The 72,089-nt window shown below is 43.2% G+C and overlaps 2 protein-coding genes and 1 long non-coding RNA gene across 5 annotated transcripts; 2 read left to right on the top strand and 1 right to left on the bottom strand.

Annotated features, from left to right (window-relative positions):
- The first annotated feature begins 30,166 nt into the window (after nucleotides 1-30,166).
- On the top strand, nucleotides 30,167-34,464 carry LOC123087284 (serine/arginine-rich SC35-like splicing factor SCL30). Of its 2 annotated transcripts, none has more exons than XM_044509255.1 (8): nucleotides 30,167-30,290; nucleotides 31,049-31,202; nucleotides 31,316-31,393; nucleotides 32,363-32,527; nucleotides 32,601-32,641; nucleotides 33,167-33,233; nucleotides 33,355-33,525; nucleotides 34,119-34,464. In XM_044509255.1, exons 2-8 carry the CDS (start codon nucleotides 31,057-31,059, stop codon nucleotides 34,243-34,245), a joined length of 795 nt encoding a protein of 264 aa, XP_044365190.1. In that variant the 5' UTR covers nucleotides 30,167-30,290; nucleotides 31,049-31,056; the 3' UTR covers nucleotides 34,246-34,464. The 2 variants fall into 2 exon arrangements, with proteins under 2 accessions (XP_044365190.1, XP_044365189.1); XM_044509254.1 differs by having other exon boundaries at nucleotides 33,167-33,239.
- Nucleotides 34,465-38,441: 3,977 nt separating this feature from the next.
- Nucleotides 38,442-40,571, bottom strand: LOC123082439 (uncharacterized). The gene is made up of 4 exons (XR_006439032.1): nucleotides 40,397-40,571; nucleotides 40,065-40,311; nucleotides 39,760-39,839; nucleotides 38,442-38,896 (listed from the first exon to the last, which is right to left on the bottom strand). It is a non-coding gene; the product is annotated as an uncharacterized lncRNA (long non-coding RNA).
- Nucleotides 40,572-42,286: 1,715 nt separating this feature from the next.
- On the top strand, nucleotides 42,287-60,828 carry LOC123087282 (protein SABRE). Of its 2 annotated transcripts, none has more exons than XM_044509253.1 (23): nucleotides 42,287-42,603; nucleotides 43,848-43,959; nucleotides 44,625-44,885; nucleotides 45,595-45,860; nucleotides 46,212-46,434; nucleotides 47,505-47,678; nucleotides 47,766-47,843; nucleotides 47,921-48,172; nucleotides 48,830-50,911; nucleotides 51,583-53,404; nucleotides 53,565-53,665; nucleotides 54,618-54,974; nucleotides 55,096-55,214; nucleotides 55,646-55,895; nucleotides 56,479-56,703; nucleotides 57,060-57,193; nucleotides 57,414-57,486; nucleotides 58,450-58,548; nucleotides 58,664-58,837; nucleotides 59,109-59,459; nucleotides 59,548-59,715; nucleotides 59,887-60,166; nucleotides 60,369-60,828. In XM_044509253.1, the coding sequence occupies exons 1-23, from the start codon at nucleotides 42,533-42,535 to the stop codon at nucleotides 60,464-60,466; spliced, it is 7,770 nt and encodes a 2,589-aa protein (XP_044365188.1). In that variant the 5' UTR covers nucleotides 42,287-42,532; the 3' UTR covers nucleotides 60,467-60,828. The 2 variants fall into 2 exon arrangements, with proteins under 2 accessions (XP_044365188.1, XP_044365187.1); XM_044509252.1 differs by having other exon boundaries at nucleotides 42,288-42,603; nucleotides 59,887-60,256.
- Nucleotides 60,829-72,089: the final 11,261 nt, after the last annotated feature.

The raw sequence follows: 72,089 nt of genomic DNA, 5'->3' as shown, positions 1-72,089 counted from the left end.
TGTACCCGAGCCAGTTCAACCACACCGTCCTGCGCCTCACCGCTGCCGCTCCAACTTCGCCACCCTCCACCGCACCGGAGCTGTTCCTGCTACGCCGTCCTTCGCCGCCTCGGATCTGCTTCCCCTCCGCCGACATACGACCATGGCAACACAGTCAACAATTTGGCCATGGGTTCGTCCAAGCCTGCACCCTCCAGAACATCGGTTTCCCCGGTAAAAAGAAGAAAATCGGTGTGACTTGTGGAGGTGACCACACCGGCAACCGAAAAAGGTACTCCTCTTCCCTTATTCGTGCAAATCTTATGTCTCTGCTTGCACGGTATTCATCCCACAGAAGACACTAGTTGACCGCTTCTTCTTGATACTAGATGTTCCTAGTAACTCGCGATGCACAAGGTTTCTCCTCATATACTATTTCACCTTAGCTATAGGTCTGTCGCCCCCCTGAATTTCAATTTCTAGCCACTTGATTCCCAATTAACGGAAGCATTCCCCGACGTAACAGGTGCTAGTACGCCTATTACGCCGGGGAAGCAGCGCCTTGGTGTTTATCTTAGGGGCATGTGCGGCCTAGAGCTACTGGCGCCCGATCTGGAGGTCGGCCGGGATTAAAGGCATGGCATGGGGGCGCTGCCAAGCACGGCGGTGGTGTGAGGTCGATGGGAGGGCGGGGCGGCGGAGGCAGGGGTCTAGGCCGGTGGTCGTTGGCGGTTCGAGAAAGATCGTCAACAGTGACTTGCGGGAGGTAGACGAAGGCCATCTTCCCGTTCCTTATAGATCGGACGGTTCATTAAAAAATCGACTGACCTATTTATTTTCAGTCGACTGTTATCTTAGATATGACCACATGTGGTGGTGTGCTGGAGGAGTACCTGCATTTCCTGTGCTCATATATTACAAAATCATACAGAGTAGAATCTAATTTTGTTTGCCATGCAATGTTGTAGAGCTATCATATGTCTCCTGTCATTTTTTTCAGCCACCTGCTATCTGCTACTTTTACAGTGCACTAGTTTTGCACACACTTCACCCTTACTCTCACTGTTGTGTTTTTATGCAAGGGTATTTTAGACTCTGCTGCCATGAGGGAAGCCAAAAAGAAAAGAGAGAAGTCGCTCCAGTTTGGTGTGCGGGTAGGCAAGACACGTTTCAGCGCTATAATGGGTGCAGTGTCAGCAGATGGAGACGGTAAATGTAGCTCTGGAGTTGATGACCTCGCTCGCAATGAACCACCATCCTAGGTGCTTGCTTTAACTTCGCGGTGTCATATGTGGTTGCATGTTCCATATGGTGTCTAGCTTGTATTCAAAAGGCCGAAGTCGGTAAGATAAGGAAAGATATTTTTTTACATGAACCACCATCCCGTGAGCACCAGAAGACAAATAGCTAGTCAGGGCACTGGCCGAGCCAGTGACAAGCCCAACAAAGATAGGCATCACCTGGAAGCCAACTAAAAAGTTGCGATGGTGGAGAAGCAGCCCACCTCCCACCAGGCTCTCAGGTCCTAGATGATCATGCTCACCACTCTAGCCAGATGTCTAGCTTGTATTGCTTCCAATTTGGTTAAATTGCATCTGCTTAGCTTACACATTATACTTTTGAATATGATATGCCTTTCTGTTTTTGGTACATACTAGTACATCTGTGTATTAACCATGTTCTTACATCAAGCTAATGTTCTTGTGTATCCCTCATCAATCACTTATGATGAGGCAGGCAGGCAAGGGGACTACTCCTCACTTAAAGAATGCAGCGTCAGCCTCCCGACATGATTCTCAAGAAACAGAAATGCTAGATGAAGATAGTGAACGTAGCTCTGTAGTTGATTACAGCATTTCCCCTACACTAGCATCGCAGGTGCTTGCTCTAACTTGGCAGCGTGATATGTGGTTGCATGTTGCATATGGTGTCTAGATTGTAATTCTTCCAATCTGGTTAAACTGCATGTGCTAGTCTGCTTAGCTTATACATTATACTTGTTAATGTGACATGCCTTCCTGTATTTAGTACATAGTACATCTGTCTATTAAGCATGTCCTTACATAAAACTATTGTTTTTTTGTATCCCGCATCAATCAACATGACGAGACACCTTTAGTATATGCAGTGCGATATTAGTTGCATCTTTCATATGATTTATAGCATGCGTTGCTTCTAATTTGTTGAAATTCCATTTATGATGGGACACTTTTAACTTGGCAGAGTCATATTGGTTGCATCTTTCATGTGGTGTCTAGCTTGCATTGCTTCTTATTTGCTGGAATGGTTTCTGCTTAGTTTACACAAACAGTTGTGAACATGCCATGCCGTCCTGTTTTTCGTACATATTCCATCCTGGTATCATGTGTTTGCCTTACATCAAAGTAGTGATTGTCAGTATCATGCATGAATGAGTTCTGAAGAGTGAATTTTATTGCTTTTTCTTGTCGGTTTTACTTGACAATTCAAAATCAATAAAGCGGAAGGAAGTTAGCAAGGCAGCGGATAAAGGTGCTCCTTCCGAATGGAGGGCCTCTATAGTTTCTACTCCTCCACACCCCCAAGATGATTTCCAAGACAACACATGCATAGACACTCAACAAAACTGTGTTTATGATGAGCACGTCTTCCCTAGTGCAGCATCACCGGTGCTCCCTCTAACTTGGCACTGTTATATGTGGTTGCATGTTATGTGTGATGTCTAGCTTGTATTGCTCTAATTTTGTTGAATTCCATCTGCTTACTTTACACATTATACTTGAATAAGACACGTGTTCCTGTTTCTAGAACATACAATATTTGTCTATCACACCATGTTCTTACATCAAATTACTACTGTTGTGTAACCTGCAACAATCACTTATCATAAGACACGTTTGACTTCGGAGTGTGATATAGGTTACATCTCACATCCTTTTCCAGCTTGTATTACTAATTTGTTGAAATGGAACTTATGATGAGATAGTTTTAACTTGGTAGAGTGATATTCGTTGCATCTTTCATATGGTGTCTAGCTTTCATTGCTTCTAATTTGTTGAAATGCCTTCTCCTTAGTTTACACATCATAAGCTGTGAATATGCAATGGCACTAATGACGAGAGACCTCTAACATGGTAGTGTGATGTTGTTTGCATCTTGCATATGATTTATTTCTTGTACTGCTTCACATTTGTTTAGACGCCATTTATGATGAGACACTGTTAACTTGGCAGAGCGATATTTGTAGCATCTTTCATATGGTGTCTACCTTCCATTGCATTGCTTCTAATTTGGTGAAATGTCTTCTTCTTAGTTTACACATCATAGTTCTGGTTATCTCTTCCGTCTTGTTTTTCATACATATTACATCCTCCTATCATGTGGTTGTCTAACATCAAAGTTCAGTTCGTCTGCATCACGCATCAATTTGTTCTGAAGAACTAAATTGTTATTCATTTTTCTTGTCGGCTTGACTTAACATGGCATAGAGAAATAGGAAGAAACACATAATGGCAGGGAATGAGAAGCGGATGAATCCTGCAGATTCTGCTGGTACTGATGGTACAACAGAAGGTCAAAGTCCAGCAGAAAATTTTACAAACACGGCATCCCATGCTACATGAGTTGCAAAAAAAGACAAACAGAAACAAATAGCTGCCACCAAACAAGCAGAGACAACCCTAGTTCTTGCAACACCTACCACAGTACTACCAGCTGCACGATGTACTCGTGCGTCAACTGAGCTAGCAGCACGTTCCCAAGCTCCCTTGCCACCTGACACTACTTCCCAAGCACTCTTGACACAAGACGAGTTGGCAATATCAGATGAACCTTGTGAGCTTCAACATCAAGAAGGTAGTTGCTGGAGTCAAGTTACAGTTACATGCTTCTTTATATGTAGTCTCACAGTTTGATGTGCACTAACACTTCCTATGTTTGTTGTTGGACTAGCACCTAGGCGCAAGAGGAAACAAACATCAGGGATGATGCTCGATAGGTTAACTAAATCTAGAGGAGAAAGATTGGAGATCCGTTTTGAGGCAGGTTTTAAAAGGCCATGTGATGCTACAGAGTCAGCCAAGTTAGTATCAGAGGCAACGGTTGCTGTTAGGTGTAATGTACGTATCCTCCCAACATGGATTCAGTACAGGAATGACAAAGACGAAACCCAGTTCAACATCTTCCTCGAGCATTTATCTGCAAGTATGGTTATGTATGGAAACTAGTAATATCGTCTTGCTCTGTCCAATACTTTCTAGCTTGCTGATATGAGACTCCCATAATTTTCAACAGATGAGGTTCAAGTTGGATAGCCAAGATGATGCAACCAGACAAGCTTGCACCCATGTTTTCAAGTCTGCTCTACGACAGTATCGGTATAACTTGAGGAAAACTCACTTTGAAGGCAAGGCTAACAGTGAACTTGCCCAAACATCTCCAGTGGAAAATATATCTGATGAAGACTAGAGAGGCCTCGTTAAACACTAGTCTGATCCGAAGTATCAGGTACATTATATATATGTCATCAGATCACATGTTGAAGTCCTATTTACGCATGTGCCACACAAATCTATCTTCTTGTAGGTGAACTGTTCAAAGAACAAGGCCAACCATACGAAAGTGAAATTCCAACAGACGATAGGATCTCGTAGCTATATTGCACACTGCGAGGCTCTTGTAATTAGCTGATGTTTCACTCTTTTTGTTGTACCATATTATCAGATCTATATTGACTTGTTCCAAATGCAGAGGAAAGCCCGCAAGGACCAAAAAGTACCTGAACCAAATGCTATGGAAATCTTCAAGGACTGTCACACCATCAAGAAGAAGGGCATGACTACACCAGTCAAAGCCACTGTTGTAAGTCCTTAATCCCCATGTCTTTTAACTACTACTTACTCTGACTTGTGCCTTGAACTACATGATTTGCAGCCAATGTCTATTACTCTTTTCAATTTTATACACAATTGTCTTAGCGTATCATTGCGCCTTACAAGGTTTAAAAGAGAGGAGTGGTGTTCCTTTGATCTTGACTTGTAATCTAGTTCCGTGCTGGACTTGCCCACACAACGTTACAATTGCCTGTTTGTCTGTTCTCAGTTGTTTTGTGATATGAATGACGTCATACTATGCTTACTGTATTATAAACTTCATCTTTGTATCCTTAGCCCTCAATACAATGTGAAGAAATAGACAATACATTAGCGATGGTACATGGTCATATGTTTGGAACCTGGTTTTATTATGTACTTTGCAATAAAATACAACTAATATTTTACATGGGTTCACCAGAATAAGTTCTGTATATAGACCAAAGCTATTTTGTTTGGTTTTGCTGCCTCCTTAATATCTTCTGTTCTGGTACTACTAATGTAAAACCTCAACTTTTCAGCGAGCTATGGAAAAAATGGTGGAACCGCCACCTTCTAAAGGTGGCGAGGCAACTATAACCGCAATGTCAGCTCTTGCTGCAGTGGGTCAGTACCTGTCCACTAACAGTGCCAAAAGCACGTTCCTGCGTAATACTGGGTTGGTTGTTAAGGCAATATCGTCCAAACTGCCTCATGATCAAGATACGCAAGCTCAAAGCAATGTTGTATCTGCGCTCCAAACACAAGTTCATTCCCTAACAGAGACCCTTTGTGAAACAAGGAGAAACATTGCTCAATGTCGTCAAGATATGCATGGTTTTGAAACTAGACTATTAGACATTTGCTATGTTCAGGAGCCTAGGGGAAATGAAGGCGAGGGTTATGGTGCTCCATCGGACAATACAGCATGAAAACGTAACAGTCAGGTCAAATGAACTGAGCTTCTGAACTTCTGGTGGTGCATTTATCTGCTAGACTGTTAAGTTTTATGCCAACCTTCCTTTTGTTATATAGTTGTAATTTGTTTTGGTGCAATACAAAATTTATTCTTAACGTGCAGCCACCGCCTGAAGAAAATAGCAAGCCATTTTTGTATAGTGTAGGGTGTTCCCTATATTTGCACTGGTGGCGACCTTTGATGCCGAGTGGATGTAATCTGTGCAATCGCCTTAATAGCCTAGCGTTAGTTTCGGCCTTATTTATTTCCTAGTCTTTTTTCCCTGGTTTGCTAGTGGCCGCAACTACCATGGGCCATATACGGGTCGTAGGATCCATGGGTCTCCTACGGGCCGTCGATAAATGGGCCTGTAATCGGTGGGCCTCGGGCCGTCGGATAAATGGGTCTACATGGGCCATAATCGGGTGTAATTGGTATCGGCCCAGCACGGTAACAGGCCGTAGGATAGCAAAGGCTTAATTCTGTCACAGGCATAACGGGTCGTTAATGGGCCAGAATATAAGATGGGCTGGAAACGGCGCAACGGGTTAACAGGCCAGAAACGGGCCGACTCTTGCCATGGGCCGAATTTGGCCCATTAGGGTAACATGCCAGTAACGGGCCGACTCTTGCCATGGGCCAATTTTGGCCCATTAGTGGAACAGGCCAGTAACGGGCCGACTCTTGCCATGAGCCGAATTTGGCCCATTAGGGGAACAGGCCAGTAACGGGCCAGAAGTAATCGAGGGCCGAAAAGGAGCCCAAGAACGTATGGGCCGTCAATAGGCCGAAAGCTAACACGGGCTGGAAATGGCCCATGTAAATCACGGGCCGTTAACGGGTATAAAGAAAATTACTGTTCATTATGGGCTAGAGTCACTGTGGGCCTTTACCTGGGCCGGCCTATTATGGCACACGAAAATCTTGTGGGCCTTTACCTGGGCCGGCCCATTATGGCCCGCGAAATCTTATGGGCCTTTAGCTGGGCCAGCCCATTATGGTCCGCAAAATCTCGTGGGCCTTTAGCTGGGCCGGCCCATTATGGTCCGCAAAATCTTGTGGGCCTTTAGTTGGGACGGCCCATTTAAACTTGTTGGGCCATGCCACGTGTCGACGTATCATAGGTGCCTTCTGTCCAGTGAGTGGATGACATCTGTCCTGATGATGAGCCGACACGTGTTTCCTCTAGCCAATGATGATTCTACACGTGGAAAATCCCCATTGGTCGGGGCTGTTAACGGGTTATCGGATTCAAAACCCGACCCGATAGCTTAACGGTGTTCCGTTACGGTGGATGCCATGTGTCGGTCACCCTTGACGAAAGCACTTCTGTGACGCGTGATTTATCGTCATGGAAGTGGACACTTCCGTGATGATAATTTTGGTAATGTCATGGAATGCTTCTACGACAGCACATGTATGACTATCTTGATTCTGTCATAAATTTGTCATGGATGTACATGCATGACAAAAAAAGCGACCTACTGTGACAAACACGTATCATCACGGAAGTGTTTTTTTTTGTAGTGCAGGGACGACGTGATACTCGACAAAAGATCCAAGTCCACCTCTTTTAAACCAGCGGATGAAATAGTCAAATTCCAAGTCCATCCAACGGACCCCACAAAAACAGCATCCATCGGGGCACAGTTAAACCCCGCTATAGACGCCGCACTACGGGAGTTCCTGCGTGAGAATTGGGACATATTCGCCTGACATCCTTCAGACATGCCAGGAATCCCACGCAGGCTGGTGGAGCATAGCCTTAACATTCTAAAGGGATTCAATCCGGTCAAGCAGACTCTTCGGCGTTTCTCCGAACCTAAGCGACAAGCCATGGGAGAGGAGCTAGCCAAGTTACTGGAGGCCGGATTCATTAGAGAAATAAAGCATCGGGACTGGCTAGCAAACCTGGTGATGGTACCAAAGAAGGACAAATCCTGGCGCCTATGCATCGACTTCAAGGACCTTAATAAGGCTTGCCCAAAGGATCCCTTCCCCCTCCCTCGCATCGATCAAATTAGCGATGCTACCGCAGGACACGACTCATTGTGCTTCCTCGATGCATACTCCGGTTACCACCAAATTAAGATGGCGGAGTCCGATCAAGCCGCAACGGCATTTATCACTCCATATGGCCCCTTCTGTTTTAACACAATGCCCTTCGGGCTCAAAAACGCCGGCGCAACGTATCAGCGCATGATTCAGACATGTCTGAAAAAGCAGATCGACAAAATAGTGGAGGCATACGTCGACGATGTGGTCATTAAAACCAGACACGTCGACTCCTTAATAGACGACTTAAGGCTCATGTTCGACAATCTCCGAACATACGACATTAAGCTCAATTCGGAAAAATGTGTTTTCGGTGTACCCACCGGAAAGCTCCTAGGCTTCATCGTCTTCAGTAGAGGAATTGAAGCAAATCCGGCTAAACTCCGAGCTCTGTCGTAGTTGGCTATCCCAACTAACCACAACGATGCTCATCCTGTGGCTGAGGATATGAAGCTCAGGAGAGATTCAGGACTGAGGAAGTGGAGAGAAGCAGACCCATATGCTTCAAGAAGAAGGACTGTCGTGGACTACAGGTTTCACACCAAGGAGCAGCAGGATTTTTATGAGACAGTGCTGCTAGATAAGAAGACCATTGTCTGTGATATGCGATGGGTTGATTGGACATACATCAAGGACAATGAGGAACACTATCCTGGAGTGCAAGACAGCTTCATAGCTTGTGGAGTAGCTGACTTTGTTGGGTAGAAGCTCACAAAGTGGAACGAGGAACTCATCATGCAGTTCTACTCCACAGCTCACTTTTATCCGGATGGGAGGATCACATGGATGTCTGAGGGTACAAGGTACCAATACACAGTTGCTGAGTGGGCACAGATCATAAATGCCCCAGAGGAGCAAGATGATGACTTGGATATCTATGCCAAGAAGAAGATGGACCACAACTCAATGTCAAATATGTACAAGGAGATCCCAAATGAAGTACTCGATACCTTCAAGTTTGGCTCAGTACATTACCTTCTGTCAGGGCTCCCGACGATCAATTGGATACTAAGGCACACCTTACTGCCCAAGTCTGGAGATCACAAGATGATCAGAGGCCATGCTATCAACTTGCTACATGTGTTTGATGTGCCTCAGAAGTTCAAGGTGATGAGCCTCATAGTGGAAACAATCAAGAGGACTGCAGCAGACCAGAAGAGGAGCTGCGGATATGCCCCTCAGATTCAGGAGCTCATCAACTCCAAGATGGGCACGGGCATATATTTATTGGACAAGGAACATTTGCCCATCTGTCCAGATTTTGAGAACAATGAAGTTGTGATGACTGAGAACGAGCCATCGTCTGCACAAGCATATGCAAAGAAGGAGAAGGCGAGGAAGGAGAAAGCTGCCAAGATGCCTACTCAAGAGGAGGCATCTGAATACTTCTTGAAGACCAAACAAGAGCAGCTTGGTTACTTGATTGCATCCAAGCTGAGGATTGAGCAAAGTCTGGCCACCCTCACTCAGAATCAGTAGAGCCTAGAGAGGATCATGGAACAGAAGTTCTATGACTTGGACGTCAAGGTAACGGAAGTTCAGTCTGCAGTGGAGCAGCTCCAGGAGGACATGCAGGAGAGGAGAGGCAGGACTACCACTCATGCCTTTGCCAGAGTGCCATGAGGCCCGAGGTCATCTGCCGTGCCAGTTACTGACACAAGAGCCACCACCTCAGCACCAGCCACAGCCTCAGTTCCACCAGCTCCAGCATCTACTTCAGCTCCAACTCCAGCGACTACTTCAGCATCTACCGAAGCCTTCGTCCTTGGAGTGATCCGGACTCCACCACCACCTGAAGATCAAGCCTGAGCATCGATCTAGTGCTATGCATTTTCTAGGAACTTTTTGGTAACTTGTTGCCAAAGGGGGAGAAGATGTATAGATCATAGGCTTCGAGAGAGAGAGTGTTGCTTTTCTCTCTTGCTTTATTTGGTGGTTTTTCGAACTTGTTTGCTTTTGAGTGCCTGAGATACTACGTCATTATTTGTGAGACATTGATGATCATGTGTTTGATCATAAGCTACACTTAATGCTTGCTTAATACTTTTATCCTATCTATCTTGTGTGATCATTCATTTTTCTTGGTGATGAGTGCATGTATTTCATTCTTATCATTTTGAGCGCTCCACCAAGATGTATGTGACATGGAAGAGTAACCCATGACTCTAACTCTTTGTGCATTTGCAGTCCAAAGAAAATTTTAAATATGCACAAATTTAGGGGGAGCTCTTACTTATCACATACTTCTCAAAGCGACGATATATTTCTTGCTTATTATCATTTGTCGAAGCTTTGATCTATATGTTGTCATCAATTACCAAAAAGGGGGAGATTGAAAGTGCAACTATCCCTAGGTGGTTTTGGTAATTCATAACAACATATAGCTCATTGAGCTAATGCTATTCCAAGATGATTATTTCCGGAAAGCTCAATGATTGGCATGGCATGGATGTGAAAGTGGAACCCTCAAAATGCTAAGGACAAAGGATTGGCTCAAGCTCAAAAGCTCAAGACTCCTCATTTTATATTTTAGTGATCCAAGATCACATTGAGTCTTTAGGAAAAGCCAATACTATCAAGGAGGGATGAGGTGTTGCTTAATGAGCCTCTTGCTTCATGTGCTTAGTGATATGCTCCAAAACCCTCAACTACTTTCCCATATCCACATATGACCTAAACCCTAAGCCAAACTCGGTCCTACCGATTCTTCCTATCCGGCGCCACCGAGTTTCACTTGTCATTAGCCACTGCCAAACCCTAGCAATTCGGTCCTACCGATAGGGATCTTGGTCTCACCGAGATGGGGTTGCAAACTCTCTGTTTCCCTTTCGTAACTTTTCGGTCCCACCGAAAGAGCGAATCGGTCCCACCGAGATTGCAATGTAAACTCAGTGTTTCCCCTGTGTAACTTTTCGGTCTCACCGAGTTCCACTCGGTCTCACCGAAAGAGCAAATCGGTCCCACCGAGTTTGCCTGACCAACTCTCTGGTTAGCTAATTACCAAATTCGGTCTCACCGAGTTTGTGTAATCGGTCTCACCGAGATTACGTTATGCCCAAACCCTAACCATATCGGTCCTACCGAGTTGCATGTCAGTCCCACCGAAAATCACTAACGGTCACTAGGTTTACACTTTCGGTCTGACCGAGCTTATTGATTCGGTCCCACCGAGATTGGAAACTGTGTAACGGTTGGATTTTGTGTGGAGGCTATATATACCCCTCCACCTCCTTCTCATTCGATGAGAGAGCCATCAGAACACACACACCATTCCAACTCATATGTTCTGAGAGAGAACCACCTACTCATGTGTTGAGACCAAGACATTCCATTCCTACCATATGAATCTTGATCTCTAGCCTTCCCAAGTTGCTTTCCACTCAAATCCTCTTTCAACCAAATCCAAATCCTATGAGAGAGAGTTGAGTGTTGGGGAGACTATCATTTGAAGCACAAGAGCAAGGAGTTCATTACCTACACACCATTTGTTACTTCTTGGAGAGTGGTGTCTCCTAGATTGGCTAGGTGTCACTTGGGAGCCTCCGACAAGATTGTGGAGTTGAACCAAGGAGTTTGTAAGGGCAAGGAGATCGCCTACTTCGTGAAGATCTACCGCTAGTGAGGCAAGTCCTGTGTGGGTGATGGCCATGGTGGGATAGACAAGGTTGCTTCTTCGTGGACCCTTTGTGGGTGGTTGCTTCTTCGTGGACCCTTTGTGGGTGGAGCCCTGTGTGGACTCGCGCAACCGTTACCCTTGGGTGGAGCCCTGTGTGGACTCGCGCAACCGTTACCCTTCGTGGGTTGAAGTCTCCATCAACGTGGATGTAGGATAGCACCACCTATCCGAACCACGGGAAAAACATCCGTGTCTCCAATAGCGTTTGAATTCTCCAAACCCTTCCCTTTACATTATTGCAAGTTGCATGCTTTACTTTCCGTTGCCAATATACTCTTTGCATGCTTGCTTGAATCATGTGATGATTGCTTGACTTGTCCTAAATTAGCTAAAATCTGCCAATAACTAAAATTGGGAAAAGGTTAAGTTTTTATTTGGTCAGGTAGTCTAATCAGCCCCCCTCTAGACATACTTTCGATCCTACAACAACGCAGCCGAATACGAGGCCCTATTACACGGTCTCCTGATGGCAGTTTCCATGGGCATTCAACGCTTGGAGGTGCGTGGGGACTCGAACCTCGCAATATCTCAAATAAATGGATACTTCGATGCCAAGGATCCGAAAATGGCGGCATATCGCAACGCCGTCCTCAAAATGTCAGCTCGGTTCGAGGGGCTTGAATTCCACCATGTGGCTTGGGAAAACAATTAGGCAGCGGATATCCTCGCCCGTATCGGCACTAAGTGCGATCCTGTCCCACCTAACATCTTCTTGGAAAGGCTGTTTAAGCCATCCATGGTATGGGAAGGGGACACCGGTAACAATATTCCAGACCCGGCCACAACACCAGATACCGAACACTCTGACACAATCGGAGGCTCTGCCATCGAAATAACACCTTCAGCCCACGTGATAATGGTCGTTATCGCCCCGTAGACAGAACCATTCCTGGCCTACCTAACCAGGCAGGAACTACCCGAGGACCAAAATGAGGCACGCTGCATAGTGCGGCGATCTAAAGCCTACAAGGTCCACGAGGGAGAGCTTTATAAGAAAAGCACTACCGGAGTCCTTCAAAGGTGCATCTCCAAAGAGGAAGGGCGGAAGATTTTGGCAGAAATCCATGCTGGACTCGGCGGCCACCACGTCGCAGCCCGGGCCCTTGTAAGCAAGGCCTTCCGTACATGTTTTTATTGGCCGACGGCCCGAGCAAATGCACAGTATCTGGTCCAACATTGCGTCGGTTGCCAGCTTTTTACAAACCAAAGCCATATGCCGCCTACCGCTCTCCAAACAATCCCCATTACTTGGCCCTTTGCGGTCTGGGGGCTTGATATGGTCAGACCCCTCAAAGGGGGAACCCATAAGAAAATAAATACTTACTGGTCATGGTGGATAAATTCACCAAATGGATAGAAGCCGAACCCGTCAAAATGGCTGAATCCGGACTGGTGATAGACTTCATATCTGGGGTTGTACACCGTTATGGCATCCCCCACAGCATCATCACTGACAACGGCATGAACTTTATAGCTGACGAGGTAAAACTTTGGTGCGGCAACATGGGCATCAAGCTCGATTATGCTTCTGTCTATCACCCGCAAACTAACGGTCAAGTCAAGCAAGCAAATGGTCTTATCATGAGCAGCATCAAACCCAGATTAGTGCGGTCCTTAAAGGAATCAAACACGCACTGGGTAGAGGAGCTCGACTCCGTACTATGGGGGCTGCAGACCACGCCGAATTGCACTACCGGATACACACCGTTCTTTATGGTGTACAACGCAGAGGCGGTTCTGCTCTGCGACATAATTCATGACTCACCTCGAGTGCGCATGTACGAAGAAAAAGAGGCAGAGCTCGATCGGCAGGACAGTTTGGACGCCCTGGAGGAGGAGCGCGACGTAGCAAAAGCCCGTTCCGCATTCTATCAGAAACAGGCTCGAAGGTATCAAAGCAGAGAAGTATGGGCCAAATATAACGTTGGCGAACTAGTTCTACGCCTGCCGGAGAAGAAAAAGAACAAGCTCAGGCCCAAATGAGAAGGTCCCTTCATTATTGACCAGGTTCTGACCGGTGGAGCATATCGTCTGCGGGATGCATCGGACAATAGACTCGAGCCAAACCCATGGAACGCAGCCAGACTCCGAAGTTTCTATGCCTAGTGCCAGACTCTATGTTCGTCTCCTTACCCCCGTCAATTTTTTGTGTATCAATTATCTATCTTTTCTCTCTTTCTCTCTCTCTCTTTTTCTCCTCAAGGCCTTAAAAGGCTAACTTGTGTCTTGGTTACACAATCTTGACGCGCTAACCGCGCTCATTCTACCAGGGGGCTTCTTATACAGAAGCTTAATATAACTATTTTTCTGGGCTTTATGCCCCACACATGTGTTATTCTTCCACATATACCTTTTTTCGCCATTATATGCATCGATATGACTTAAGTTTTGGCCAAGCTGGGTTGCCTGGCTCTTGTATTTATGCCCTATGTTCCCGTTAATTCGGCTAGGGCATAAGGGGAGCACCTCTGCGATTGTTACTGCCGGGTCAGCCGGATGTGTACCTCAGACTCGGTGAAGCTGAAAGCTAGCGTTCTTAAGGGAATATTCGGTCAATGAACAAAAGATGACTTTTATTTATTTTGATACATGCCCCCAGATGTTATAGCCTACGTCTCTTTTCGCAGTTCGGACATGCACATTAGGGCATGCGTACCCAGGGAAAGGAATCCTTAACGGAACTATTCTCCCTGGAAGATGTTTCTTACTATCCATGTAATATAACATAGCTAGTTGGGTACTTGTCTGTTCAAGCACTTATGACCTATACACCTGGTTTCCACGCATACCCCGGTTTTTACATAACCGAGCGGGTATTCGGGTACACTCCGGACTATCGGGTCCAGAGGTCGAAGTGAAAAGGTCCACCATGACAAACGATTTACAATCCGGCTAGGGACATTATATATGTCACTTAAAGTACACGGTCACTTAGACTGACTAAATTCTTCTTCTATATCATCCAACATGCTTTCTAGCCTACAATCCTGTTGGGAATACTTTGCGGCTAATTCTACTTGGTCATACACCAAGCTGACGGGGATCTCTTTCCCATCGGGCCCCACAGGTCCGACCTCGGCCATGTGGTTTGGGTCAGCTTTGGTATATCGCGTCTTCATCATGGCCCAGGCTTCCCTTGCACCTTGTCGGCAGGCTGATATCTTCCATAATCGAAAGCGTCGTCGCGCTCCCTTGAGCTTCTCTATAAGCTCCCCCATGCCTCCTGGCGGGGAGGCGGATGGCCACAAGGCTTGGGCAATACCCTGCATCACCTGCCGAACTTGTTCGTGCAGTTGTGAGAGCTCTGGTAGAAGATCACCCGTAGACCCGGGCATCTCCTCCGCGGGACGACCCGTCAGCATACCTGCAGACATAACTCTGTTAGCCGTCTTCTTCACCGAACTCCTTCAAAAGTTCGTTCAAGCACTTACTAAAAATGCTGCATCGAAGCCGCTTATTCTCCTTCACTGAGTCCGCAAGCTGGGCTCGGATATCTTTCAGTTCCACGCCCAGCCGGATATTGGCGTCCTAGAGATTATTTTTCTCCTGCCTGACCCGCGTAAGCACGCGCTCGCCAGCATTTAGTTGTTGATTAGCACGTTGCGCATCCTCCGGCACGGCCTCCGGATTCACTCCGGAGTCATCTACAACATCTATTGTTAGATTTGCATGCATGCCGCATACTATCTAGTACCTGTCATTCTTTGCAATGGAAACAAGTGTTACCAGAGGGGGCCTTCTCGGACTCCTTCAACGCGGCCACCGGGGCCCGTAGCTAGGCTTTGCACTCTTCCAGCTCTTGAGACAATTGGGTATTCTTCTCTGTAAGAACCTGCACAAATAATGATCCTTAAATCAGTTGTGTCAACTGTTTCAAGTCTCAGGGGCTACTGATATATATAATCGTCAGATTTTCTTACCCGTATATCCTTTACATACTGGTCCGTGGCTCTGGCAAGACCATTTTGAGCAGCACGGGTGTACGCATCTCCTGAGTTGAAGGCATCGAACGCCTCTTGGGAGAAACAAGCGTCATGGAGTACGGCCCGGCGACGCCTGTGATTCATGGCGCTCTCCACTTCGGAATTTGTAGCGGATAGTCTATCCGCATCCTCTGTAGGAAGAGCATCCGGCGTTCGCCCCGTGTTAGCTTCCGCCTCTATGTTCGGCCCTGCAGCCCGACTGGTGGAGGCGTGATCGGTAACCTCTCCGGATATAGTCCGGCGAGCATTTTTCCTACCAGGAAACATGGACGTCGTTATATTTTAAGAAATAAAACAACCACGGAGCGAGGTTCTGTATCATACCTCTGCGCCGGCGTCTTCGTCCTGACCGCCTTCCTTTTTGGCCTACCCGGCTTCGGTGTCCCTCGTCGGCGAGTCACTGCGGGTTCGGCATGGCGTCCCGAGGGCCTTCCCTGTAAAACACCATATGTGTACGGTAGGTAAAGTGCACAAGAGGGGATCCTTCTTGGAAGTTGGGACTCTGATTTTTATTACATGCGATGCAGGGAGTAGCCCAGGATAGTCGGCTATGATGGTCACCATGGCATCATCGCAGCTCAATTGATAGAATGTCATGTCGATCGGTGATACGTCTCCAACGTATCTATAATTTTTGATTGCTCCATGCTACTTTATCTACTGTTTTAGGCAATATTGGGCTTTATTATCCACTTTTATATTACTTTTGGGACTAACCTATTAACCGGAGGCCCAGCCCAGATTTGCTGTTTTATGCCTATTTCAGTGTTTCGAGGAAAAGGAATATCAGACGGAGTCAAAACGGAACGAAATCAACTGGAGAAGTTATTTTTGGAAGGAAACCCACCTGATGGACTTGGACCCCACGTCAGAAGATACGGGAGGTGCTCACGAGGGTGGGGGCGCCCCCTCCCCCCTGGGCGCGCCCCCTGCCTCGTGGGGCCCCCGTAGCTCCACCGACGTTCTCCCTGCAACCATATATACCTATGTACCCTAAAACTTCCAGAACAGAAGATAGATCGGGAGTTCCGCCGCCAGAAGCCTCTGTAGCCACCAAAAGCCAATATAGACCCTTTCCGGTACCCTGCCGGAGGGGGGATCCATCTCCGGTGGCCATCTTCATCATCCCGGCGCTATCCATGACGAGGAGGGAGTAGTTCACCCTCGGGGCTGAGGGTATGTACCAGTAGCTATGTGTTTGATCTCTCTCTCTCGTGTTCTCTCTCGTGTTCCATCTATGGCACGATCTTGATGTATCCCGAGCTTTGCTATTGTAGTTGGATCTTATGTTTCTTCTCCCCCTCTACTCTCTTGTGATGAATTGAGTTTCCCCTTTGAAGTTATCTTATCGGATTGAGCCTTTTATGAACACTTGATGTATGTCTTGCCGTGCTTATCTGTGGTGACAATGGGATATCACGTGCCACTTGATGTATGTTTTGGTGACCAACTTGCGGGTTCCGCCCATGAACCTATGCATAGGGGTTGGCACATGTCCTTGATTCTCCGGTAGAAACTTTGGGACACTATTTGAAGTACTTTTATGTTGGTTGGATAAATCTGAGATTGTGTGATGCATATCGTATAATCATGCCCACGGATACTTGAGGTGACAATGGAGTATCTATAAGGTGTTATTCTAGTAAAAACTCCAGGGTTGTTTGTGACACTTATAGGAATAGCCCAACGGATTGATTTGAAAGAATAACTTTGAGGTGGTTTCGTACCCTACCATAATCTCTATGTTTGTTCTCCGCTATTAGTGGCTTCGGAGTGACTCTTTGTTGCATGTTGAGGGCTCATTATATGATCTATCTATGTTATTATTGTTGAGAGAACTTGCACTAGTGAAAGTATGAACCCTAGGCCTTATTTCCTATCATTGCAATACCGTTTACGCTCACTTTTACCACTCGCTACCTTGCTGTTTTTATATTTTCAGTTTACAAAAACCTATATCTACTATCTATTTTGCACTTGTATCACCATCTCTTCGCCGAACTAGTGCACCTGTACAATTTACCATTGTATTGGGTGTGTTGGGGACACAAGAGACTCTTTGTTATTTGGTTGCAGGGTTGCTTGAGAGAGACCATCTTCATCCTACGCCTCCTACGGATTGATAAACCTTAGGTCATCCACTTGAGGGAAATTTGCTACTGTCCTACAAACCTGTGCACTTACAGGCCCAACAACGTCTACAAGAAGAAGGTTGCGTAGTAGACATCAAGCTCTTTTCTGGCGCCGTTGCCGGGGAGGCTAGGTAAGCGGCACTCACACCCCGTTAACTAAGCTCTTTTCTGGCGCCGTTGCCGGGGAGGTGAGTGCTTGAAGGTATATCTTTAGATCTTGCAATCGAGTCTTTTAGTTTCTTGTTTTATCACTAGTTTAGTTTATAAAAGAAAACTATAAAAAATGGACGCTTCACCTTTTTAATATCTTTCGTGAGTATGATGGAAAGGATAATTGTGCTCATGTGCTAAAAGAAGAAATCTACAAAATGTTTGGCACTAAATCTTTGAATGATGAGCATGATTGCAATGTTGTTAGTACTAATTCTTTGAATATCCATGATGCTAATGATGATTGCACTAGTTATGATGAAAATACCTCCTATAAACATGTCAATTTTTGTGGAGTAGATTGGGTTTGCAAGTACATACTGAATAGGGAAGATAGATATTGTAAGAGGCATAAGTACTTAGAAACCATATTGTTGCAAGAAGAGCTAGATGAATGTGCTGAAAATTTAAATTATCTTGGTCGTACTTGTGGACTTTGCAATGAAAGTGGTCATTTAGCTATCCGATGCAAATTGTTTCACGATCTGATCGTGTCCAAAAATTGTGATTACTTGATTTCCCTTGCACATTATAATGAACTTAGTTTGCTTATGGTTTATGAAGAAATGAAACATTTAACTAATGATCTTCCAGAATTAGCCCGTTACAAACTTCTTGGTTTTGATCTAGAGAAGATTTATATGTATTGTGTGGTGAATTACATTGAAAATCCTTATATTGCCAACTACATAAAGAAAAGGAAACAAATAGAAGATGAAGAGAATACTAATGAAAGGGAAGAGACTTCCCAATATCCTCCTATTATCTCTTATGATGAATCAGGTAATGAGGAGGAGCCTCCTATTCAACCAATCTCATTAATAAGGAGCTCCAAAAAGAGGATTGAACCCACACACGATGTGGTAAAGAAGAAGAAAAGAAAAAGGAAGAGAGGTAAAAAGGTATCTCTCCCAAATAAAGTTGCTCCTATTATTGTTGTGCCTCATGAAAATGAAGATAATGATACTACTTATGATCTTGAAAATCTTTTTGCCACATGCTTGGAACAATATAATAATTGCTATACTATTGGTGTTATCCATACTGTTAATGATGAGAGTGATTATGCTTATGATACAAAAAGGCCCAAGCTTGGGGAAGCTATGTTTGATGAGGATGACATATTTGAGAATATATTTTCTGCAAGTAATGATTGTCCCAAGCTTGGGGATGCTATGTTTAATAATGATGATATTTTTAGCCTTCCATGTTTTGATATGCAAAGTGATTATGATGACAACAAAGTTGCTACTTATGATGATTATTGTGATGAAACTCATGCTATAAAAAGTAGTGATGATTATATTTATAAAACTTTTCATGATTATGATTACCTCTTTTCTGAACATTACTCTTTTAATGTGAAAACAATTTATAGTATTCGAGTTTTCTATGATACTCCCACTATTCCGAATGAGAAGAATTTTGCCTATGTGGAGAGTAATAAATTTTCTATGCTTGTAGATCATCAAAAGAATGCTTTAGGTGCTGGTTACATTGTTGAATTCATTCATGATGCTACTGAAAATTATTATGAGGGAGGAACATATGCTTGTAGGAATTGCAATAATGTCAAGTTTCCTCTCTATGTGCTTGAAATTTTGGAGTTATGCTTGTTTTACCTTCCTATGCAAGTTGATTCTTGTCCCCATAAGTTGTTTGCTCATAAAATCCCTATGCATAGGAAGCATGTTAGACTTAAATGTGCTATTCATATTCTTCATGATGCTCTCTTTATGTTTCAATTCTTATCTTTTATGTGAGCATCATTAAAATAATCATGCCTAGCTAGGGGCGTTAAACGATAGCGCTTGTTGGGAGGCAACCCAATTTTATTTTAGTTTCTTACTTTTTGGTTCTGTTTAGTAATAAATAATCCATCTAGCTTCTGTTTAGATGTGGTTTTATCTTTTAATTAGTGTTTGTGCCAAGTTAAACCTATTAGATCTTCTTGGAAGATAGTTATTTGATCTTGCTGTAATTTCCAGAATCTTTGCGCTCAGTGCCCGAATTGTCAAAAATCACCAGAACGTGATAAAATAGTGATTCAATTGCTTCTGGTCAATAAACAAATTGCCCAGGTCTTCTAATTTTGGTAGAATTTTTTGGGTTCCAGAAGTTTGCGTTAGTAACAGATTACTACAGACTGTTCTATTTTTGACAGATTCTGTTTTGCGTGTGTTGTTTGCTTATTTTGATGAATCTATGGCTAGTAAAATAGTTTATAAACCATATAGAAGTTAGAATACAGTAGGTTTAACACCAATACAAATAAAGAACAAGTTCACTACAGTACCTTAAAGTAGTCTTTTGTTTTCTTTCTCTAACGGAGCTCACGAGATTTCTATTGAGTTTTCTGTTGTGAAGTTTTCAAGTTTTGGGTGAATTCTTTTGATGGATTATGGAACAAGGAGTGGCAAGAGCCTAAGCTTGGGGATGCCCATGTCACCCCCAAGATAATCCAAAGACACCAAAAAGTCAAAGCTTGGGGATGCCCCGGAAGGCATCCCCTCTTTCGTCCACTTCCATCGGTAATTTACTTGGAGCTATATTTTTATTCACTACATGATATGTGTTTTGCTTGGAGCGTCTTATATTATTTGTGTCTTTGCTTGTTAGTCTACCACAATCATCCTTGCTGTACGCACCTTTTGAGATAGCCATGCATGAATTGAAATTTGTTAGAATACTCTATGTGCTTCACTTATATCTTTTGAGCTTGATAGTTTACTCTATGTGCTTCACTTATATCTTTTTGAGCGTGATATTTTTTGCTCTAGTGCTTCACTTAGATCTTTTAGAGCACGGTGGTGGATTGTTTTAAAGAAACTTGATCTCTCATGCTTCACTTAGATTATTTTGAGAGTCGTTAATAGCATGGTAATTTGCTTAATTTTATTATACTTGGTATTCAAGATATGTGAAACTTTCTTTTTAGTGGGCTGAATACTAAGATAAGTTTGATGCTTGATAATTGTTTTGAGATATGGAGGTGATAATATCATAGTCGTGCTAGTTGAGTAGTTGTGAATTTGAGAAATACTTGTGTTGAAGTTAGCAAGTCCGTAGCATGCACGTATGGTTAAAGTTGTGTAACAAATTTGAAGCATGAAGTGTACCTGGCTTGTGCATCCTTATGAGTGGCGGTTGGGGACGAGCGATGGTCTTTTCCTACCAATCTATCCCCCTAGGAGCATGCACGTAGTACTTGATTTTTGATGACTTCTAAATTTTTGCAATAAGTATATGAGTTCTTTTGACTAATGTTGAGTCCATGGATTATATGCACTTTTACCTTTCCGCCATTTGCTAGCCTCTTCGGTACTATGCATTGCCCTTTCTCACATTGAGAGTTGGTGCAAACTTCGCCGGTGCATCCAAATCCCGTGATATGATACGCTCTTTCACACATAAACCTCCCTATATCTTCCTCAAAACAGCCACCATACCTACCTATCATGGCATTTCCATAGCCATTCCGAGATATATTGCCATGCAACTTCCATCATCATCATCATCATCATGACATGCTCTACTTTTGTCATATTGCCATTGCATGATCTTGTAGTTGACATCGTATTTGTGGCAAAGCCACCATGCATTATTTTTCATACATGTCACTCTTGATTCATTGCACCATCCCGGTACACCGCCGGAGGCATTCATATAGAGTCATATCTTGTTCTAGTATCGAGTTGTAATCATTATGTTGTAATCAATAGAAGTGTGGTGATCATCATTATTAGAGCATTGCCCAATCAAAAAAAAGAGAGAAAGACCCAAAAAAAGAAGGAGAAAATAAAAAGGGCAATGCTATTATCTCTTTTTCCACACTTGTGCTTCAAAGTAGCACCTTGTTCTTCATGTAGTGAGTCTCATATATTGTGCTTCAAAGTAGCACCATGATTTTCATATAGTGAGTCTCATAAGTTGTCTTGTTCATACTAGTGGGAATTTTTCATTATAGAACTTGGCTTGTATATTCCAATGATGGGCTTCCTCAAAATGCCCTAGGTCTTCGTGAGCAAGCAAGTTGGATGCACACCCACTTAGTTTCTTTTGTAGAGCTTTCATATACTTATAGCTCTAGTGCATCAGTTGCATGGCAATCCCTACTCCTCATATTGACATCAATTGATGGGCATCTCCATAGCCCGTTGATTATCCTCGTCAATGTGAGACTTTCTCCTTTTTTGTCTTCTCCATACAATCCCCATCATCATATTCTATTCCACCCATAGTGCTATATCCATGGCTCACGCTCATGTATTGCGTGAAGGTTGAAAAAGTTTGAGATTATTTAAGTATGAAACAATTGCTTGGCTTGTTATCGGGGGTATAGAAGTTGGGAACATCTTTGTGTGACGAAAATGAAGCATAGCCTAACTATATGATTTTGTAGGGATGAACTTTCTTTTGCCATGTTATTTTGAGATGACATAATTGTTTAATTAGTATGCTTGAAGTATTATCATTTTTATGTCAATATGAACTTTTGTCTTGAACCTTTCGGATCTGAATATTCATACCATGATTAAGAAGATTTACATTGAAATTATGCCAAAGTATCACTCCGCATCAAAAATTCTCTTTTTATCATTTACCTACTCGAGGACGAGCAGGAATTAAGCTTGGGGATGCTTGATACGTCTCCAACGTATCTATAATTTTTGATTGCTCCATGCTACTTTATCTATTGTTTTAGGCAATATTGGGCTTTATTATCCACTTTTATATTACTTTTGGGACTAACCTATTAACCGGAGGCCCAGCCCAGATTTGCTGTTTTATGCCTATTTCAGTGTTTCGAGGAAAAGGAATATCAGACAGAGTCAAAACGGAACGAAATCAACTGGAGAAGTTATTTTTGGAAGGAAACCCACCTGATGGACTTGGACCCCACGTCAGAAGATACGGGAGGTGCTCACGAGGGTGGGGGGCGCGCCCTCCCCCCCCCCCCCGGGCGCGCCCCCCTACCTCGTGGGGCCCCCGTAGCTCCACCGACGTTCTCCCTGCACCCATATATACCTACGTACCCTAAAACTTCCAGAACAGAAGATAGATCGGGAGTTCCGCCGCCAGAAGCCTCTGTAGCCACCAAAAGCCAATCTAGACCCTTTCCGGTACCCTGCCGGAGGGGGGATCCATCTCCGGTGGCCATCTTCATCATCCCGGCGCTATCCATGACGAGGAGGGAGTAGTTCACCCTCGGGGCTGAGGGTATGTACCAGTAGCTATGTGTTTGATCTCTCTCTCTCGTGTTCTCTCTCGTGTTCCATCTATGGCACGATCTTGATGTATCCCGAGCTTTGCTATTGTAGTTGGATCTTATGTTTCTTCTCCCCCTACTCTCTTGTGATGAATTGAGTTTCCCCTTTGAAGTTATCTTATCGGATTGAGTCTTTTATGAACACTTGATGTATGTCTTGCCGTGCTTATCTATGGTGACAATGGGATATCACGTGCCACTTGATGTATGTTTTGGTGACCAACTTGCGGGTTCCGCCCATGAACCTATGCATAGGGGTTGGCACACGTTCTTGATTCTCCGGTAGAAACTTTGGGGCACTATTTGAAGTACTTTTATGTTGGTTGGATAAATCTGAGATTGTGTGATGCATATCGTATAATCATGCCCACGGATACTTGAGGTGACAATGGAGTATCTATAAGGTGTTATTCTAGTAAAAACTCCAGGGTTGTTTGTGACACTTATAGGAATAGCCCAACGGATTGATTTGAAAGAGTAACTTTGAGGAGGTGGTTTCGTACCCTACCATAATCTCTATGTTTGTTCTCCGCTATTAGTGGCTTCGGAGTGACTCTTTGTTGCATGTTGAGGGCTCGTTATATGATCTATCTATGTTATTATTGTTGAGAGAACTTGCACTAGTGAAAGTATGAACCCTAGGCCTTGTTTTCTATCATTGCAATACCGTTTACGCTCACTTTTACCACTTGCTACCTTGCTGTTTTTATATTTTCAGTTTACAAAAACCTATATCTGCTATCTATTTTGCACTTGTATCACCATCTCTTCGCCGAACTAGTGCACCTATACAATTTACCATTGTATTGGGTGTGTTGGGGACACAAGAGACTCTTTGTTATTTGGTTGCAGGGTTGCTTGAGAGAGACCATCTTCATCCTACGCCTCCTATGGATTGATAAACCTTAGGTCATCCACTTGAGGGAAATTTGCTACTGTCCTACAAACCTGTGCACTTGCAGGCCCAACAACGTCTACAAGAAGAAGGTTGCGTAGTAGACATCAATCAACTCCACAAATATGTCCGGATCCTCTTCGAGTCCGGGATCGAGGGCCCGGTCGGGGTCCTCCGGTTGTGGAGGTGGGCTGTTGACCTCCCTTACAGATTTTCGCAGTTCCTGCCATGAAACGGCAAGGTGAGTATTTAGGACGAAGAATGTTGGAAGGTTGGGAGTAAAAAGTGACAGCTCACCCAGCTTGGAGGGTTGTACATGGAGAATCCATCACGTGGCTTAATACAGATGAACTCCTCTTCCTCTCCCTTGAATAACTCGGACAAAAATTTTGCTAGAGCAGCAGCGGAGTCTGGTCCCTTACGCCCGCAGTGGGTGTGCTACCTCTTGAGCACTGCGTTGGTTTTCCCTGAAGAGGAAGGGATGATGCAGCAAAGTAGCGTAAGTATTTCCCTCAGTTTTTGAGAACCAAGGTATCAATCTAGTAGGAGGCTACGCGCGAGTCCCTCGTACCTGCACAAAACAAATAAATCATCGCAACCAACGCAAATATGGGTTGTCAATCCCTATAAGGCCACTTACGAGAGTGAGATCTGATAGATATGATAAGATAATATTTTTGGTATTTTTGTGATAAATATGCAAAGTAAATAAAGTCAAAGTAAAAAGCAAAGGAAATAACTAAGTAGTAGGAGATTAATATGATGAAGATAGACCCGGGGGCCATAGGTTTCGCTAGTGGCTTCTCTCGAGAGCATAAGTATTCTACGGTGGGTGAACAAATTACTGTTGAGCAATTGACAGAATTGAGCATAGTTATGAGAATATCTAGGTATGATCATGTATATAGGCATCACGTCCGAGACAAATAGACCGACTCCTGCCTGCATCTACTACTATTACTCCACTCATCGACCGCTATCCAGCATGCATCTAGAGTATTAAGTTAAAAACAGAGTAACGCCTTAAGCAAGATGACATGATATAGAGGGATAGACTCATGCAATATGAATAAAACCCCATCTTGTTATCCTCGATGGCAACAATACAATATGTGCCTTGCTGCCCCTACCGTCACTAGGAAAGGACACCGCAAGATTGAACCCAAAGATAAGCACTTCTCCCATTGCAAGAAAGATCAATCTAGTAGGCCAAACCAAACTGATAATTCGAAGAGACTTGCAAAGATAACCAATCATACATAAAAGAATTCAGAGAAGATTCAAATATTATTCATAGATAGACTTGATCATAAACCCAAAATTCGCCAGTCTCAACAAACACACCGCAAAAAGAAGATTACATCGAATAGTTCTCCACAAGAGAGGGGGAGAACATTGTATTGAGATCCAAAAAGAGAGAAGAAGCCATCTAGCTACTAACTATGGACCCGTAGGTCTAAGGTAAACTAGTCACACTTCATCGGAGGGGCTATGGTGTTGATGTATAAGCCCTCCGTGATCGATGCCCCCTTCGGCGGAGCTCCAAAACAGGCCCCAAGATGGGATCTCGTGGATACAGAAAGTTGCGGCGGTGGAATTAGGTTTTTGGCTCCGTATCTGATCGTTTGGGGGTACGTAGGTATATATAGGAGGAAGGAGTACGTCGGTGGAGCAACAGGGGGCCCACGAGGGTGGAGGGCGCGTCTGGGGGGGGTAGGCACGCCCCCTACCTTGTGGCCTCCTCTTTTCTTTCTTGACGCAGGGTCCAGGTCTCCCGGGTCTTGTTCGTTGAGAAAATCACGTTCCCGAAGGTTTCATTCCGTTTGGACTCCGTTTGATATTCCTTTTCTTCGAAACCCTAAAACAGGCAAAAAAACAGCAATTCTGGGTTGGGCCTCCGATTAATAGGTTAGTCCCAAAAATAATATAAAAGTGGATAATAAAGCCCAATAATGTCCAAAACAGTAGATAATATAGCATGGAGCAATCAAAAATTATAGATACATTGGAGACGTATCAGGGTGGCATCATCTTCCCCGTTAAAGCGCCACATGGGGTGCCCTCGATATTGAAGTGGTTGCACCCCCCCCCCTCATTATACATATTGACATAACCTCGATTATTGTCAATCCTGATTGAGCCAGCGCTTTTATCCGGCCCATCAGGTAAAGGACTTCTCCATTATCTTCCTCCTGAGGGCTCCGTGGGCGCCAGCTTCGGCGTTCCTTCAAAGGGGCACTGTCGAACTCGGGAAGACCCCTCCGAATAGGATCTGGAAGGGGGACGTCCTCCTTGTAAAACCAGTCTGAAGGCCAGTCTTCGGACGTCTTCTTTGGGGGCACCGGACAGGTATTCGGTCTCGGCGATGCACCATATTTCGGCTCCGCCCACTTGATGTATTGACCCCTCCTGTGTACGGGGCACAAGGCAGAATAGCCTTATCCATAGCTCGAAATGAGCTTCGCAGCCCAGAAACGGCTCACAAAGGGCAACATAACCAACGATGTGTAATATGGAAGCGGGGGTGAAATTATGCAACTGGAGGCCGTAAAACTCCAGGAGCCCGCGGAGGAACGGATGGATTGGAAATCCAAGTCCCCTTAGTAAATAAGGGACAAAGCATATCCGTTCCCCCTTGGAGGGATTGGGGAAGCTCTCCGCTTGCTCCCCGCCATTATAGGTGGCGATCCCGGCTCGAACAGGGACCATATATGCTGGAGGGAGAAATCCCTGGGTCTGTAACTCTACTAATTGGTTGTGCGGGACGGAACACTTCTCCCAATCACCGGGCTTAGGGCTACGGGAGCGGGAGGAGGAACTGCGATGGCCGGCCATGTTGGAATGGATTTTTTCGAGCGCGCTCCGATGGATACTCGCCGTGGGAGGATGGTGTGGTTTGGATCTAAGAATCCCCGTCCCTTTAATAGACAGTTTACTTACATGGCTAGGGTGGCGAATGTAAAAATGCCCTGGCTCCTTGCATTCACTCGACACGTGGAAGATAGCCCTTATTGGGCGCAGAAGCCAAGAAGTGCAACATTTATGGGGAGCCGGACACTACTCAGCAGATATTCAGAATTTGGAGAAGAACCCGCCTTGCAATGCCGAAGACAATCTACGCGCCGGACTCATCGTCATTGAAGCCTGATTCGGGGGCTACTGAGGGAGTCCTGGATTAGGGGGTCTCCGGACAGCCGGACTATATCCTTTGGCGGGACTGTTGGACTATGAAGATACAAGATTGAAGACTTCGTCCCGTGTCCAGATAGGACTCTCCTTGGCGTGGAAGGCAAGCTTGGCAATACGGATATTAGATCTCCTCCCTTGTAACCGACTCTGTGTAACCCTAGCCCCCTCCGGTGTCTATATAAACCGGAGAGTTTAGTCCGTAGGACAACAACAATCATACCATAGGCTAGCTTCTAGGGTTTAGCCTCTACGATCTCGTGGTAGATCAACTCTTGTAATACTCATATCATCAAGATCAATCAAGCAGGACGTAGGGTATTACCTCCATCAAGAGGGCCCGAACCTGGGTAAACATCGTGTCCTCTGCCTCCTGTTACCATCCGTCTTAGACGCATAGTTTGGAACCCCCTACCTGAGATCCGCTGGTTTTCACACCGACAGATGCGTTGGAGGCGGCTGGCTATGAGGACGTGACGGAGGCAAACGCGGACACAGAGGCGGAGGCTGCCTACGCGGCGGCGACATCACCACCTTGATCAGTGGCTGGGATTGCCAGTCCGGCAGGGCAGAAATGCACAGATTGTCGGACTGATATTCTTTTGAATTCAGACATGTAAAAACTAAGTATATTTGCCTTTTTTCGGTTGTGATCGGGCATTGCAATCCAGCATGTTGTGTTGATCAGATCGGTGTACATTTGAATTTGAATTTATTGGCGGACATATACACGCTAGGGTTGGATGGCGTCCCCCGTATCCATATCCACGTAGAGATGCGGGGGAAAAATTTACGGGTTGCCGTTGAAGATGCCCTAAGGCTCATAACTAATTAGACACAAGGGGCCGTGTTGAAGTATATTGTCTGCCTCACAATTGGTTCAGACTTTTAATTCTCAAACAAAAAGTGGTTCAAACTTTTGGATGAAGTAATTCATGAATTAGAAAGAAATGAAGATATTGTTCTTTAATAAACACAACAAAATCACGCTAAAAAATAACAAACAAAACAAAACAAAGTGACGAGTCCTTTTGAAGTTCTTCTTTTTAGCCGAATCATCTTCAAAAAAAAAAAAACACGGCATGCATGTTGCATGCGGGGGAAAAACCCACTCCGTCCTTCTCACGCCTGTGTTGCGCGTGACTTGGATTTGAAATGATTTGGCGCGTGCGCACGCATAAACAAACACGGGCCGGTCGAGACTCGAGATCAAGCATCAACCTACTGTAGCCAGACTTGTAGCCTCGTGGAAATTCTCAGTCATAGAGGGGAGGACGTAGTTTCTTTTCTTTTTTGTTTGACGTGTGGTGGGGGAGGACGTAGCTTGGGCTCGACATGGGCCGAGAGCCGTGGCGACCGGGGCACGGGTACGGTCTACTCCACCAGAGACATCACATGTGCCTACGCCCGACGAGTGGCTCGTCGCGTTGCGTCGGCGCTCATCACTCGGCACGTTTTTCTTGTTAAATTAAAAACTGCCCAACGTATTTTACCCGCCACCAACTTATCCGCTGTTATTTTACTCTGGTTTTCTCCTAGGTGGCGCCGGTCAGCAAGAAATTAGACGAGGGCACAAGGCCCACACGCCATAGTCTTCCCCTAACTCTCCTCGCTCCGTGTTCTCTCTTTTTGGATCCCCTTCCCGTCTTCCCACCACCGGCTTCTCTGCGGCAGGGGATATCCCACCTCTGTCGCCTCCCAACCCTCGACTCCGCTGCCATATTTTGATGTCGCTCGTGCGCGCTTAGGAGGGTGGGAGGGGGTGGGGGTGCACTTCGTCGAGCCAGAGCACACCTTCGCAGGCGCTAACTTGTGTGCACTGGTCCGACGCCACACGGTCGTACAGATTTCGAAACCACACATTTGTCCATACTAGCAGAGCGTCTCACACACCTGTCATTGAGTAAACACGCAACCATTCGGTCCTGCGCAGTCGTTCAACCCTTTACAACCGCCGGACACCGCACCGTCGTCCAACGCCGAGTTGCTATATTTTTTTCACTCCTCGCCGGCGACCCTTAGGGTGATAGAGCGCGAGCTCGGTGGCCACCACCGGCGGAGCTACGTTAGGGCCAAACAAGGCCGTGGCCCGCCCAGCTTTTCCAAAAAAATATTTATACCTAAGCTTACTGCTCAGCTCACAGACACACAAGACTAGTCAGCATGCAGCAATTCAAGTTTAGCACCATGTTTAGCAACCTGGCCCGCCCAGCTTTTTGCTGGTAGCTCCGCCACTGGTGGCCACCATCGTCGTCGGGATTGAGCTTGCAACTGTAGGAGCCATCCTTGGCTATCTCACAACTAGGCTACGTGCTGGGACTTCAGCTCCTATTGTCGCTGGCCAACCGCCACAACATATGTTCCCCATTTGGCGGCAAAGGGAAGAGGGAGAAGGGATTTGGGCGGGGAAATAGATGGGAAGAATATGAATGTTGGGTTGTATCGGTTTTCTAGGTGATGTGGTGCCACTTAGTTCAGAACCAGTCAAAAACACATAGATGTTTGTCTTTTAAATGGTTTTGAGAGTTGAGGGTGGAACTTGGACCAAACTGAAGTCAAGGGTTGTAATTGTACTTAGCCATATTTTTTTTCCTTTTTCCTTTTATTTTTCGATTATTTTCTTTTTGAGTTTTTTGGAAATTTCGTTTTTTTAAAGAATTTAGTTTTTTTAATGTTATGAATTTTAAAAAATGTTCATATTTAAAAAAACATTCATAAAATTCAAAAAAAATGTTCTTAAAAAATCACTTTTTGAAAACAACCAATATTAGTTTTTTTATAGGAAAGAAAGATTGAACACTGAAAACCCCAATGAAAAACAGAAAGAAAAAAATCGCTGGAAACCTTCCTTAGAGTTGCTTTTAGAATTGGGCCTGCGCACGCACGTCGACTGGGGCAGGGACTTTGGGCCTTGCTTTTAGAATTATCGAAACAAGGCCCATCTGACTGAAACTCAAATAGGGTTACAATACAGGCCCACAAGATAGCAAACCCATCCTTTCTATATATCGCGTCCTCGCCACCCCCACCTCTCTTGCCCTCTCTTTCCCCTCGCACAATCGCGGCGTCGGCGGCTGCGGCGGAACCTCCCCGGCGATCACCGGACTCACCCCGGCAGGTACCGCGCTTTCCTCCCTCCCCACCTGTATCCGCGTGCCCACGACAGCGTTCGTTCCTACGCGTACGCGTGCTTGCGCGGTCTTTCGCCGGAAGCCCTAGGTCTGCGGCGCGGGCTTAGATCCCCGGCGTATTCGGCGGGTTCCTTGCTGGTCCTCCCGGGGCAAACCCGCGGTCTTCAGTTTTGACTCCTGAAGTCTCATCGCCCGCTGGAAATATCGAATCTTGCCCCAGAGAGGCTCGTTAGGCTGTTCATGTCACGCTGTTCATTAATCATCACGCTGAATCAACTGTACTAGACGTGGCAATAGGTTGGCTGACGCCGCATTGTCTGGAACTTGCCACAGAGGTTGTTTGATTCTTGGTATTGAAAACCGTAGAAAAGATTCTTGTGTGCTAACTTGCATGCAAGTCCACGGGAAATTTTGCTTTGTCTTCATGGCAGCCATGGCAATCACCTAATAATCCTTCAAGAAAATTCATGCATTATTCCCGTGGTGCGACCAAACAATGAAATTTTGCTTTGTCTTCATGGCAGCCATGGCAATCACCTAATAATCCTTCAAGAAAATTCACGTATTATTCATGTGGTGCGACCAAACAGTTTATAATGTTAAATTGTTACCTTCTTCGGTGTTTTCAATCTACGACTTAACATGCCATAGCATCCAACTCCTACATTTTTTAACTGTCTCTGTGTTTTTGGAATCCTCAAATCAAAGAGGGCCGTAACATGTCATGTGGTGTATGTAATTACAGGCAAAGCAATGAGGAGGTACAGTCCCCAATACCGGAGTCCCCCAAGGAGGGGATATGGTGGCAGAGGTAGAAGTCCCCCAAGGAGGGGATATGGAGGACGGAGGGAGCAGGGTTCAGGAAGCCTCTTGGTCCGCAACATCCCATTGAGCTGCAGGTAGAATTACTGTGACATGGATACAGCTTTCCTGATGACTTCGTTTTTCACGAAAGAAGAATATTTCACTTCTCAAGGTATTTACCTTAGTTTTGTTCTCTTATCTGTGGCAGGCCGGAGGATCTACGGGTTCCTTTTGAAAGGTTTGGTCCTGTTCGGGATGTGTACCTGCCAAAGGATTATTACACCAGGTAGGTTTTATGTACTCGCACAATTTATTTGCAGTTGGCAAACAATTTTTGGCCTTGTTTCCCATGATAATGTGAAATATAGAAAAATAAGGACTTGAATGCTTATCTACATTGTTGTTGCATAAGATTGGTAATCCCAGCCTTTTTTTCATGAAGAGATGTTGTGAGCATATCTTTCAGATTTGGTGTGATTTTGGTTTGCAATCATGTTTGTGCATTAACGTTTAGGCCCAATGAAAATACTCTAGTCATTGCAGTCTGTTCATGTGCTTCGGTGATTAATTTTTGTCACTAGAATGTGTGATTAACCAATCTGGAAATGCTTATATTACCTTGTCTTGCGTATTCATCCATTCCTATGATAGTATCTTTTTTCTGAAATAATTGCCAGGGTAGTATTGGTTTGATGCAAAGTACAATCCCTTGATTTGTTGAAGAATGTTTTTTATATTCCTAACAATTCATTTGCTTGGCAAGATAGAGTCTTGTCCGAATGAAGAAGTTCTTCTATGAAGACAAAGATTTGATTTGAGAAAATTAGTTTCGTGAAGAGAAGATAAAGAGAGTTGTATTGGGTAGTCCATGAGAAGATTAAATGAAGCGAAGTTCATTTGAAGTACTTTTGAGACTTTTCAAACATTGAGGAACTTGAAGCGAATGATTTTACGAAGATGCTCTTTATGAGGATCACCGTACTTAGTCATTATACAAGAAATTTGTACAAGAAACTTGGATACTAGGGCCTGGACATGTAGCTGTGTTTTGCAACACTTGCTTCATGTTTGATGGAAAATGTGTGTAAGTTGTTGACTGTGCGTCGTCAAGATTCATAGAGGGCACACTGCATTTGAACTGTGATGGTAACATGAGAGGCCCACACACTCTATGAATACTTCTTGCCCTCTTTTTTGTCTGTTATCCCATTAATTTCATTTATCCTACTTTGTCTAATGAAGTCGTTATACGCAGGGAGCCCCGAGGGTTTGCATTTGTGGAGTTTGTTGACCCTTATGATGCCTCTGATGCACAATATCACTTGAACCACACAGTATTTTTTGGCCGAGAGATAACTGTTGTTGTTGCTGCCGAGTCACGGAAAAGGCCAGATGATATGCGTAATAGGGCTAGAATCAGGTATGTTATTCCATTCTTGTGAAATTCTTCCTTATCTTATGTTATGTGCTCATTTGCACTGGTTACTTCGCAGGGGGTATTCTGGTGAACCTGAAAGGCGTCATTCCCGTTATGGTACTTTCTTATCATTAATGTTGTATGATTTGCACTCCTGCGTACTCTGAAATGCTAATCCAGAATTCTGAAAGCTTCATTCTATTAGGCTGTTTATTTATCCCAGTTTAGACCTTGCAGTTGCATGTAGATAGAACAATTTAGATCTTTTTGCGGAGAATGCATTATCTCTGCTACACCTAACAGGTTGCAACTTGCAACCCTGCAGTTGCAGGAAATTATTTATTTGTTCTTAGCGTTCATATAATTGTTCTTTTGCATAGCATGTGGTTTTGGTCCTTTTGCACCCTCTAGTTAATGTAACATTCAGTACATTGCAAAGAAACATCAGTTAGATGGAGGCTTAATGAACAGAATGCTACCAGACATGTAACATATGCTCACCAGTAACTGGTAACTGCTTATTGCAGATTGCAGAAGAGTGAAATCTGCAGTTTGCTGTGTTTTGAATATTTTAAATTATGTATCATATTATTTTTCCTGCAGTACCAGTTACCAAATTATTTATGTCCTCATGAATTTCAGGGAGGTCTCGTTCCCGTTCATGTTCCTACTCTCCTCGCTATCGGGGCCGTCCTCGGTCAAGGTCAAGGTCAAGGTAGGTCAACAGTAGGTCAAGTATTTTTGCTTGTCATGTGACATTTCTAAAGCTATTCCCCTATCATTCATCAATCCATCCACTCTCTGCTAAATATTTAATTATTTTTTAAAAGGTCATACTCTCCTGCTCCAAGACGGCGAGATGACTACTCTGCTTCCCCGCCAAGATCACATCACACACAGTCTCCTAGGCGTCTGCCAAAAGGACATGAAGAAGACGAGCGGAGATCCTATTCTCCTGCTGGTAGAGGTGGCGGCGAGCGTGATGCCAATACTAATGGAAAGTAAGTGCTATTTTTGTCATGAAAGTAATGGATGTTCTAGGTTTCTAGCGTTTCAAGTTTACTATGTAGCTCTACTGCTTTATGAACTCCATAGCTAATTGTCAGCACCAAGTTCTAGTGTTGTGAAAGAATCAGTATTCTATATGCCACTTATCTACCTCTCCCTTATTTGCTTTATAAACTTTGAAGCTAATTTGCCAGCACGTGGAATTCTTGTTTTGTATTTCTTTTACATGCCTTTGAGCAATGCTGGATCCACCTTTATTTTCCTTTAATAACAGCTGTTTTTTTTTTCATATGCCAAATTGTTTCTAATGTACACTGCAGATATCTTCCCTTGATCTCCTTTAGCAACTGCTTTTGCATGCCAGATTGTCTGTAATGCACGCCACAGAGTTACCCTATGAAATTCTAGTCAAGCCGCATCTCTTTAGTTTTCTCTCGAACCCAGCATCATAAGAACTGTACATCCACTATATACATTTTTTTTGTCCGCTACTTCTGGAATATGCACGTACCTCTCTCATACAAGGCCCTAGAGTAAACCTGTGGTCATATAGTGAAAGCTCTTCTCATTGGTTCTATGTTCGCAGGAGGTCACCACCATCTGACATTGATGGATCACCTCCACGCATCCGGAGGTCACCCAGGCAATCCTCAGGATCACCCGTGGGGTCGCGCTCAAGGTCCCCTGAAGCTTCTCCTGCCCGCAGCGACTGATGAAATTGGTGCCTCCCATATTGCCGCGTCTCCCACAGCGGCGCGGCCATCTCTAGCTTCATTGTCTGAGTAAAACCCATCTGGGATGTGTTGGCTAGTGTTGCGGTGCCTCTTTAGTTAGCAGATATGACTGGTTGGCTGTTCTTTTGCTGCTTGGTGTTGTTGAACCTTGTACCATGGTAGTGTTTTAATGTGAACTGAGCCACAACTGAGCCACAATTGTGTTTGGATTTGTGATTTTAAATGCATTTTGAATGCCTTTAACTTGCTCCATGAATAGCTTATCCACAAAAATAGATTAAGGCATTCATTTTATTTGTGTCGATTGTGATACACAATGCTATCGGATCTTAGAAGGATATCTTTTGTTTCTTTGTTAGAATAAATATTTTGTTTGGAGGTAGGAAACCAAAAATTGCTTTTGAAAAATTTTAAATTTCATCAAAAATCACATTTTTATGTATAAAAAAAATCTGAAAAAATACAGATATACATGAAGGCATAAAACACATGTGTGTAAATTTTTAGAGCAAAATACGTTGACTGCCAAATCTAGGGCATTTTAACACATGAAGCCATGATTTTTTTTTACAAAACGCATTTAATTTTACACATACACATAACATCCTTGTTTACTTGCACAAATTTTTTTTGAAATTGGAAAGTTGGAGTTCTGATTTTTTTTAATTTTGAGATCCAGTGAGCTTGGTCACCAAACGTCCGTTTCTTGTAGGAAGCTTGATATATTGAGGGGATAAACACCAAGAGATGCAACCCAATTCCTTTTTAATTTTGTCATCTATGCTTATTGTCCAATTTGTCTATGAACAAAATGGCACGAGAGGGTGTAGGATCAAAGATATTGCTAAGGCCTTGTTCAGTTATGCCCAACCTACTGATCCTATTCAACCCCGGTCTGCCCTATAGGAATCTTCGGTTAAGGCCGGATTGGTTTGTTACCCTCCCAAGCCACAAGGAAACTGTCGGGAGCCAGCCCTCTTGTCTCACCCTGTGGAAGCAAACCTCACTCTGGCGGCGCTAGAGACGAAGGGCAGAGAGCGCTACTGGAGGAGGCGACCCCCCCCCCCCCCCCGGGTAAGTGGTGAAGATCGTGTCCAACCGGAGGCAATCGCATCCAGCCATAGTGGCGACGACCCGGAGTAGCGGCGAAGCGAAACCAAATCATCGCCGTGCCCCCTCCCCTCTGCTAGGGTTGCCTTTTTGTGTGTGTTCTTGATTTCTACTAGAGTAATTAATAGCTTCCGATCTCTGACCAAATGGTAAATAGTCTTTGCGAGATGACTAGTCTTTGCACATGCACTTAGATGCTGGAACTCATTGGCTATCTATTTGAGTACAAAACTTTTTTTTTGTCCTTTGGTGTTGCATATCTCACCTTCAATACCAATGGAGTTTGAGTGGTGAGCAATGGGATGGATATATGGTTGTATGCACGAACAAGAGCTCACATGGCACTAGAAACATTATATGACCGTTAATTATAATATAGTAGTGTTTTTTATTGTTGCTGCTTGTGAAAAAAAATACAAACAAGCCCTTGACTTTGCAGGAAGAACCCCAAACCAAGATAGTGAGATGCAACAGGGTCCTCAAACCCCGCTTGGATTCCACCTCGCCATCACGGGGACAGAGCCACTCGGAGTGACGAGACTTCCATAGGAACAAACCACAACCTCTAAGTAAATAGTGCACTGCTTCCCTATAGGCATCTGGGCTCGGGAGGAACATGGGTGGCCGTCCTTCGGCCAGAGCAGCCACTGGATCGACAAAGACCTCCCTTCAATCGCTGAGGCTAGGCTTCAACAAGCGGTGTATCTTTGCTTCAAACTCTGGCGGTGATGAGCTCGTTAGCCATATCAGGAGCTCCCACTCTGGCGGCGTCGGAGACAAGGGACAGAGAGCGCTACTGGAGGAGCCCCCCCACCCTCGGTGGTGATGATCATGTCCAACCGACGACAATTGCACCAGTGGTGATGACCGGGAGTAGCGGCGGAGCGAAACCACCCACTAGAGATTAACTTTTTGTGTGTGTTCTTGATTTCTACTAGAGTTGTCTTCCGGTCTCTTGCCAAATGGTGTACCTAGTTAAACCTAACCAAATCTGCAACATAATTTAACCATTTTGTCAGTGCCATTACTATATAATTGTCCCTGAGATTCAATATGCCATATATTTGTAGCTACCTCGAGAGATCAATGAGATGCAACTATAGCTATATAATTTTGTCAATGAGATTCAATAAGAGCTAGGGCAAATCACGCAATTAGAAGCACTATTAGATATTTAGGAGTTGATTTATTTTATTTATATGTAATTGAGGTGCAGATCAACTACATGTTTTTTTTCTGGTAGAGGAGGTGAAGAGCATTTAGGTAAAATGCTCTGAGGTCGAGGTATCTTGAAGCCATGTAATTCTGATAGTGCATGTTATCTTTCCACAAACAATAGCCGACCTTCAATGAAACTTAAATTCCGAGATAAATAGTCTTTGCACATGTGAGACATGCACTCAAGATGTTGGACTCATTGGTTATCTGTCTGAGTACCAAACTTGCTTTTTTTTTGTCCTTTGGGGCTGCATACCAGCCACTTGATAAATTATCAAATAAATAGTAGAATCTAAAAAAATACATTAAAGTGGTTCTGATTGTTGCTACAGTTTGTGAAAATTATGAATAAGCCCTTGACTTTGCAGGAAGGCTTAGGGGCCAGTTTTTTTTGCTGACTTCTAAAATAAACTGAAATAAGTTGCCCCCTAACTAGCTTATTCTAGAAGCCCAAAAAAGTCACCAAAAGAATTGGCCCAAGATGCCGAGACACAGTTGGGTCCTCAACCTCCACTTGGATTCCACCTCGCCGTCACGGGGGACATATCCACTTGGGGCGACAAGGCTTCCATAGCAACAAGCCACAACCTCTAAGTAGATGATGCACCTTCTCCCTATAGGCGTCTGGGTTGGGTAGGAAAAATGGGTGGCCGCCATTCAACCAGAGAAGCAATTGGAGTTACAAAGACCTCCCATCAATCGTCGAGGCTAGGCTTGAGCGAGCAGTGCATCTTTGCTTCAAACTCCAGCGATGATGAGCCCAACCGGCAGAATCCAACTTTCCATCTCGCCCCTTCTTCATCATCGCGACACGACGAATACACAAAGGGAGAGTACAAAGGAGATACCCAACACATCCCCCCCATCACCACGCGTCAGGGGATCCCTGGACAAGGGCCTCCGATCTAACCATATCAGGAGTTCTAGTCACTCATCTCCGGCCTTCATGGCGGTAGTTGAGAGCAGAAGAAGCATGCGAGAAAGATCCAGGTCAGCTTTATCTGGCAACAAAGAGAACCTACTACCACAAACACAGAACAAGACTCGCCCCCTCCCACCTGACGCCGGCTGCGGGCAACGTGGAGGCTGGAGTCGCTCGAGGGCGGGAGGGGAGGGGAGGAACGGCGGAGAGGCCAATCACCATAGAGGCAAGTCATTGCTCTCCGACCGTGGGGCCCTATTTTTGTACTACCTCTGTCCGGAATGAACTGTTGCTAAAATGAGCATATCTAGACACGGAGGAAGTGGTATAACTATTTCTCCTTCTCTTTTAATAATGAAACGATGCATAAATCTTTTGCGTGTTTGCGAAAAAGAAAAGGTTTATATATATATTTCCCTACTAATAAAGCAGGGAGTGCTTCTGGTCGTACGTCGTCATCTTTTTTTTACGGTAGTTTCTTTCGCACGTAGCTTATCGTACGTTGACCCTCGCTTTCCGCTCGATCCATTTCTGGTACGTCCCCTCTTGCTATCGCCTCTGGCTGGGCCTTTCTGGCGCCCCAGGTGGTCCTACGCGCGCACACAAATTAGCCCAATTAATCCAGCCCACCTATCCCCAATTTGAGGCAAAAATACTTGCTGGTGACAAGACTCGAACTCTGAACCTAACGCCCAGCAAAAACAGCACGACCAACCAAGTTAGCATGTGTTATTTGTAAAAAAACAAATTGATTCAGATAATAAATAGTCCCACCTCGTTTTTTTACATCCAAACTACTCAATTTATATACGTTTTTGAGTTCCCTAGGTGTCAGGAAGCCGTCTCGGAAATCATTACAGAAAAACAAGGAAGGAAAGAGAGGCTAATTAACTGGAAAAGCGAGGCAACGAAATAAGGAACGAATCCTGAGAGATATATTCTCTAATCTAAATTGAGAAGGACATGAGGTGACAAATCAAAGATGAAATAAGGAAGGAAATTGGGATCCTGAGCCATGCTGACGAATAAGCAAGTAGCAGGTGCATTGCGCCAAAATAGTTTACACGATAAACAATTGTTCGACATATTTTCTTTCACCATCACAATGATGAAGAGAAATGCATTCTTGTGTTTTTACACAAACACATTTAGGCAATAAATCCTGACAACACTACCATGCCAACACAAAATTAATAGTTACTTTGATGCAGTTGCCATATCATGTGACTAAATGAGAAGTCCACTTGCCTTATCTCATTCGCTTCTTGATTCCTGAAGATATCATGTGACTAAATGAGAAGTCCACTTGCCTTATCTCATTCGCTTCTTGATTCCTGAAGATACCCACATCAGATTGCTATTTCTAAAAGATGTTTTATCCTGAGAAAGAAGTAGAATATATTAGTCGGTGGTACAAGGTATACAACTATCCAAAAATAATTTATGGCATATATACAACCGAGGGTTCGAGATGATGATAAAAGTATCAGGTACAAAAGTAAAAAAAAATGTCACATAACACAATGAAGATTAGGAGCTACCTATAGATATGATTTTCAATATCTATAGAGAACCATAGGATTCTGAATTTTGGCATCGATGGATAGAATTCCGCGCAAACTATAACACGGTTTGTTCTTAATAGCGGTATCAATCTGACCGTCAAACTGAACCGGATTAGTCAATGATCCACTGAGCAGGAGTTTACCCAGTTTCAAATAACATAATCTATGCTCCAGTTTTAATGTGAAAAGGGTACACATGTTAGCACACTTCATTCATCCAAATACATTCAACATTCTACCGAATTGTCATTGCATGAGAAATTCAGGTTTTAATCTGATGCATAGAACCTCATGTAGCCTGAATGGTACACTTCCGATGCATCCAACATCAAATGAAGTGTACTAAATGGATCTGGATCTACCCTTCAGTTTCAATTCGGTTGTTAGTATTCATATTCAAACTGATGCATACAAAGCTCATGTAGCCTGAAATTGTCAGCACGTAAGATTTCAAATAAAGTGTACCCTTCAGTTTTAATCCAAATAAACATCCAGATCCCGAACTCTGAATAAAAATGCATAGAAGCTAATGTAGGAATTGTCAGCACATAATTCCCCAATTCCTTCATCCAGACCCATTCAACATCAACCGAATTCAGGAACACATATTATATACATTCTGAACGAACACCACAAAAATCAAAGAAATTACAAACTATACAGTAATAGAGAACCCACCATATCATGGAAGCTCACTGGTGGTAGATGCTCTGTATCCTCACTGCAACACCTCGTGCGTCATACAGAAGGAGGTGGACCTGCGGCAGGATGCGGGTGAAAAGACCGAGGAGATGAGACGACGAGCAGGAGAGTCATCAGCGGCGCAGCGCAGCGCGGGCGCCGGGAGCAGCAATCAACAAAGGCAAGCAGTAGCGGCAAGCAAAGCAACCACCAGCAGCAAGCAGACAGCAGCGGCAACAACAGCAAGCCAGCAACGAACAGCAGCAGCAAGCAGACAGAAGCGGGCAGAAGCGACTCCTCACCTTGTTGTTCATTGCGGCCGAGTCGAACAGATCAGGGAGGCGAGAGGACGGACAACAGTGAGTTCCGGACGGCGTCAATGGCGGTCAGCGGTTGAGGAAGCTGTAGGAGGGACCCGTGGCTTCGAGTCCGTGGTCCAGACGTGGACCCCTTCATGGTCCCTGTAGCTGCTCGGGGAGGACGATGACCGTGGCGGGGTCGCAACGGCGGCCAACGGAACCAAAAGGGTGGCCTTGGTTCAAGAGGTTCCTGCACGCCGGCGCCCGGAATCACCATTAAAGTGATGGCAGGGGCAACAATGGAGCTAGGGAAAGACACAGGAGCATGAACGCACCGGAGAAATGAGGTGGTTCACGGCGGCGCCTAGCGGGCATACATGTTGGAGCCGAAGGCGTGGACGTCGATCCGGACCGACGGCTGGCGGATCCTGCCGGCCCCTGCAGCTGGCGTTGCAACGGCGAGCGGTGGCATCCCCGGCAAGCTTGACGAGAAAGGGGATCCAGGGAGGGAGAAAAGGAGTGAGGAGTGAGGTAATGGAGTGGAGGAGGAGAAAGATGAAGGGACAACCGGGCAGGAGGTGGCGCGTGTCCCTTGGAGATGACGCTGCTGGACTGACCTAGGAGACCCACTGGTCAGTGGCCAAGGAGAGGTTGAAAGAAAATAAAAATAAACAAAATTAGCTGGAATATCTCTTCCTCCTCTACTCCTTCATAGGCTTCTCAGGATTAGCACAATCTAAATATCTCGGTGCTAAAAAATACAAAATATATTGGAAAATATATTGGAAAATACTTATATAATATAAATCTAAAAGTTTTTGAAGAGTATTTGACTGCCCTTTTTCAATTTCGAATTCAAATCTGCCCCAACTTTGGGTTTGAACTATAAGTAGGTGATATAAGATTCCAATGCTCATGGAATGTTTATGGATCTTGTAAATAACATATGACCTCCATTTATAAATTTTCATGAACTTTGAACAAGGGAATCATCACCAAACAAATATATTGCAGTTCTGGCATTTTCTTGAGTTAGAACAAAAGCACTTGATTCAAATATCGTAACAAATATATTGTAGTTTAATTCTATGCATGGATGGCTCGATCTCACTGTAGTCCAAAGATCATCTTATTGGTGTTGTGTTCATATATTCAATAATGGCTTTAGTTTCAGTTAAAAACATCAACCGGACTTCCATGATTGCAGTGGCGTATTATTCAGCAAAAAGTAGTATTGTCGTCTTTTAATGTTTTCATTCACACACATGGTCATATATGCTGCTTGGACAAAACAATTGATCAACTCTGACCGTAGCTGGTAGGGGGCACCAAACGGCGACTGCTCGCCCGCCTCGGCGCCTCTCCCCTCCCAACCCCATGGGGAACCCTCCATTGCGGTGCGCCACAGGAGGAAGGGATAGGCCCATCTCGACAGAGGAGGTAGACACGGCGTGGATGGCGGCGCAGGGCGCTTCGACAAGGGACACTTGAGAATGGGGAACGATAAGCAAGATGACTTCGTGCGTCCTTATTTTATTAAAAGTTAACGTCAAGTGCTTTGTTTGGGCCAAGCCTAGATAGTTAAAAAAGAATAAACTCTTCACAATTAAACTACCATCTGTAAAAATTGCCTAACAAAAAAGCTATAAAAATATGTGTAAAAAAATTTAAACACAATAAAAAAACTTCAAAATGTTCACAGTTTTACATATGTTCACACTATCTTTGTTAGGAAATATGTTCGCATTTGTTTACAAAACTTAAAAATTCCCGAAAACAAGTTCCATTTTTTACCAAAACAAAGTCCATCTAGAAATGTACAACCAAAAACAAAACATTCTTTTCATCAAAAACACCTGTTCAAAAAATGTTCTTTTTTCCGTAAAAAAATGTTCTTTTCTAGAGAAATGTTCCTATTCTCATAAAAACATTAACTACTCTTAAAAAGTGTTCCAATTTTTATGAAAATGTTATCTTTTATTTAAAATAAGGAATTTTGGCGTTTAACCTTATTATGGATGTTTATTAAATTTGGATATAAAAACTGATGCACAATGGCACATGAAGCTGATTGTGCCTTTTTTTGACCGGTGCAACGCACGGGCATTTGTACTAGTAAACCGAAATTGGTGTCCTATATGGTGCCCAAAACGAGAAGCCCAAAGCTTGGGCAGTGCCGCCGCTACTGTACTCCTACTTGTGTCTTCTCCCTCACCCCACCCCCCACCCCCACCCCCCTCTGACTCTGACACATCCCCCGAAGCAACAGCTCTCCGCGCGACTCCCCAAGCGAGATCGCTCCCCCCAGCAGCCAGCCGCCGGCAAGCGAGCCGCCCGCTCGCTCCCCCGCCCCGGAGGAGCTAGCGCCAGGGTTCCCGATCCCGCCGCCCGCGCGCGTCGGCGGAGCCCATGTCGGCCCCCCGGATCCGGGCGGCCTGAGCGCGCGGATCCGGCCGCCCGGCGGGGCGGGCATGGCGTCCTCGCCGGTCAAGTTCTTCTCGGTGTTCCTCGCCGTCTCCGTCATCGGCTGGGTCGTCTTCACGTAAGCCGCCCTCCTCCTCCCCGCACGCGCGCCGGAAACCGCCAGGAATGCCGGGGGCGGAGGGGATCCCGCGCGCGCCGAGCTTGGCTTTCGGGCTTCCCGCGGGGGGGAATCCGGGCACTCGGCTCCGGGCGCCGCCTGCTGCTTAGCGCCGCTGCTTGTCGAGAGTCGGATTTTCAGTTCCGGGGTTGGTCGGTTAATTGATTGAGTGGTTGGTGGTTCCTGGCCGAGGACTGAAGTGGCTCACTTAGTGCCACTCCACCAGCAGCCGCAGCAGTGAACTGGAGCCTCGTGGGAGGGCTGCAACCTCCCGTCCGGGGAGCTCTCCGTGGTGTGGGTCTGGTTGGGGTTTTGCAGTGCCAAGTTTCAGGTCTTCAGTGTCTAAGGGTGTGTGTATACTAGCCATTTCATCTCATCGGGGGCAGCGTGTGCTGCTTTCCGAGCTACTGCTTGGTAGCAAGATCCAAGCGAGATCGGGGCTTTCGTCCATTCATTTCTCCGTCTGGATGGTCAATTGCAAACTTCTCCCCGTTTGCCCCCTAGTTGGTACCAATTGGCAGCAAAGTGGTGATATGGTCCGATAACTGAGAGCTCTTGCTTTTTGGTGGACGGTGTATCAGTAAAATTCGTCATTGTGCGTTTCGTGTCCATCTAGCAAAATTCATAGACTTGTATTATAGGACAATGTAGTAGCTTCCCTTTCTTGCCTTCCGCGTGCTTTATGGTTAATTATAGTGGCGTGTTCAAGATTTGTATGCTATTTGCGGATACTATATTAACCGCATCCCTAGTTTCTCAATGATGGATTCTAACCCAATCAGTTCACATTACTGTTCACATGATACTATATCATGTAAATAAACCTTGTTGAACATCTAACGGTAAATACCAGGCTTCCCATTCTGTTGTGGCTAATGAATTAAGCCTGTTTGTTGGAACATATATTTCTACTACGTCTTTGTTATGGAAGAAAAAAGTGACATGTCATGAAGAAGGGTTTGACTTATCTTGACTTTTTGATTGTCATTCTACTGTACTGATTTAACGCCAGTCGCACACAATACATTTATTCAACGACATAATGGTATAGATATGCCACAAACAATTTATTGTTCTATCTCTTAAGATAATGTGATGCCGATAAAAGTTAAATGTTCTATCACTTGAATACTTCAACATTTTTTTTGTGACAAAGAAAATCTGTAGGGAAACGTCTATTCATTCTGTGTTTGGATTCGTTGCAGGTTTGCTGCAAGATTGTTAGCTTGGTTCTTGAGCCGTGTATTACGTGCTTCCGTTGTGTTTCGAGTTGCTGGCTTCAATTGCTTGCGTGATGTAACCATAAAGTTCAGCAAGGTTTGTCTTTCATCTCACACTTCTATGTTGCTTGAAGGTCATGACTGTCTATTTTAAGCCTTTTCAGTTTGTTTTTAATTTAGAACAACTTGGTTTGGTGTATTCAGTTCCTTTTTCTACACGCAATCTGGTGCTATTACTTTTGCTACTTTGTCAGGGCTTTGCTAATTGTCATGCTTTGTTGCACTTTCAAGCAGATCATTATCTAATGCTTTTCATGTTTGTGATATGAACAGTTAAAATTTATGCTTTCCCACAATGTAGCCGGGTTGCCTAAGATCACTTAACTTACGGATGTTGCATACCCTCTAAAATGAAATAAATTGTTAACCATTGTCAACGCATAAGGTATCAATACAATTATCCTGATGAACCCCACCCTAGTGGCTCCATGAATAAAATAGCGGGAAGGAGATAACAAATGTTATTACCTTGAAATTGCAGAATATTTATCTTTTATAACAAAAAGGTCTTGACTTATGCTAAAACTCTCATTTCATGCTGGTTTTTGTCTACTTGTAGTGGAGATGGCCATACCATCTTTCCTGTCATAATATACTTACATAGTTAATAGCTAAAAATCAAAATCATTTGATGTTTGTTGGTGAACATGCATTTGATTACTTGCTTGCTAATTCATTTGTGCCACCTTTTCTTCTTCACAGGGTCCTCTTAAATCAGTTTCAATTGGTGAAATAAAACTAAGTTTCCGCAAGTCGCTGGTCAAACTAAGTTTCGGTGTCCTTTCCAAGGACCCAAAGGTGCAACTGCTGATAAGTGATCTTGAAATTGTAACTAGATCATCTTCGCGAAGCAAAAAGACAAGCAAACCATCAAAGCCTCGCTCCACGGGAAAAGGGAAATGGTTGATAACATCAAGTATGGCTAGACTTTTATCTGTTTCTGTGGCAGATCTGATGATCAAGGTAACCTTCTTATCTTGCTGTTGCCTTATATTTCAAAATTTGATGTGTGTATGCATTTTGCTTGTTTTTAACTTGTATGACAATAACATATCTAGTGTTTTGACATTCAATATTTTGTTCCCTCTGCAATCTGCATTCAAACAGTTCTACTGTTGAATTTAGTTCAGATTGGTAGCTTTACATGTATAATATAATACCTGTTATTCCTTATTTCCCACTAGTTCAAAGTGACAACTCTGTTACAAGGGAACTATAGAGAGAGTCCAGAAAGACTAGGAAAGAATATATTTTGATAGGAGTAAAAGGTTACCTAGTTAGACTATAATAACCATCATTGGCTTAATTTTCTGCATGTTACATGTGCCTTTATGGCCATGTACACAATCTAAAAGGTGGGACCAGTGTAAAGTTTTCACCAACCGGTATTGTCGTGTTTTTAGGAGCTTTAGGCAGCTAAACTAAGCATTCATGTGCATGGGTCACCAGTATAGCATGCAGCATAATAATTGTTTAATTGGCATAGTTTTTCTGGCGTTCTGTCTTCCATGTTCAATTTTTTTCTCCTGAAATGCATCTCAGCAGAAGTCATCACCCAACCACTGAGATGTGCTGGATGCACCGTTTGCTGACTGAAACATACCTTTTGTGTTTGGCTGTTTGCTGTTCTGTGCTGTTATTTATAATTGTTATTTCCACAACAATGATGCAGGTACCAGATGGTGCTGTTGACATCAAAGAGCTAAAGGTGGATACATTTAAAATCGCCGGACCTAATCATATTCTTGGTGTCAAGTTGCACATATTACCTTTAAATGTACACCTTGGAGATTTTGGGCTGATTGCTGATCCGGTGGGCAGCGGTAATCAGCTTGATACTTTCCAGTCTGATCAAGCTTCTCTATCAAGTTCTGAGAAATTTCTGGCACCATTTGTTTGTGAAGATTTGTTGGTAATTTGTGAGTTTGGTCATGAAAAGTGAGTTATTTTGTTCTTGGTAACTGTTATATTGGGTGCACATTTTGTTAATTGATATTTTGGATTGTAAATGTGGATTAAAACACTCGGGTCTCTAATTGTTATGGAAGTCATATACAATTTCTGATAAGCTGTAGATTATTCTCAAATTAGTTTCTGTTGATTAATTATCAGTTGGTTCAAAGTAATGCGAAAACACTTTCATATATCTAGATAATATAGCCAGGATACGAAAATCGTGTTTTCAATTGGCCAAGCAATGCCTTGACACCTCGTATCTTTATCATATTTAGGTTTCAATAGCCTTTTACTTTTCTTGTGTGTATTCAGAAATTGATAGTTTTTTGACAGGGAAAGAGGTGTTAAAATTGTTAATCTCGAATTGAAATGTGGAGATGTTACTGCGAACATCGATGAACGACTCTTTTACAAGAAACATGCAAAGCCAGAGAATAATGGTGGCTCTGAGAATGCCGGAGATGCTATCGCTGGTACTTCTTCAACTAAACAGATCTCGAAAAGCAAATCTATTCTACCAGCATTAAAGAAGCAGATGCTTGCATTTCCAGATAAGGTTTGTTAGCACTAAAAGTTTCTAGTGTAGGGTAAACAACAATTATTCAGTTCATTTACTATAGCACACTAATGTTGTTTGTGCTTGCAACAACTGTGATTCTGTTCGATATCTTTTGTAAGCCCAGTTGCAGCCCCAGCTCACATTCATAATCTTGCTTTTCTCTTCTCCTGTGAGTGTCCTGCTTAGCTAGCATTTCAGTCTCTTGCAAACATAAATTCAGTCAAACCAGCACATAATATTGCAGCATGGACAATATTTTATCAGGAGGGAGGCTTTGCAAACATCAACACAACTCCTGCAGTATTAATTGTATACCTGATTTGAGTTTAACTGCACTGTAATGTGCATTTGATGCAAGTCACTTGATGTAGTTGTCCAGGCAGAGCTGCTTTGGGTATTTTGCTGTGCTACTTCTGAAAACGGCTGGAGGCCATTTTTGTTGTTGCATGATTAGTCTTCGGACTTGGAGACTTCCATTAGTGGTTGGTAACCATGTATTTTAATCCGCAACATAGATTGAGGTTGGTTTTGTCATGTTTCTCATTGCATGAGTAGGATGGGTGCACGGTTCCATAAGCTAAAAGCTTGCCTACTTTATAATGACCAGTGTTAGTAATATATAAATCGTGCATAGGCAGGGCCAAATCCTTTAACTTCTCACTTGTTAAATTAACTGCTTCGCCTGAGATAGAAGTCTTGTTATGCGTTTTTGATGATGTTTTGGAGTGCATGAGAAAACTAGATAGTAGGCCCTCAAGTTTGTACTCCCTCTGTTCCAAATTACTCGTCACAGAAATGGACGTATCTAGAACTAAAATACATCTAGATACATCCATACCTGCGACAAGTAATTCGGATCGGAGGGAGTAATTGTTAGCAAAATTTGTTGGCACGTGGCTTGTCGCGAGCTTAATCATGATTCTGTGGCATATGTTCACACGCGATACTAAAATTTACAATCCTTCTTTTGGCAGTCGAAAATCAATGAAGAACTGTAGTTTTTTACTCGCTTATGTTTCAGCTGTACCTGAAAAGTATTGCTAAATATTATATTTGTTCTTTGGAAGGTTAGCTTCAGTCTGCCGAAGCTTGATGTGAAGTTTACACACCTGGGGGAAGGGCTTAGTGTTGATAACAATGTTACGGGGATCAACTTTACTAGTACGAAATCCCTGCCACAGGACGATCTAGAGGAAGCTACACCGCACTTCGATGTTCAGATTGTTCTTAGTGAGATCCATGTACTTCTCTATTGCTTTATCCAAGACTCTCGTTATACTTTCAGTAGCTATTCATCAATCAGCACTATTAACTTTGTTGCCTTGCAGTTAGTTAGAGAAGGCTCAAGCTCTCTGTTGGAAGTTCTTAAAGTTGCTGTGGTAGCTTCTTTGGATATTCCGTTGGATGTAAGCATCTTTGTTCACTTTAGTTGATTGACTATTGCAACTGCCCTTTAGAGCTAAAAAGTATGACTTCCTTTCAGCCACTTCTTCCAATCAGAGCCGAAATCGATGCCAAGCTTGGTGGTACACAATGCAATCTTATGTTGAGCAGATTGATGCCATGGATGCGCCTTCATTCTTCGAGAACCAAAGGAATGAAGCTTTCAAAGGCAAACTCTCATCAAGAAATTTCTCAAACAAAGGAGATCAAGCCAATTATGTGGACTTGCACAGTTTCTGCCCCAGAAATGACTGTCATGCTTTACAGCCCTAGTGGGTTGGTATTGTATCATGTAAGTTATCTCGAGATTCATTTAAGATAAGGTTTGTTCTGCGCAGCACTTGTTTTATGTAGATGGCTCTTATGGATTGTAAATACTAGTATTTCTTTTGTCGTGGCATCGATTATGGATTGTGTTCGTTGTGATCAATGGAACCGGGGGGCTTTTGGCCGCCCTGTTTGTCTAAATTTTTTATATTTTGGTGTTTGGTGTCAAGAGTTAATTGATTGGTGATGGTTTAATCTACTGGTTGGTGTGTGTAGATGCAGATGCCTAATTTATTCTAGATGTACTAGAGGTCTAGCACGGGAAAATAATGAATAAGTTGGTACTGCGGCTGTGCAGGCAAGTGTGAGTATTGTGGATGAACTCTCATTATGGGTCATGAACACATACTATCTAGATACTAGTTTCTTTTCTTATCCCTACTTTCCATGTCTTAATAGCACATAGTTCTTCTGCAGTATGGTGCAAGTCCTCTGAACTTGTGAAAGTATAGTTTTTTTGGTATCCTTTTTACAGTTAATAGCACTTGGTCGTTTGACAATAGGGTGCAAGTTTCTCTGAGCATGCCAAAGTAACTTTAGTAACCTTTTACAGCATTTCTTACAATTTGTATTAGTATAAGCATCATCTTCTTCCAGTTCATATGTTCCTTTCATTTTGCAGGCTTGTTGCCAGTCATCACATGTATTTGCAAATAACATTGCCAGCAAGGGGATTCAGATACACACTGAACTTGGTGAAATGCTGGTGCACATGGAAGATGGGTATAGGGAATTCTTGAAGGAAAACATATTTGGCGTTGATACTTGCTCAGGCTCCTTAATGCACATTGCTCGGGTGAGCCTTGATTGGGGGTACAGAGAAATTGAGGTCCAAGACATGGCTGAAACTAGTAGACTTGCACTTGTATTTTCCATTGATATCAGTGGCATAGGAGTAAAGTTTGGTTTCAAGCATTTGGAATCTCTTCTGCTCAATTTGATGTCCTTTAGGGATCTATTTAAGAACCTTTCATCCTCTCATGAGAAGGATAAAGAAAAGGATTTGGAGGAGAGACGGAAAAAGAAAACAAAAGGCATTGAAATATTGAAATTAAGCCTACAAAAGTTCTCTATTACTTACAGTGGTGATATAAATATATTAAATATGCCAATTGCTGATCCAAAGCGCGTGAACTATGGCACTCAAGGTGGTCAAGTAATTGTTGACGTTTCTGCTGATGGCACACAACGTACGGCAAGTATAACTTCGGAACCACCAGGCATTGGCCGCAACTTGAGGTTCACTTCATCTTTAGTTATCTCTCATCTTGCTGTATGTGTAGACAAGGAGAAAAAGTCAACACAAGCAGAATTGGAACGGGTGAAAGCAATGTACGAGGAAGATCACAGCTCTGGTATCAAAGTTACCTTACTAGATATGCAGAATGCTAAAATTGTTCGCCGATCCGGTGGCCTTACAGATGTCGCTGTTTGTTCCCTCTTCAGTGCAACAGACATTAATATCAGATGGGAACCTGATGCTCATTTAGCACTCTTTGAGACCTTTATCCGCTTTAAGTGGTTCCTGCATCATAACAAGATTCAGAGTTCCGGGAAGCTGATGACTGGAACTGGCAGTATCAAGGAGAATGAGCATGTCAACATAGCTGCTGGTTCAGTGAAACCTCAGAAGTCTGACAAAAGAGGTTCAATTTTTGCCGTTGATGTGGAAGTGTTGAGAATATCTGCTGAGCTCGCAGATGGTGTCGAAGCAAACATGCATGTACAATCTATCTTCACCGAGAATGCCAAGATAGGTGTACTATCGGAGGGTCTTTCTGTCAGCCTTAATGGTGCCAGGGTTCTAAACAGCACACGAATACAGATCTCATGTATTCCTTTCAGTACTGCAAATTCGCTCAGTGCAAAGGTTGAACCATCACCCAAGAGAGATTGGGTCGTTCAAGGGCTAGATGTTCATATTTGCATGCCATTCAGGTTACCGTTGCGTGCCATAGAGGATGCCGTTGAAGATATGATTCGTGGCCTAAAGCTTGTTTCTGCTGCCAAAAGAAGTATATTGTTTCCTGATGGCAAAGAGAACTCGAAGAAGGTTAAGTCTGGAGCTTCCAGTTTTGGATCTGTAAAGTTCGTGTTGCGTAAACTCACGGCAGAAATAGAGGAGGAGCCCATACAAGGTTGGCTTGATGAACATTACTATTTGATGAGGAACAAAACCTGTGAATCAGGTGTTAGATTAAAATTTCTTGATGATGCTATATCAGGAAGTGTAGATTCTAACCACTGCAGCTCTGAGGGAAAATTTATGTATGATGGAATAGAGGTTGACGTGCATGACACCACAGCTCTTCAAAGGCTGCGGGAAGAAATCCATAAGAAAGCATTTCGATCGTATTATGTGGCTTGTCAAAAGAAGGTATTTGCAGAAGGGTCGGGGGCGTGTGCAGAAGGTTTTCAAGCTGGATTCAAGCCAAGTTCACGGAGAGCTTCACTTCTTTCACTTTCTGCTTCTGAACTTGATATTACTTTGACCAGAATAAATGGTGGAGCAACAGAGATGGTTGAATTTATAAAGGGAGTCGACCCTGTTTGTCAGGAGAAAGGCATACCATTCTCTCGACTATATGGGAGTGATATTGCTCTCCTTGCAGGGTCCTTGGTCATACAAGTGAGAGACTATACATCTCCTCTCTTTTCTGCAACCAGTGGGAAATGTCAAGGTCGTGTTGTGCTTGCCCAGCAGGTGAGGTCCATCAAATTCTTTGTTTGTATTGCTCATTCATGTTCCCAAGTTAATTTTATGCATGATTATAGCTTTGTTATAAGGCTGGAACTCATAGCACCCACCTTCTCCTTTTTGTGTTGAGAGTTTACTTCGATATATGTTAAAACATAGAGCTAATGAGCCGTTAATGATTTGTTACATGCTTAGATGGAAATTACGATACTTGGATCTGTTGTTTCTTTTCTGTTCCTATGCTATCTATTTTCAATCCCTTTAGTGTGCATGTTGACTTGGGGTTGGCTTCTGCACTGTGTTTTGACAGACCTGATTAAACTAGTTTGCACTAATAATTATATCAAACTTCATATTGTTTAGCATATTATCTTCAGCTAGTTTTTCATGGTAATGGATGACTCAAAATTCCCCTATTTCACATGTAAGAGTTATATGACTGAGATATTCATTTGATTATTAAGGATTCCTTTAGGCTACTTACTAAAACATAAGGGTATGCTAATTTTTTTTAGAACATACACAAAAATCGAGCTTACTCCTGAAAGCTTTAACTCTGCAAATACCTGCCAGATACGAGTTCTTGTAGGGACATTTAGATCTGGTTGTTACATATTTGGATGCAAGTCTTATTCAGAGTATTTTGTGTTTTTGTTTCCCATTGTATCTACTTGCAGGCAACATGTTTTCAACCCCAAATACACCAAGATGTATATATTGGCAGATGGCACAAAGTCAAAATGTTACGTTCTGCCAGTGGTACCACACCAGCAATTAAAATGTACTCCAATTTACCTGTTTATTTCCAGAGAGGAGAAATTTCTTTTGGTGTTGGCTATGAGCCATCTTTTGCTGATATAAGTTATGCATTTCAAGTAGCCCTAAAGAAAGTTAATCTTAGCTCCAGAGATAAAAGTTCTGGTGCAGCAAACCAACCACCTAAAAAGGAGCGCAGCTTGCCATGGTGGGATGACATCAGATACTACATCCATGGAAAGATAGTTTTGTATTTCAATGAGACAAAATGGAAGATCCTGGCAACAACTAATCCTTATGAGAAGGTAGACAGACTGCAAATTGTTTCTGAATACATGGAAATCCAGCAAACGGATGGGCATGTGGATGTCTCTGCAAAGGAATTCGGGATGTATATCAGTAGCTTAGAGAGTATGATGAAGAATTGCAGCTTAAAAGTGCCATCAGGCGTGCCCAGGCCTTTTATTTATGCTCCTTTGTTCTCTCTTAATGTGATTATCGACTGGCAGTGTGAATCTGGCAGCCCTTTGAATCATTATCTGCATGCACTCCCTATTGAGGGTGAGCCAAGGAAGAAGGTTTATGATCCATTTCGATCTACTTATCTCTCTCTTAGGTGGAACTTCTCCCTTAGACCTTTGCAGGTGCAGTCTGATAATGGCACATCATCTCCCTGCTATGCAAACAATTCAATGCGATGTGGGTCTGCCTTTGGTAGTTGCTCCAAAATAGCTGATGTTGATTTCCCTACAATGAACCTGGGTGCTCATGACCTTGCTTGGGTTTTCAAATGGTGGAGCTTAAACTACAGCCCCCCACACAAACTGCGTTCTTTCTCTAGATGGCCTCGATATAAAATTCCTCGAGCTGCTAGATCTGGTAACCTCTCAATGGATAAAGTTTTGGTTGAGTTCTTTTTCCGGGTTGATGCTACTCCCTGTTGCATAAGACATGCCACTTTAACTGAAGATGATCCTGCCAGTGGCTTGACCTTTAAAATGTCAAGTTTGAAGTATGAATTGTGTTACAGTCGAGGTAAACAGAAATACACATTTGATTGTAAGCGTGAACCTCTGGATCTAGTTTATCGCGGTCTTGATCTATACAGGCCAGAGGTTTATCTAGTGCGAGATGTTAACTTGTCCTCAGTTGAAAATGTGTCCAAATTAAAGACTACTACCCTGCCGTCACAGGGCAAAGATAAATGCACCATGGGCAGTTTTCAAGAAAAACATGAGGATGGTTTCCTCTTGTCCTCTGATTATTTCACAATAAGAAGACAAGCTCCAAAGGCAGATCCTGCAAGGCTTATGGAATGGCAGGACGCTGGTCGGAATCTTGAGATAACATATGTCAGATCTGAGTTTGAGAATGGCAGTGAAAGTGACCATAGTCTATCTGAGCATAGTGATGATGATGATGGTTTCAATGTGGTGTTGGCAGACAATTGTCAACGGGTGTTTGTGTACGGTCTTAGGCTTTTATGGACCATTGAGAATCGTGATGCAGTTTGGTCATGGGTTGGAGGAATTTCCAAAGCATTTGAACCTCCAAAACCCTCGCCTTCGCGGCAATATGCACAAAGAAAGATGATTGAGGAAAGGCAGAATGCAGATAGCTCTAGATTAGCTCAAGATGCTACCTCTTCTACCCATGTCGGTTCTCCTTCGGTGCAGCATGCTGAAGCTCTGGGCTCTACTTCTCCATTGCATAGTAAACCCAATCGCTCCTCTGATATAGCAGGTATGCTTACTTTTGCTAGATGTTTCATGTGGTACCAAAAGTTGCAGGCTTCATTTCTTTCACTAGTTCACTTGTGTCAGTTCAAAAGTACAAAACTATTGGAATTATTACCGATTACCGCTACCTTTTTGGTTAAATCCTCTTTTTGTCCATGCTGCAGTGAAGTATGGCATGTTTGATGATTTGGATAAAGGAGGGAATCTCCATTTTATGGTCAATGTTGTCAAGCCCCAGTTCAACCTACATTCTGAAGATGCCAATGTAAGTGATCTTGAAGTACTTATATTCTGTTCTTTAACTAATGATAAAAAAATTAACACCGGCGGTCTGTTCAGGGTTCCAAAGTCATAGTGGCAACTAAACACGAGGTTGCGCTCGTTGCGAGTCTTAACTCAACACCTTCATATATGTTGGTAGTTTTTGGGTGTCACCAGTTTAGGTCAGTTTGGGGCCCCACGGCATGTTCTTTCATTTATAACCCACTTAAAGTAACACATTTTGCCTCAAAACAGCAATATGCCAATACATTATATATATAGCAATGATACAAAACGTATACGGATGCATGAAGGGGATTACCATACATTGATGAAACTATATCCAATTGACAGTGTAATTTATTATACACTTCGATACCATCTGTTTTACCGACCCATTTTAGTAACACGAGACATTATGCATTCAAGAAAAACTAACAAATCATCTATATCCAACGTAGCATAGCAATTTGAATAAATATCACTTCTTACTCTGAACAACTGATATAACCTTGTAGATTTAGTTGAGTGCTGTGCGTTGCGATAGGTTTCAAATGAGGAGTTAAATGCTCTAGAATTATTGGAGGGGTATCCGACTGTATCGAAGAAGTGTAAATTTGTTTATTTATTTTAAACCCCATTTTCTCCAATATTTCCTAGTATCAGGGAATATCCAGTATCCAATACAGTAATTTTGTGAAACTTCAGAACCACCTCGCCTGTCATGAACACTGTATCTCTTTGTGCCTTAGTCTTGTTTCTCTTGTGGGCTCTGGGCGTGTATGAATGTATAGTTGCTCTGTTTGGTAATTTTTATTTTCCTTTGGTGTGGTAGTGACGTGAAGGGGTCATGGAATTGGTGTTTATGTACCAGGCTCATGTAGATTATGATTTATTGCAATAATAGCTGTATGGCTTTTTTGGCAAGAAACTGAAGCTTGTGCTATATGTACCAGGGTAGATTTCTACTTGCTGCAGCTAGTGGACGTGTTATGGCACGTTCATTTCATTCAGTTGTTCATGTTGGGAAAGAGATGCTAGAGCAAGCGCTGGGGACAAGCAGTCTACACATTCCTGAACCACAACCTGAAATGACCTGGAAAAAAGCTGATCTCTCCGTGATTCTGAAAGATGTTCAGGCTCATGTTGCACCGACTGATGTGGACCCTGGTGCAGGCCTACAGTGGCTTCCTCGTATTCTCGGTAGTTCGGAGAAATTGAAGCGCACAGGGGCCTTGCTAGAGAGAGTATTTATGCCTTGCCAGATGTACTTCCGTTATACCCGTCACAAGGGTGGAACTGCAGACTTGAAGGTAAAGCTAAGAGTCTTAAGGATACAGGCCAATCCCAATGTCTGAGTTTGTACTGGGTCCAGTCTAGGAAAACTATATGCATGAAGTAATGTTCTTCTGATTATTGTATTTAATGATCCAGGTTAAGCCATTAAAGGAGTTACGTTTCAATTCTCCAAACATTACCGCAACAATGACTTCACGCCAGTTTCAAGTTATGTTGGATGTGCTTAGCAATCTCCTGTTTGCAAGGCTTCCCAAGTAAGATTCCTTCTAGGTTCATGGACCCTTTTCTTATGCTGAATTACTTATGTTTGTTGCTTTCAGTATGTGGTCATCGAGCTCGCCCTAAAGATTAATGAAGTTACTATACCACGGCATAATATTGTTTCGTAAAAGGCACATTTTTAACTAAATAAACACTGTCATTTTGTGGATAGAGGCCTCTTGCACCATGTGCCAAAATTTTAGTTGTTTTACACTTTGATCTACACACCATGTGAATGACACATGTTCGGTTGATATTTCAAAGAGGCAAGGAATCTTTTACCACTCTTCTTTGAATAAAGGTTTGTGCGTTTACATGTTTTTTTGGGTAATTTTCACTCGTAATTATCTAAAGCAGGACCTATTTAACGAGTTAGCAGTATCTCAAAATTCGTCCTCATTTCTCGTTAATCTTTCTGCCACAGGCCTAGGAAAAACAGTCTTCAGTATCCATCGGATGACGAAGATGTTGAAGAAGAGGCTGATGAGGTGGTCCCTGATGGAGTAGAAGAGGTGGAGCTTGCAAAAATTAATCTCGAACAGCGAGAAAGGGAGAGAAAGTTATTGCTTGATGATATAAGATCCTTAGCTGGAACTGGTGATAGTCATATCGACCATCTTTCTGCGGAAAAGGATAATTCGTTCTGGATGATTAACAGTGGGAAAGCATCACTGGTAATTTTTCAAAACTTTGTATGGCCTGTTCCAAATAAAAAATGTATTTTTTTATGGTGCCTATATCATTATAATAACATCAAAGTACTTTTGTGTTTGGTAGCAAATCTACACATACTAGCCGAATTGCTGCATGTTTCTATGGTAGTAATAAATATCTAATCATGTGGCACATCAGTATACATATAAATTCATGGCCAGAAAAACTGACTTGTAGTGAAAAAACAAGTTAATTTTGATATGACATATTTTGCAAACATTAAGACAAGATGTTGAAAAGCATAAAGAGACCGCCTGAATAGTCAGGAAGTTGCATTCAGTGGAAGGGAGGAGGTGGATGGCATACGGACCATCCCCTGCTTTAATATTTATAGGGCTAAAGATAGCATGTACTCACTTTCTGTTATGTGTGTTGTTAGAGCCAAGTACATGTATCTGTTCCTCATACCACAAACATCTCAGACTGAAATACACTCTATTGATTCTGTTTGCTCTATATCAGCTTCAAACATAGGAGTCAAAACTTCCAGTTATCGGAGTGTAGTTTCTGTACAATGTTTGACTGATATTATACTGTAATCAGGTGGAAGGACTGAAGAGAGACCTTCTAAATCTCCAGAAATCTCGAAAATTTGCATCTTCTGCGTTAAGGAAAGCACTACAAAAAGCTGCCCAGTTACGCTTGATGGAAAAAGAAAAGAACAAAACCCCATCTTGTGCCATGCGAATCTCTATGAAAATCAGCAAAGTTGTATGGAGCATGCTTGCAGATGTGAATACTTTTGCCGAAGCTGAGATCAGTGATATGGTATGTGTTCAAACTTTTGTGGAACAGTTCTTTGTTTGTAGTTTCATTACTGTCTTTTGTATGTACCATGTGCCAACCCCAATGCATTAATTTACTGCAACTTTATTTTATTCTTTTGGCTATAAGCCTATAACTGATGTTTCACAATCTGAAGATTTTCTCAAACTACCTTTTCCCCTAGTGATTTGTAGTACTCCCTCCGTTCCGAATTACTTGTCGCAGGTATGGATGTATCTAGATGTATTTTAGTTCTAGATACATCCATTTCTGCGACGAGTAATTTGGAACGGAGGGAGTACTTTCCAATCGACTAACTATTCTGGTTGTTCAATCATTCATTTTTGAAATATTTGCAGGTATATGATTTTGATCGTGACTACAAAGACATTGGTGTTGCTCGGTTTACGACTAAGTATTTCGTTGTGAGGAATTGCATGGCCAGTGCCAAATGTGATACATTGTTGTCTGCATGGAATGCACCTCCAGAAAAGTAAGGGCCTAATTTTGGCTTTATCTCTAACATTGGTTATTCATCATATTATTAACGTATATATACCATGTTAAGCTAGTGTGAGTCTCACACTCAATTCACTTTTTAATGCTATGTCACATTAGTGGGCAGTCTGTTCTCAGTTACTTTATAATTCTTAAAACCTCCCAGTAGATCAACTGGGGTTTCAGCAAATGATGTTAACTGCATTCTATTGCAGAGGTGTCATGCTTCGTGTGGACGCGAAGCAAGGTGCTCCGAAGGATGGAAATTCCCCTCTTGAGCTCTTTCAGGTTAGTTTGCATGTGGACTAGTTATCTTATTTTGCGCCGAGCTAAAATGAGCAATTACTGTGCTGAAGGTTCTAAAATCCAAGATGTAGCTTAATGGCACCATATCATAAGTCACATGGATTAGCATAACAAAACAAATTTAGTTGATCTGTAGAGATGTCTAGAATCAGTTATTGAGCAGAAAAAGGAAATCCATGAAAGGGAAACCCGTTAGAATGACATGAAAAGCAAATACTATTGTCCAAATTGTCTATCTGAATTCAGTTTCTCCCCGTAGATACTTTGGAATTCTCTTCGCATTCGTCATCCACTACAATACTAGCTTTTTCTGTCCAGATCGTTTATGGTAGTTTATACATTCCTACTTTATGCATGTTTTCAGTGGTATTTATCTGCCTGTTTTGGCCATGCAACGAGTATTTAATTTTGTTCGAACTAAGCTGTCCATGTAAACATCCAATTACCTGTAACCATATGTATTGTTTTATACTTCTAATATTTTTACCTGCTTGTTTGCTTGACAAGATTCATGTAGTACTGGAGTGTTTTTACTCCATGCAGAACATATGTTGTTTTAAAACCTCTGCTGCCAGAACTTTCATACTTTTGTACCAATACACAGTACTTGAGATTGGCCACATAAAAATATGCTCCTTTAATACATTCTGTTTCCTATATTTCTGTTTTCCCCTGAAATACTTTTGGAAGATGTAAGATCGTGGTTGTGTAATTAGTGATGCATACATACCTTATAATGTGGAATCATGAGATCAAAGTGATGGAAAAAAAAGGATGGTGGTAGTAATATTTTTATCCGATTGCCTCATTGCTGTCATTACACATTTACAAGCTGCTCTAAGCATTTCATGACTAGACTCCACTGAAACATTTGGTGCACTGTATATATGATTTATACTGCTACTTCATTAGTTATGTTTCTGTATTCACGATCGAGCTTTGCAGGTGGAGATATACCCATTGAAAATATACCTCCCTGAAACAATGTATAGAATGATGTGGGATTATTTCTTTCCTGAGGAAGACGATTCTCAAAGACGTCAGGTAAGCCGTAAATCATGCTTCGTCACATCTCCCATGTTTATTATTTCTACACCTTGTTTGCTTAGTTTTCTGTTGATATAATTTTCATTTCTGATATTTTGATTGGGTGTAAAAGGATATTTGGAGGGTCTCAACATCAACTGGATCTAGAAGAACTAGAAGAGTATCTTCTGGTGCTGATGCTGTTGCTTCTACCAGCTATTCTATCAGGGAGCATGAGCTTCCTGGGAGATCAGGTACTTCAGTAAACGTCTCAAGTTGGCAAGGTTCACATGGAGACAATCCGCAGGTGAGTCACATAAGAGCAACCTAGGATATTTCAATGACACTAATATGTAGAATTGGTCCAAGTTTGGTGCCTCTGAGTTATAGTGTCATTCTGGTCTAACCACTTGTACAGAGCTGGGCCCAACCAGCCTGATAGAGCTATGAAGCTCACTATAGTATTTAAGCACGCCTTCAATTAAAAAGAAGTGCTAAAGCTACTCGTGTCGTCTCCTGTCAGATGGAATTTTCTTCTATTATTGGTCTCTCTCACAGAATAGGTCAACTGCATGCAGGTATCCAAGTTGCAGAGTCTAAAGGCCAATATGGTATGCGGTTCACATCCGGAGTTGGGACGGACATCTTCATTTGGAAAGGCCTGGGAAGAAAGTGCAACAGAAAATGCCACAAATAATGATGTGGTATCACTATTGAATTCTTCGAACATTACTTCAAAAAGCGACGGCTATTCTATGGCAGAGAACACTGTTGCTGCTACTGAGATGTTCAGGAGTAAGACTAAAGATCCCAAATCGATCAAGTCTGGTCGTTTATCTCACGAGGAAAAGAAAACAGGAAAATCCAATGATGAGAAGCGGCCAAGAGCTCGGAAATTGATGGAATTTCATAATATCAAGATTAGCCAGGTTAATATATCTCTATATCATTGGATCTGGAGACATCTATATCTAATATTTCAGTCTAATGTAAGTGTAAAACTTGCTGACACTGTAGGTTGAACTTCTTGTTACTTACGAGGGATCGAGGCTTGCAATAAATGACCTAAGGCTGCTTATGGATACTTTCCACCGTGTAGAATTTACTGGTACATGGAGGAGATTGTTCTCAAGAGTAAAAAAGCATATCATTTGGGGTGTTTTAAAGTCAGTGACTGGGATGCAGGTATGATGACTATTCATTCCTTGTTATGGAAACGAACATAATCAGAGATGGCATGGCCTCTTTTTTGCTATTTGACCCCCCTTTGATGTGGCAAGTGTCCACAAGTTTTGGACAACCTTATACTGTACTCTTTATTACTTAGAAAATTACTGACTCTTTGGTCTTGAACAGGGGAAAAAGTTTAAGGCCCAGAACCAGAGGGAAACACTTGATGGTACTGTTCCAGAAAATGATCTTAATTTCAGCGACAGCGATGGCAGTCATCATGGAAAACCTGATCAGTTCCCAGTATCATGGTTGAAGAGGCCAGGTGACGGTGCAGGTGATGGGTTTGTCACATCGATTAGAGGGCTATTCAATTCACAGCGCCGTAGAGCAAAGGCATTTGTGGTGCGGGCAATGCGAGGCGATGGGGATAATGAATACCATGACGAGGGGAGTGAGAGTGATGGTGAGTATCCTTTTGCCAGACAGCTCACAATTACAAAAGCTAAGAAGCTCCTCCGAAGAAAGTTCCGCCCGAGAGGGCAAAAGATCATAGGTATCCCTTACACGCCGAAACTATGCACTGCGGATCGAAAGTGTTAGTGCCACTGCCCTGGAAAGTATCCTCGTCACATGTAGGACTGACATTTTTTTTGGTTTTGTTGTAGGACCAGCAATGCAAGATTCTCTCCCGTCTAGCCCGCGTGAAACAACACCGTACCAGAGCGATTCGTCAGAGTCGTCTTATGAGGACTTCCATGAGTAGCGAAGCAATGCAGGCAGGCCATAGTATCTATTCAACAGGCAGCACAATGACTTGCGGATTGTCGCGAACCCCTTCACCGGGTGAACACAAGAAGCAACTATTCCGCCGGCGATGTACAGTTCTACTTCTACCTGCTGTGAGGTGCATAGTCTTTGGGGTAGTTCTGGGAAAAAAACTCCCCCTTGTACATAGTAGGGTGGTGAAGACAGCGGAGGAAAATATGTATTGTTGTAGTCAGGTGTATCGGTAAAGAATTCCAGATGTAGCCGTCATTATATTTTGGCCTTGTAAGTTAAATAAGAGGCCTTCTCACAAATTCTGTAACAGTATCATGAGAACAAAAGTCCTTGTCTCATTGCTCATGCCATTTTCGCCGTTTTTGCTGTGGATGAAGGCATGAATTTTTGCTGTTGATCTTGTGTTGTAATAGTTACTGAAGAAACACCCTCGTAGTGTCATGTTAAGTCGTCTTTGGTTTACAGGAATTTGCTATAGGATATGATTCCTATAGAATTGAATCCTTGGTTAGGGTTGGTCCCTATCCTACATATTTCAAAGGAAAAAGAAAACATTGGCTCGCCCTAATGGAAAAGTTCCTAAGCTATGAATCCAATGACAAAGGTGACCTGTAAGAAATATAATAGAAAGATGGTAGATGGTCACTGGTGATGTCGAGTTCATTTTGAGCTACAAGTGTTAAAAGAGTGAGCATGTGGCCAATCCTAGAGGTGACCGATGTAGTTGAGGGCCCAATTCTACTTTCTTTATGGAAGTTATTTTTTGAAAGTTAATGGAAATAGGTACAAGCAAAAAAATACTTAGTGGCTTGGTTTATATATAAAACAAAAACAAAAACACATAACCTACCTAACACACCTCCCTTCGAAAACGCCTCCAAGAAGGAAAACGATGCCCAAGTACACTATCATCGACCAACGTCTACCAGAAATCTTTTGCCCAACCAGCACATGACCACCCCACCGAACCTCAGGAAAAACCGGCCCTGCCAACAGCCACCGTTGTTGCTCCCACTTAGAGCGAACACGGTCCAGTAATGAGGGAAGTACTTTTTGGTAATGACTCCAAGGAGGGAGAAGAACAATGACTCCCATTAAATCCAAAGCTTTTGCCTAGAGCCTCATACCTCTGCACCTTTGCAACCTAGTGAGGGGGCCTAACTGCTACAAACCTACAAGATTGAGCCGCGACTCCGCGCATATTCATCAAGGGCAAACCACGCAATCATAGGAGAAGGACAACACAACCAAACTACACCATGGAGTAATTCTTGAACTAACACCGACACCACCCTCACGATCACGAGCTTTTGCCCGACGGAGGCACTGGTGATGTTGATGAGGAGGGAGTGTCCCGGGGGCTGGGGCCTTTTGTCGCGACTTAGAGATTAGTATGTAAACAAATATTCCGTCGATACAAACAACACATCAGTCGGACCTTTCATAACTCATTGTTCCTTTGGACACAACAAGTGCAAGCATAGCACATCCATCACTTATGGTTTGCATATGCATGGTAAATTCATTTAGCATTCTAATGCACCTTTCATACACAAAAGAAAAGTACACATGCAGAGGAAATAAAAATAGGATGGGAGCCGGTTGTTAAAATCGTCTTCTATTAGAATTCATATCCCTGAACATAATTTATACAAGTCAAATAAAAATGCACCCTGAATATTATCCTCACAATTATTATTTTTCAGATAACTCTCCTATCCAACATGGTGTGTATGGAAATGACTTTCCCATCCAATGCGCGGGTAACTTGCCCAAGTACTGTACTTTAGAGCTACTAAAATCATAAGCAACTGATGTGTCTCGTGACATCCACAAGAAGACAATCTCTTTATATGGATGAAATCCAAGGAAATAGACATCTTCAAAATGCATGTGGTCACAATTAACCTTAAGATCTCGAGTCTCAAGGATAAAACCCTTGCTGTAGTCCCATTCAGCGCTATCTTCCATTAGTCCTTCCTTAACATCTTCATCAAGACAATTACCTCTCAGAAAGATCCAAGGTCTTAGGTTTTGATCCTTGTGCTTTTTTTTGTTGGGAAATCCATCCTTATACTTGACCAAAGAAATTTTTGCCATCACCGGCGCAAATTTGATATCATTCTTCAACTCCCACTCCATTCTACCACAAGATTCATCTAGAAACCAAACCTGAAGCTGGTGTTGAACATTATGATAAATCAAAGCACAATACACCCCATTGCTTGATTTTCCAAGATAAAGATGTGTAGAACCATCCATTTTGCCGCCCGATGGCGATTTAATCACTTGATACGCACCATCCGATAAGGTTATGCTGCAAATTAAGTTGAGACGCCAACGGGTGAGTATAAAATATATGCATGTTAATAAGAACATATATATTAACAAAACGAGTGTTTGAACTTGTTGAATTATGTATTTTGGCTTGGTCAAACTTAAGCAAGTTTGATTTAGGACAAAGCGGCAACAACTGCAATTATATATTTTTTGGAATGAAGGTATTACAATTTACTGTATTAAGCAATGAGTTTCATCAGACCCTAAATGAGTCCAAATCTACAATAAAGAAAAAAGAGAGGCCGCACCCAGTTAATTAAATTGAGAGAGGCCCCGGTGAGTAAATGCATATACATACCGCATGATGGAGTCATTTTGACAGTGCACATAAAGCGCTCCTTTTCCAGTAGACGGTGTAACAGCGTTGGAACATTGTATATTGCTGCATGTCGGCGATGGTGCCTGCAGCCTCTCCTCTGCGGAGGAACGACCTCTCCTCCCATCTCCATGTCCTTGAAGAGCTTTGGGGGGTCCGCGCAGAGGACATCTATCTCCATGAAGAAGATCCCGTAGAGCGAGAGCGGGAGGAGGTCCGTCCGCAGCAGGCGGCGGCCGTCGATGACGTCGCGCCAGCCTTTGCAGACGCAGCGAGGCTGCGTGGCTCGAGACGGCGGAGGACGCACGCGAGGATGTCGTCGGGCACGGGCAGCAGCTGAGCGTGCGCCGCCACACCGGCCATGGGTTGATCGCGATGATCGCCGGCTTCCATGTGAATCGAGTGATGATCGATCGGCGCAGCTCTTGCTCGGGGACTCTATACACGACGTATCGATGGAGGCGCTAGCTCTTGCAAAAAGGTTGAGTATTATAAGAGGAGACGGGCTAGGGCTAGCTCTTCCGATCCGGGGAGACGTCGGTCGTATACGTCGATACAGCTAGCGCGGCCACGTACGGTACAGCGCCTGACTGCTAAAATGGATCTGCCCATATATCAGGTCGCTAGCTCGGTTCTACGCGAAAGCACGACTCTTTGCCGCAATATGCGGCATATAAGATTTTCTCATGAGCAAACTTGTGGAACTGAGATCCTATTGGACCGGAGCTCCTATATAACGTGTTTTGCGTCAAATAGGGATCATATTAGTTGGATTGTGTGATTGCGTCTATATTCGGTTCATTGTCTAGGAGTGTATATATGCACGCTATAGATGCACATTACAACGGTACAAATAGAGGACCAGGCCTAAGATCTAGATTGATGTGCTTCTTAGGTAGGTGAAAGCCAGATTTAGCGCGGGTCTACATTTGGTGTTCCTTGGCAGGTGTGTCGACGTGTATCGTGCGGAGAGGCGGTGGTGGTGGGGGTGTAATGGTGCATGGGGTGAGCAAGGAGGAGATGGGTGTGCGAGGCGGTCCCATGGGAGAAAATGGACCACGTGGAGAGCAAGGAGTGGGCGATGTGGAGTTGTCGATGGGACGTCATGTGGGGCTAGCTCGTGGTGAGACGATGCGGGGGGGGGGGGGGGGGGGCCCAGTTGGAAATATGCCCTAGAGGCAATAATAAAATGATTATTATTATATTTCCTTGTTCATGATAATTGTCTATTGTTCATGCTATAATTGTATTAACCGTAAACCGTAATGCATGTGTGAATACATAGATCACACCATGTCCCTAGTGAGCCTCTAATTGACTAGCTCGTTGATCAATAGATGGTTGTGGTTTTCCTAACCATGGACATTGGATGTCGTTGATAACGGGATCACATCATTAGGAGAATGATGTGATGGACAAGACCCAATCCTAAGCATAGCACAAAATCGTGTAGTTCGTTTGCTAGAGCTTTTCTAATGTCAAGCATCGTTTCCTTAGACCATGAGATTGTGCAACTCCCAGATACCGCAGGAGTGCTTTGGGTGTATCAAACGTCACAATGTAACTGGGTGGCTATAAAGGTGCACTACAGGTATCTTCGAAAGTGTCTGTTGGGTTGGCACGAATCGAGACTGGGATTTGTCACTCCGTATGACGGAGAGGTATCTCTGGGCCCACTTGGTAATGCATCATCACAATGAGCTCAATGTGACTAAGGAGTTAGCCACGGGATCATGCGTTATGGAATGAGTAAAGAGACTTGCCGGTAACGAGATTGAACGAGGTATGGGAATACCGACGATCGAATCTCGGGCAAGTAACATACCGATGGACAAAGGGAATTGTATACGGGATTGATTGAATCCCCGACATCGTGGTTCATCCGAAGAGATTATCGTGGAACATGTGGGAGCCAATATGGGCATCCAGATCCCGCTATTGGTTATTGGCCGGATAGGTGTCTCGGTCATGTCTGCATGGTTCCCGAACCCGTAAGGTCTACACACTTAAGGTCCAGTGACGCTAGAGTTGTAATGGGAATAGTATGTGGTTACCAAGGTTGTTCGGAGTCCCGGATGAGATCTTGGACGTGACGAGGAACTCCGGAATGGTCCGGAGGTGAAGATCGACATATTGGATGAAGGGTATGGGAGTCCGAAATTGTTCTGGGAGTACCGGGTGACGACCAGCGTGATCGAAAGGTGTTTCGAAGGCCACGACAAGCGTTGGGGGCCTTATGGGCCAAGGGGAGGGGGCACACCAGCCCACTAAGGGACTGCGCGCCCCTCCCAACCCCTCTCACGTAACCTGGAGAGGTGGGGGCGCCTCCCCTAGGGAAGCTGTTGGGGAACGTAGTAATTTCAAAAAATTTCCTACGCACACGCAAGATCATGGTGATGCATAGCAACAAGAGGGGAGAGTGTTGTCTATGTACCCTCGTAGACCGAAACGGAAGCGTTGACACAACGTAGAGGAAGTAGTCGTACGTCTTCCCGATCCGACCGAGCCAAGCACCGTTACTCCGGCACCTCCGAGTTCTTAGCACACGTTCAGCTCGATGACGATCCCCGGACTCCGATCCAGCAAAGCTTCGGGGATGAGTTCCATCAGCACAACGGCGTGGTGACGATGATGATGTTCTACTGACGCAGGGCTTCGCCTAAGTACTGCAACGATATGACCGAGGTGGAATATGGTGGAAGGGGGCACCGCACACGGCTAAGGAACGATCACGAGGATCAACTTGTGTGTCCTAGGGTGCCCCCTTGCCTCCGTATATAAAGGATCCAAGGGGGGGGGGGTGCGGCCGGCCCTAGAGGAGGCGCGCAGGAGGAGTCCTACTCCTACCGGGAGTAGGACTCCCCTTCCTTTTCCTTGTCCAAGTAGGAGAGGTGGAAGGAGAGAAGGAAAGGGGGGGGGCGCCGCCCCTCCCTCCTTGTCCAATTCGGACTAGGGGGAGAGGGGGCGCGTGGCCTGCCCTGGCAGCCCCTTCCTCTTCTCCACTTTAGGCCCATGAGGCCCATTAACCCCCCAGGGGGTTCCGGTAACCCCTCGGTGCTCCGGTTTTATTCGAAACTTCCCCGGAACGCTTCCGGTGTCCGAATATAGTCGTCCAATATATCAATCTTTATGTCTCGACCATTTCGAGACTCCTCGTCATGTCCGTGATCACATCCGGGACTCCGAACTAACTTTGGTACATCAAAATGCATAAACTCATAATAACCGTCATCGTAACGTTAAGCGTGCGGACCCTACGGTTCAAGAACAATGTAGACATGACTGAGACAAATCTCCGGTCAATAACCAATAGCGGGACCTGGATGCCCATATTGGCTCCTACATATTCTACGAAGATCTTTATCGGTCAGACCGCATAACAACATACGTTGTTCCCTTTGTCATCGGTATGTTACTTGCCCGAGATTCGATCGTCGGTATCCAATACCTAGTTCAATCTCGTTACTGGCAAGTCTCTTTACTCGTTCCGTAATACATCATCTCGCAACTAACTCATTAGTTGCAATGCTTGCAAGGCTTATGTGATGTGCATTACTGAGAGGGCCCAGAGATACCTCTCCGACAATCGGAGTGACAAATCCTAATCTCGAAATACGCCAACCCAACATCTACCTTTGGAGACACCTGTAGAGCACCTTTATAATCACCCATTTACGTTGTGACGTTTGGTAGCACACAAAGTGTTCCTCCGGCAAACGGGAGTTTCATAATCTCATAGTCGTAGGAACATGTATAAGTCATGAAGAAAGCAATAGCAACATACTAAACGATCGGGTGCTAAGCTAATGGAATGGGTCATGTCAATCAGATCATTCACCTAATGATGTGATCTCGTTAATCAAATAACAACTCTTTGTTCATGGTTAGGAAACACAACCATCTTTGATTAACAAGATAGTCAAGTAGAGGCATACTAGTGACACTCTGTTTGTCTATGTATTCACACATGTATTATGTTTCCGGTTAATACAATTCTAGCATGAATAATAAACATTTATCATGATACAAGGAAATAAATAATAACTTTATTATTTCCTCTAGGGCATATTTCCTTCAGTCTCCCACTTGCACTAGAGTCAATAATCTAGTTCACATCGCCATGTGATTTAACAGCAATAGTTCACATCACCATGTGATTAACACCCATAGTTCACATTGATATGTGATCAACACCCAAAGGGTTTACTAGAGTCAGTAATCTAGTTCACATCGCTATGTGATTAACACCCAAAGAGTACTAAGGTGTGATCATGTTTTGCTTGTGAGATAATTTTAGTCAACGGGTCTGTCACATACAGATCCGTAAGTATTTTGCGAATTCTATGTCTACAATGCTCTGCACGGAGCTACTCTAGCTAATTGCTCCCACTTTCAATATGTATCTAGATCGAGACTTAGAGTCATCCAGATCTGTGTCAAAACTTGCATCGACGTAACCTTTTACGACGAACCTTTTGTCACCTCCATAATCGAGAAATATTTCCTTATTCCACTAAGGATAATTTTGACCAATGTCCAGTGATCTACTCTTAGATCACTATTGTACTCCCTTGCTTAACACAGTGTAGGGTATACAATAGATCTGGTACACATCATGGCATACTTTATAGAACCTATGGCTGAGGCATAGGGAATGACTTTCATTTTCTTTCTATCTTCTGCCATGGTCGGGCTTTGAGTCTTACTCAATTTCATACCTTGTAATACAGCCAAGAATTCATTCTTTGACTGTTCCATTTTTGAACTACTTCAAAATATTGTCAAGGTATGTACTCATTGGAAAAACTTATCAAGCGTCTTGATCTATCTCTATAGATCTTGGAGCTCAATATGTAAGCAGCTTCACCGAAGTCTTTCTTTGAAAAATTCCTTTCAAACACTCCTTTATGCTTTACAGAATAATTCTACATTATTTCTGATCAACAATATGTCATTCACATATACTTATCAGAAATGCCGTAGTGCTCCCACTCACTTTCTTGTAAATACAGGCTTCACCGCAAGTCTGTATAAAACTATATGCTTTGATCAACTCATCAAAGCGTATATTCCAACTCCGAGATGCTTGCACCAGTCCACAGATGGATCGCTGGAGCTTGCACATTTTGTTAGCACCTTTCGGATTGACAAAACATTCTAGTTGCATCGTATACAACTCTTCTTTAATAAATCCATTAAGGAATTCAGTTTTGTTTATCCATTTGCCAGATTTCATAAAATGCAGCAATTGCTAACATGATTCGGACAGACTTAAGCATAGATACAAGTGAGAATCTCTCATCGTAGTCAACACCTTGAACTTGTCGAAAACCTTTTGCGACAATTCTAGCTTTGTAGATAATAACACTACTATCAGCGTCCGTCTTCCTCTTGAAGATCCATTTATTTTTATGGCTTGCCGATCATCGGGCAAATCCATCAAAGTCCATACTTTGTTCTCATACATGGATCATATCTCAGATTTCATGGCCTCAAACCATTTTGCGGAATCTGGGCTCATCATCGCTTCCTCATAGTTCGCAAGTTCGTCATGGTCTAGTAACATGACTTCCAGAACAGGATTACCATACCACTTTGGTGCGGATCTTACTCTGGTTTACCTACGAGATTCGGTAGTAACTTGATCTGAAGTTACATGATCATCATCATTAGCTTCCTCACTAATTGGCGTAGTAGTCACAAGAACAGATTTCTGTGATGAACTACTTTCCAATAAGGGAGAAGGTACAATTACCTTATCAAGTTTTCTACTTTCCTCCCACTCACTTCTTTCGAGAGAAACTTCTTCTCTAGAAAGTTTCCGAATTTAGCAACAAAAGTCTTGCCTTCGGATCTGTGATAGAACGTGTATCCAATAGTTTCCTTTGGATATCCTATGAAGACACATTTCTCCGATTTGGGTTTGAGCTTATCAGTTTGAAACTTTTTCACATAAGCATTGCAACCTCAAACTTTAAGAAACGACAGCTTAGGTTTCTTTGCCAAACCATAGTTCATACGGTGTCGTCTCAACGGATTTAGATGGTGCTCTATTTAACGTGAATGCAACTGTCTCTAATGCATAACCCCAAAACGATAGTGGTAGATCGGTAAGAGACATCATAGATCGCACCATATCTAATAAAGTACGGTTATGACGTTCGGACACACCATTACATTATGGTGTTCCAGGTGGCGTGAGTAGTGAAACTATTTCACATTGTTTTTAACTGAAGGCCAAACTCGTAACTCAAATACTCTTCTCTACGATCAGATCGTAGAAACTTTATTTTCTTGTTACGATGATTTTTCACTTCACTCTGAAATTCTTTGAACTTTTCAAATGTTTCAGACTTATGTTTCATCAAGTAGATATACTCATATCTGCTCAAATCATCTGTGAAGATCAGAAAATAATGATACCTGTCGCGAGCCTCAATATTCATCGGACCACATACATCAGTATGTATGATTTCCAACAAATCTGTTGCTCGCTCCATTGTTCCGAAGAACGGAGTCTTAGTCATCTTGCCCATGAGGCATGGTTCGCAAGCATCAACTGATTCATAATCAAGTGATTCCAAAAGCCCATCAGCATGGAGTTTCTTCATGCGCTTTACACCAATATGACCTAAACGGCAGTGCCACAAATAAGTTGCACTATCATTATTAACTTTGCATCTTTTGGTTTCAATATTATGATTATGTGTATCACTACGATCGAGATCCAACGAACTATTTTCATTGGGTGTGTAACCATATAAGGTTTTATTCATGTAAACAGAACAACAATTTATTCTCTTACTTAAATGAATAACCGTATTACAATAAACATGATCAAATCATATTCATGCTGAACGCAAACACCAAATAACACTTATTTAGGTTCAACACTAATCCCGAAATTATAGGGAGTGTGCGATGATGATCATATCAATCTTGGAACCACTTCCAACACACATCGTCACTTACCCTTAACTAGTCTCTGTTTATTCTGCAACTCCCATTTCGAGTTACTAATCTTAGCAACTGAACTAGTATCAAATACTAAGGGGTTGCTATAAACACTAGTATAGTACACATCAATAAGATGTATATCAAATATACTTATGTTCACTTTGCCATCCTTCTTATCCGCCAATCACTTGGGGTAGTTCCGCTTCTAGTGACCAGTCCCTTTGCAGTAGAAGCACTTAGTCTCAGGCTTAGGACCAGACTTGGGCTTCTTCACTTGAGCAGCAACTTGCTTGCCGTTCTTCTTGAAGTTCCCCTTCTTCCCTTTGCCCTTTTCTTGAAACTAGTGGTCTTGTAACCATCAACACTTGATGTTTTTCTTGATTTCTACCTTCGTCGATTTCAGCATCACGAAGAGCTTGGGAATTACTTTTGTCATCCCTTGCATATTATAGTTCATCACAAAGTTCTACTAACTTGGTGATGGTGACTAGAGAATTCTGTCAATCACTATTTTATCTGGAAGATTAACTCCCACTTGATTCAAGCGATTGTAGTACTCAGACAATCTGAGCACATGCTCACTAGTTGAGCGATTCTCCTCCATCTTCTAGCCATAGAACTTGTTGGAGACTTCATATCTCTCAACTCGGGTATTTGCTTGAAATATTAACTTCAACTCCTGGAACATCTCATATGATCCATGACGTTCAAAACGTCTTTGAAGTCCCGATTCTAAGCCGTTAAGCATGGTGCACTAAACTATCAAGTAGTCATCATATTGAGCTAGCCAAACGTTCATAACGTCTGCATCTGCTCCTGCAATAGGTCTGTCACCTAGCGGTGCATCAAGGACATAATTCTTCTGTGCAGCAATGAGGATAAACCTCAGATCACGGATCCAATCCGCATCATTGCTACTAACATCTTTCAACACAATTTTCTCTAGGAACATATCAAAATAAACATATGAAAGCAACAACGCGAGCTATTGATCTACAACATAGATATGCTAATACTACCAGGACTAAGTTCATGATAAATTAAAGTTCAATTAATCATATTACTTAAGAACTCCCACTTAGATAGACATCCCTCTAATCCTCTAAGTGATCACGTGATCCAAATCAACTAAACCATGTCCGATCATCACGTGAGATGGAGTAGTTTCATTGGTGAACATCATTATGTTGATCATATCTACTATATGATTCATGCTCGACCTTTCGGTCTTCGTGTTCCGAGGCCATATCTGTATATGCTTGGCTCGTCAAGTATAACCTGAGTATTCCGCGTGTGCAACTGTTTTGTACCCGTTGTATTTGAACGTAGAGCCTATCACACCCGATCATCACGTGGTGTCTCAGCACGAAGAACTTTCGCAACGGTGCATACTCAGGGAGAACACTTCTTGATAATTAGTGAGAGATCATCTTATAATTCTACCGTCAATCAAAGCAAGATAAGATGCATAAAAGATAAAAATCACATGCAATCAATATAAGTGATATGATATGGCCATCATCATCTTGTGCTTGTGATCTCCATCTTCGAAGCACCGTCGTGATCACCATCGTCACCGGCGCGACACCTTGATCTCCATCGTAGCATCGTTGTCGTCTCGCCAATCTTATGCTTCACGACTATCGCTACCACTTAGTGATAAAGTAAAGCATTACAGCGCGATTGCATTGCATACAATAAAGCGACAACCATATGGCTCCTGCCAGTTGCCGATAACTCGGTTACAAAACATGATCATCTCATACAAAAAATTAGCATCATGTCTTGACCATATCACATCACAACATGCCCTGCAAAAACAAGTTAGACGTCCTCTACTTTGTTGTTGCAAGTTTTACGTGGCTGTTACGGGCTTAAGCAAGAACCAATCTTACCCTACACATCAAAACCACAATGATAGTTTGTCAAGTTGGTGCTGTTTTAACCTTCGCAAGGACCGGGCATAGCCACACTCGGTTCAACTAAAGTTGGA

The sequence above is a fragment of the Triticum aestivum genome, chromosome 4A (genome assembly GCF_018294505.1).
Source record: "Triticum aestivum cultivar Chinese Spring chromosome 4A, IWGSC CS RefSeq v2.1, whole genome shotgun sequence".
NCBI classification, from domain to species: domain Eukaryota; kingdom Viridiplantae; phylum Streptophyta; class Magnoliopsida; order Poales; family Poaceae; genus Triticum; species Triticum aestivum.
The sequence above is the reverse complement of the archived record's forward strand: the minus strand, read 5'-3'. Positions and strand labels throughout refer to the sequence as shown.

Excerpts from the sequence above, each read along its gene's own strand:
- LOC123087284 (XM_044509254.1), top strand. The coding sequence starts at position 31,057 with ATGAGGAGGTACAGTCCCCAATACCGGAGTCCCCCAAGGAGGGGATAT. Across the intron at positions 31,203-31,315 it reads AACATCCCATTGAGCTGCAG|GCCGGAGGATCTACGGGTTC; the intron begins GTAGAATTACTG and ends TATCTGTGGCAG. Across the intron at positions 33,240-33,354 it reads CGGTCAAGGTCAAGGTCAAG|GTCATACTCTCCTGCTCCAA; the intron begins GTAGGTCAACAG and ends ATTTTTTAAAAG.
- LOC123087282 (XM_044509252.1), top strand. The coding sequence starts at position 42,533 with ATGGCGTCCTCGCCGGTCAAGTTCTTCTCGGTGTTCCTCGCCGTCTCC. Across the intron at positions 53,666-54,617 it reads TACATTCTGAAGATGCCAAT|GGTAGATTTCTACTTGCTGC; the intron begins GTAAGTGATCTT and ends TATATGTACCAG. Across the intron at positions 56,704-57,059 it reads AAGCTGAGATCAGTGATATG|GTATATGATTTTGATCGTGA; the intron begins GTATGTGTTCAA and ends AAATATTTGCAG.